This window comes from Pistacia vera, unplaced genomic scaffold (genome assembly GCF_008641045.1).
Source record: "Pistacia vera cultivar Batoury unplaced genomic scaffold, PisVer_v2 Contig660, whole genome shotgun sequence".
NCBI classification, from domain to species: domain Eukaryota; kingdom Viridiplantae; phylum Streptophyta; class Magnoliopsida; order Sapindales; family Anacardiaceae; genus Pistacia; species Pistacia vera.
In genome coordinates this window covers 1,375,402-1,447,490 of record NW_022196513.1, presented here as the reverse complement: position 1 = coordinate 1,447,490, position 72,089 = coordinate 1,375,402, and the positions used below count along the sequence as shown (strand labels likewise).

General features: G+C 31.3%; 1 protein-coding gene and 2 long non-coding RNA genes across 4 annotated transcripts; 1 reads left to right on the top strand and 2 right to left on the bottom strand.

Annotated features, from left to right (window-relative positions):
• Positions 1–19,399: 19,399 nt before the first annotated feature.
• Positions 19,400–26,769, bottom strand: LOC116112349 (pumilio homolog 5-like). The gene is given in 8 exon segments (XM_031398495.1): positions 19,400–20,670; positions 22,321–22,431; positions 22,561–22,773; positions 23,510–23,616; positions 23,619–23,668; positions 23,770–25,186; positions 26,312–26,452; positions 26,636–26,769. Coding segments are annotated over 6 exon segments (1,638 nt in total). The 5' UTR covers positions 24,729–25,186; positions 26,312–26,452; positions 26,636–26,769; the 3' UTR covers positions 19,400–20,472.
• A 23,487-nt stretch (positions 26,770–50,256) lies between these two features.
• Positions 50,257–52,664, top strand: LOC116112362. Its single transcript, XR_004125227.1, has 4 exons — positions 50,257–50,291; positions 51,840–51,914; positions 52,137–52,211; positions 52,501–52,664. It is a non-coding gene; the product is annotated as an uncharacterized LOC116112362 (long non-coding RNA).
• LOC116112361 lies at positions 50,392–63,579 on the bottom strand. 2 transcript variants are annotated; one of them, XR_004125226.1, is made up of 5 exons: positions 63,337–63,579; positions 62,584–62,739; positions 58,987–59,199; positions 58,778–58,888; positions 50,392–50,722 (listed from the first exon to the last, which is right to left on the bottom strand). It is a non-coding gene; the product is annotated as an uncharacterized LOC116112361 (long non-coding RNA). The 2 variants fall into 2 exon arrangements; XR_004125225.1 differs by lacking the exon at positions 50,392–50,722 and having other exon boundaries at positions 58,324–58,888.
• Between the last annotated feature and the right edge of the window lie 8,510 nt (positions 63,580–72,089).

Here is a 72,089-nt window from a genome sequence, read left to right as displayed (position 1 = left end):
TTCTGATTAATTTGTTTGTCTGTGTGTTTTTGTTTTACAACTTTTTTGTTATGAGTTTTTGGTAGACATTCATGGCGCCATCTCCCCTATTAATCCTCAGATACTCAAATGGAGAGAATATATGTGACAGTTAGGGCAAAGCCACTATCTATTGAGGACACAAAGACAAGTCCATAAAGAATCTCTTGAAATTCCATTTTTATTCCTAACAATCCCTCAAAGTTTGAATTCAGTACTTCAAACGTTCTTATATTTGTGGATTAAAATTTTTTTTGTTTCTAGTATGTTTTTCTATATTATTTTTTTTTCTACTTCGGTTTCATAAACCGGATTTTTGGCTAAGATTGTAAAATGTTAGATGTTTATCAAGCTCGTACCAAAGATATTATGGCTACCACAGTTCATGGCTTCAATGGTACACTTCACTTAAGTTGTTTATTTATTTACTTGATAGGTTTATCTAGTTAAACTTGTGTTTTCCACTTTGATGTTTGGAAATATATGAATTAAAGGTAAAAAGAAATTTTAAATTTCTGTACTCTATGAAACAACTTAAGACTAGCCTTGATGCCCTTACAACATTTTACTGTGACAAAGCCTTATACAACTTTAACAAAGTCAAATTCCACCTCCATAGTTGGTGTCAAGTAACGTAAGGGTTAAAGGCTTGACCATTTTTGTAAAGGATTTGGACCCAAATCTTGACAATTTTGAATTAAGGCTTTAATAGTCCTTTACTGTTAAAAAAAAATATTAAAAATTTAAGGCTAGTTTGGTTACTTGTTGCTAAATTACTTATTGAATAACTGCCGTAAAATCAAATCCAGAAATAGAGGTTAGTTTTTCAAGATCCAAGTAGGTGTCTGTAGTTGTTTTCTAAAGAAAGATTATTTATGAACAAAAATAGTGAAAATGCACCTCATACTAGCACCTTTTTTTTTTTTTTTTTTGTTATCTCCCAAACATGTCACTTACTATTTCATAAGTATCTTTTAATTTGCTTTTGATTGTCAAAAGGGTACATCATAAATATTTCGTGCATACATTGTGTCAATCTTGTGTATGTTAAATACCAAAAATAAATACCATATTTCATTATTCGACACATCTAGGCGGGAAAACAAACAACCTGAGCCCCCAAAACTAGAATACATCCTCCAAATTTCATTTTTAGAAATTCCTTCTTCATCAACGAAGCTTTTGAGGTACGTGCCTTGTTGTTTTAACCTCCATTTTTGATTAATTTGTTTGTCTACATGCTTTTGTGTTTAGCACTTATTGTTATGAGTTTTTGGCAAACATTCATGGTGCCATCTCTCCTATTAATCCTCAAATACTCAAATGGAGAGAATATATGTGACAGTTAGGGCAAGGCCACTATCTATTGAGGACGTAAAGACAAGTCCACAGAGAATCTCTGGAAATTCCATTTTATTCCTAACAATCCCTCAAAGTTTGAATGTGGTACTTCGAACATTGTTATATCTGTGGATTAAAAATTTTACTTTTCTACTATGACTTTCTATATTTATTTTTGTTTCTACTTCGGTTTCACAGACCCGATTTTTGGATAAGAATGTAAAACGTTAGATGTTTATCAAGCTCGTACCAAAGATATTATGGCTGCCATAGTTCATGGCTTTAATGGTACACTTCACTTAAGTTGTTTATTTATTTACTTGATAAGTTTATCTAGTTAAACTTGTGTTTTTCCACCCCGATGTTTGGAAATATATGAATTAGAGGTGAAAAGAAATTTTAAATTTCTCTGCTCCATAAAACAACATAAGACTAGCCTTGATACCATTACAAGATTTTACCATGACAAAGCCCTATACAACTTTAACAAAGCCACATTCCACCTCCATTGTTGGTGTGAAGTAATGTAAGAGTTTAAGGCTTGACCATTTTTGTAAAGGATTTGGACCCAAATCTTGACAATTTTGAATTAAGGTTTTAATAGTCCATTACTGTTAAAAAAAAAAAAAAAAAAGTATTAAACATTTAAGGCTAGTTTGGTTACTTGTTGCTAAATTACTTTTTGAATAACTGTTGTAAAATCAAATCCATAAATAAAAGTCAATTTTTCAATTTTTAAAGAAAGATTATTTATGAACAAAAACAATGAAAATGCACCTCATACTAGCACATTTTTGTTATCTCCCAAACACGTCACATACTGTTTCATAAGTATGTTTTAATTTACTTTTGATTGTCAAAAGGGTACATCGTACATATTTCATGTATACATTATGTTAATATTGTGCATGCTAAATACGAAAAATAAATACAATATTTCGTGATTCGGCACATCTAGGTGAGAAAACAAAAAAACCTGAGCCCCTAAAACCAGAATACATCCTCCAAATTTCATTTTTAGAAATTCCTTCATTGCCAACGAAGCTTTTGAGGTATGTGCCTTGTCGTTTTAACCTCCATTTTTGATTAATTTGTTTGTCTGTGTGTTTTTGTGTTTATAACTTATTGTTATGAGTTTTTGGCAAATATTCATGGTGCCATCTCCCCCATTAATCCTCAGATACTCAAATGGAGAGAATATATGTGACGATTAGGGCAAGGCCACTATCTACTGAGGACAAAAAGACATTTCCATAGAGAATCTCTAGAAATTCCATTTTTATTCCTAACAATCCCTCAAAGTTTGAATTCGGTACTTCAAACATTCTTATATCTGTGGATTAAAAATTTTACTTTTTCTACTATGTTTTTTCTATATTTATTTTTGTTTCTACTTCGGTTTCATAGACCGGATTTTCGGATAAGATTGTAAAACTTTAGACGTTTATCAGGCTCATACCAAAGATATTGTGGTTGCCGCAGTTCATGGCTTCAATGGTACCTCGACTAAGTTGTTTATTTATTTACTTGACAGGTTTATCTAGTTAAACTTGTGTTTTTTCCACTTTGATGTTTGGAAATATATGAATTAGAGGTAAAAAGAAATTTTAAATTTCTCTGCTCTACAAAACAACTTAAGACTAGCCTTGATACCCTTACAAGATTTTACCGTGACAAAGGCCTATACAACTTTAACAAAGCCACATTCCACCTCCATTGTTGGTGTCAAGTACCATAAGGGTTTATGACTTAGCCATTTTTGTAAAGGATTTGGACCCAAATCTTGACAATTTTGAATTAAGTTTTTAATAATCCTTTACTGTTAAGGAAAAAAAAGCATTAAAAATTTAAGGCTAGTTTGGTTACTTGTTACTAAATTACTTTTGAATAACTGTTGTAAAATCAAATCCAGAAATAGAGGTCAGTTTTTCAAGATCCAATGAGGTGTCTGTAGTTGTTTCTTGAAGAAAGATTATTTATAAGCAGAAACAGGAAAATGCACCTCATACTAGCTTTTGACAATCAAAAAGTTAAATTAAAAAACACACTTATGAAACAGTATATAGACATGTTTGGGAGATAAAAAAAAAAAAAATTGTGTTGTGCCATTGTGTTAATATGTGTATGCTAATACGAAAAATAAATACAATATTTCATGATTCAACACATCTAGGTGGGAAAATAAAAAAACCTGAACCCCTAAAACCAGAATACATCCTCCAAATTTCATTTTCAGAAATTCCCTTTCATCAACGAAATTTTTGAGGTACGTGCCTTGTCGTTTTAACATCTATTTATGATTTATTTGTTTGTCTGTGTGTTTTTGTTTTTAGAACTTATTGTTATGAGTTTTGGTAGACATTCATGGCGCCATCTCCCCTAATAATCCTCAGCTACTCAAATGGAGAGAAATATGTAACAGTTGGGGCAAGGCCACTATCTATGAGGACGTAAAGACAAGTCCACAGAGAATCTCTGGAAATTCCATTTATTTCCTAACAATCCCTCAAAGTTTGAATGTGGTACTTCGAACATTCTTATATCTGTGGATTAAAAATTTTTTTTTCTACTATGATTTTCTTATATTTATTTTTGTTCAACTTCAGTTTTATAGACCAGATTTTTGGATAAGATTGTAAAACTTTAGATGTTTATCAAGCTCATACCAAGATATTGGGTTGCCGCAGTTCATGGCTTCAATGGTACCTCAATAAGTTGTTTATTATTTACTTGATAGGTTATCAGTTAAACTTGTTTTTTTCCACTTTGATGTTTGGAAATATATGAATTAGAGATAAAAGAAATTTAAATTCCTCTTCTACAAAACAACTTAAGACTAGCCTTGATACCCTTACAGAAGTTACCGTGACAAAGCCCTATACAACTTAACAAGCCACATTCCACCTCCATTGTTGGTGTGAAGTAATGAAGGGTTTAAGGCTTGACCATTTTTGTAAAGGATTTGGACCCAAATCTTGACAATTTTGATTAAGGTTTAATAGTCCTTTACTGTTAAAAAAAAAAAAAAAAAAGTATTAAAATTTAAGGCTAGTTTGGTTACTTGTTGCTAAATTACTTTTTGAATAACTGTTGTAAAATCAAATCCATAAATAAAGGTCAATTTTTCAATTTTTAAAGAAAGATTATTTACGAACAAAAACAGTGAAAATGCACCTCATACTAGCACATTTTTATTATCTCCCAAACATCTCACATACTGTTCATAAGTATGTTTTAATTTACTTTTGATTGTCAAAAGGGTACATCGTACATATTTTCGATACATTATGTTAATATTGTGCTAAATCAAAAAATAAATACAATATTTCATGATTCGGCACATCAGGCGAGAAAACAAAAAACCTGAGCCCTAAAACCAGAATACATCCTCCAATTTCATTTTTAGAAATTCCTTCATTGTCAACGAAGCTTTTTAGGTAGTGCCTTGTCGTTTCAACCTCCATTTTTGATTGATTTGTTGTCTTGGTGTTTTTGTTTTAGAACTTACTGTTATGAGTTTTTGGCAAATATTCATGGCGCCATCTCCCATTAATACTCAGATACTAAATGGAGGAATATATGTGACGATTAGGGCAAGGCCACTACTGAGGACAAAAAGCTGTCCATAGAGAATCCTCTAAAATTCCATTTTATTCCTAACAATCCCTCAAAGTTTGAATTCGGTACTTCAAACATCTTATATCTGTGGATTAAAATTTTACTTTTTACTATGTTTTTTCTATATTTAATTTTGTTTCTACTTCAGTTTCATAGACCGGATTTTCGAAAGATTGTAAAACTTTGATGTTGTTCAAGCTCATACCAAAGATATGTGGTTGCCGTAGTCATGGCTTCAATGGTAACTCGATTAAGTTGTTTATTTATTTACTTGATAGGTTTATCTAGTTAAACTTGTGTTTTTTCCACTTTGATTTTTGGAAATATATGAATTGAGGTAAAAGAAATTTAAATTTCTCTGCTCTACAAAACAACATAAGACTAGCCTTGATACCTTACAAGATTTTACCGTGGCAAAGCCCTATACAACTTTACACAAGCCACATTCCACCTCCATTGTTGTGTGTCAAGTAACGTAAGGGTTTACGACTTACCGTTTGTAAAGGATTTGGACCCAATCTTGACAATTTTGAATTAAGGTTTTAATAATCTTTACTGTTAAAGAAAAAAAAGCATTAAAAATTTAAGGCTAGTTTGATATATTGTTACTAATTACTTTTGATAACTGTTGTAAAATCAAATCCAGAAATAGAGGACAATTTTTCAAGATCCAAGAGGTGTCGTAGTGTTGTTTCTTGAAGAAAGATTATTTATAAGCAGAAACAGAGAAATGCACCTCATGCTAGCTTTGACAATCAAAAGTAAATTAAAACACACTTATGAAACAGTATGTGCATGTTTGGGAGATAAAAAAGAAAATTGTTTGTGCATACATGTGGTTAATTGTGCATGCTAAATACGAAAAATAAATACAATATTTCATGATTCAACAATCTAGGTGGGAAAACAAAAAAACCTAAACCCCTAAAACCAGAATACACCTCCAAATTTATTTTTAGAAATTCCCTTATCATCAACGAAATTTTGAGGTACGTGCCTTGTCGTTTAACATCTATTTCTGATTAATTTGTTTGTCTGGTGTTTTGTGTTGTAGAACTATTGTTATGAGTTTTTGGTAGACATTCTTGGCTATCTCCCTAATAATCCTCAGCTACTCAAATGGAGAGAATATATGTGACATAGGGCAAGGCCACTATCTATGAGGACGTAAAGACAAGTCCACAGGAATCTCGGAAATTCCATTTTATTCTACAATCCCTCAAAGTTTGAGTGTGGTACTTCGAACATTCTTATATCTGTGGTTAATTAAAATTTTACTTTCTACTATGATTTTCTATATTTATTTTTGTTTCAACTTCAGTTTATAGACGGATTTTTGGATAGTTGTAAAACTTTAGATGTTTATCAAGTTCGTACCAAAGATATTGTGGTTGCCGTAGTTCATGGCTTCAATGGTACCTCAATTAAGTTGTTTATTTATTTACTTGATAGGTTATCTAGTTAAATTGTTTTTTCCACTTGATGTTTGGAAATAATGAATTAGAGGTAAAAAGAAATTTAAATTCCTCTTCTCTCAAAACAACTTAAGACTAGCCTTGATACCCTTAACGATTTTACTGTGACAAAGCCTATACAACTTTAGCAAAGCCACATTCCACCTCATTGTTGGTGTGAAGTAATGTAAGGGTTAAGGTTGACCATTTGTAAAGGATTTGGACCCAAACTTGACAATTTTGAATTAAGGTTTTAATAGTCCTTTACTGGTAAAAAAAAAAAAAAAAAAGATATTAAAAATTTAAGGTAGTTTGGTTACTTGTTGCTAAATTACTTTTTGAATAACTGTTGAAAATCAAATCCATAAATAAAGGTCAATTTTTCAATTTTTAAAGAAAGATTATTTATGAACAAAAACAGTGAAAATGACTCCATACTAGCACATTTTTGTTATCTCCCAAACACATTACATACTGTTTAATAGTGTTTTAATTTACTTTTGATTGTCAAAAGGGTACATCATACATATTTCATGTATACATTATGTTAATATTGTGCATGCTAAATACAAAAAATAAATACAATATTTCGTGATTCGGCACATCTAGGAGAAAACAAAAAACCTGAGCCCCTAAACCAGAATACATCTCCAAATTTCATTTTTAGAAATTCCTATTGTCAACGAAGCTTTTGAGGCACGTGCCTTGTCGTTTTAACCTCCATTTTTGATTAATTTTTTGTCTGTGTGTTTTTGTGTTTAGAACTTACTGTTATGATGTGTTTTTGGCAAATTTTATGGCGCCATCTCCCCATAACTCAGATACTCAAATGGAGAGAATATATGTGACGATTAGGGCAAGGCCACTATCTTCTGAGGACACAAAGACATGTTCATAGAGAATCTCAGAAATTCCATTTGATTCCTAAAATCCTTCAAAGTTTGAATTCGGTACTTCAAACATTCTTATATTGTGGATTAAAAATTTATTTTTTCTACTATGTTTTTTCTATATTTATTTTTGTTTTCTACTTCGTTTTCATGGACGGATTTTTGGATAAGATGTAAAACTTTAGGTGTTTATCAAGCTCGTACCAAAGATATTGTGGTTGCCACAGTTCATGGCTTCAATGTACCTTGATTAAGTTGTTATATTTACTTGATAGGTTTATCTAGTTAAACTTGTGTTTTTTCCACTTTGATGTTTGGAAATATATGAATTAGAGGTAACAAGAAATTTTAAATTTCCGCTCTACAAAACAACGTGCGACTAGCCTTGATACCCTTACATATTTTACCGTGACAAAGGCCATACAACTTTAACAAAGCCACATTCCACCTCCATTGTGGTGTCAAGTAACGTAAGGGTTTATTGGCTTGACCATTTTTGTAAAGGATTTGGACCCAAATCTTGACAATTTTGAATTAAGGTTTAATAATCCTGTTAAGAAAAAAAAAAGCATAAAAATTTAAGGCTAGTTTGGTTACTGTTACTAAATTACTTTGAATAACTATTGTAAAATCAAATCCAGAAATAGAGGTAAGTTTTTCAAGATCCAATGGGTGTTTGTAGTTGTTCTTGAAGAAAGATTTATATAGCAGAAAAGGAAAATGCACTCATACTAGCACAATTTTTTGTTATCTCCCAAACATGACACATTGTTTCGTAAGGTTTTTAATTTACTTTGATTGTCAAAAGGGTATATCGTAAATTTTGTGCATACATTGTGTTAAATTGTGATGCTAAATACGAAAAATAAATACAATTTCATGATTAACACATCTAGTGGGAAAACAAAAAAACCTGAACCCCTAAACCCTAAACCCTAAAACCATAACATCCTCCAAATTTCATTTTTAGAATTCCCTTATCATCAACAAAATTTTCGAGGTACGTGCTTGTCGTTTTAACCTCCATTTCTGATTAATTTGTTTGTCTGTGTGTTTGTGTGTTTGAACTTATTGTTATGAGTTTTTGGTAGGCATATGGCTCCATCTCCCATATTAATCTCAGAACTCAAATGGAGAGATATATGTAACAGTAGGGCAAAGCACTATCTATTGAGGACAAAGACAAGTCCTAAAGAATCTCTCAAATTCCATTTTATTCCTAACATCCCTCAAAGTTTGAATTCAGTACTTCAAACGTTTTATATTTGTGGATTAAAAATTTTTCTTTTTCTATTAGTTTTTCTATATTATTTTTGTTTTATTCGGTTATAAACCGGATTTTTGGCTAAGATGGTAAATGTTAGATGTTTATCAAGCTCGTACCAAAGATATTAGGCTGCCACAGGTCATGGCTTCAATAATACACTTCACTTAAGTGTTTATTTATTTACTTGATAGGTTTATCTAGTAAACTTGTTTTTTCCACTTGATGTTTGGAAATATATGAATTAAAGGTAAAAAGAAATTTTAAATCTCTCTACTCTATGAAACAACTTAAGACAGCCTTGTGCCTTACAACATTTTACCATGACAAAGCCTATACAACTTAACAAAGCCACATTCCATCTATTGTTGGTGTGAAGTAAGTAAGGGTTTAGGCTTGACCATTTTTGTAAAGGATTTGGACCCAAATCTTGACAATTTTGAAAAGGTTTTAATAGTCCTTCATTGTTTTAAAAAAAAAAAAAAAGCATTAAAAATTTAAGGCATAAAGGTTTTAATAGTCCTTTACTGTCAAAGAATCTTTTAGAAGGTACTATTCCTATTCACTAAACAATCTCAAAAGCCTTTCAATGCTAGGCGTCTCTGAAAATAGGTTCTCTATAGCAAGTGACTTTAAACTTTCATCGGTGAGGTATCTTTACATGAAAAGAATGCTCTAAGTGGATCAATTCCAAATTATTGATCAAAGCTCTAAATTGATTACACTTAATTTGAGAGAGAACAATTTGTGGAAATATTGCTCAAAAGCTCTAAATTGATTACACTTAATTTGAGAGAGAACAATTTTTCTGGAAATATTGATCCGCGTTCGTTTAATCATCGTTCAGCTCTTCATTTTATTCTTGTGTCAAGCAATCACCTCAAGGCCATATTCCTTACCAATTGTGTCGACTAAGAAACCTGGGTTCTTAGATCTTTCACATAATAGACTCAATGGATTAATACCTTCATGCTTTACTAATTGACACTTTGAGAATGGTAGGAGAGATGATTGTGAAGATTTCATTGTTAGGTATGTTATGCAACGGAAACATAAACTCTAACGCTAGCTATTGAATATAATAATAACAAGTAGTAAAGCATAAATAAATAGCCAAATTTAAATGCAAAAATAAGATACTGGAAATTTAGGGTGGAGCACGGGTAGCGGGTAGAAACGGAACCGGGGGTAAGAACCGGAACCGGAACTGGAACCTACCCAGAACCTGCACTATGCGGGTAGGTTCCGGTTCCAATTTTGGAACCGCTACTGTGCGGTTCCGGTTCCGGTTCTTGCATGTGGAGGAACCAGAACCGGACCGGAACCTGTAAAAGGGTACCCTGTTTGGAACCTGTAGGGGGTACCCGGTTTGGACACTATTTTGGAACCTGTAAGGGTACCCGGTTTGGAACCTATTTTGGAACCTGTTTGGAACCTGTTTTGGAACCTGTTTTTGGAACATGTTTAGAACCTATTTTGGAACCTGTACTATAATGAAATATTTGTGAAATGTAAATAATGGGGAGTTTCTATTATTTTACATATAAAAAAATTTAAATAGAAAAAGTTAAAATTTTAGAATAACCTAATTAAATAAATATACGAATACAATTTACTTATTACATATAAATTACACCATATTAAAAGCTTTAATATATTATAATATATTAATATTAAAGTTTTGATCAATTAAGTGAATATTAGAATTATGATCTAATTAAAAGTGTTTTCTTTTTAATGTTATTAAAAGAATTATTTTTGAATAGATCTAATTAAAAGTGTTTTACTTTTTAATGTTATTAAAGAATTATTTTTGAATAAATAGTTATTTGATTGAGTAATATATAGTTATTTACTTCAATTATCAAGTTCTAAGTAATCTATATAAAATTGTAATTAATTAATATATAGATAAATTGATAAACATTAATAAATTTAATTACTAGTTAAATATCATACTTAATCAATATAACTTAATATAGTTAAATGATTACTTAATTAATTTATTTATTTAAACATTACTTAATGATTTATAGTATAATAATTATAGCATTACATTAATTGATTACTACTTAATTAATTGACTTATAAGTTATAACATAATTAAATAGTTAATTAATTGACTTATAATAGAAATTTAATTATTATAGCATTACGTTATAGATTATAGTATAATTACTTAATCAATTATAACATTTTATTATAAACATTAGTACAAACTTAATTAAATGATTAAAATTTAATTAATTATAATATATATTAAAAATTTATAGTATGATTACTAATAGTATTCACTATAACATTACATTAGTATAATTATATAATAATTATAACATTACATAATTAAATAATTACTTAATTGACTATGTCATTATATTATAAATATTAGTAATTAATAATTACTACATAAAACATATAAAAGAGCATAATACTTAATAATGTAAATTAATATTAATAATTATAACATTACCTTATAAACATTCTTATAAACATTAATAAGCATTATATTATAGTTAAATATTACTCAATTAAATTATAATATTATTATATTCTTATATTTATGATCACTTATTAATTATAGCATTACAAGTTAAATGATTACATAATTACATAATTAGTTATGAATTTTTAACATTACATTATAAACATTAGTAATTAAAATACTATATTATTACATTACTTAATAAACGATTAAAAATTTAATTAATTATAACATTACCTTATATATTTATATATGATTACTTAATCAATTATAACTTCATTATAACAAGTATATTAATCAATGATTTGAAATTTAATTATTAATATAATAAATATAGATTTTAGTTGATTACTTAATTCATTTAACATTACATTACACTTTATAGTATGATCATATATTAATATAAAATTACATAATTAAATGATTACTTATTGATTATGAGTTATGATATGTTTTAAACTTGTAATTACTAATTACTACATAACAATAGCACAATACTTAATTAAATGATAGAAATTTAATTAATTATAACATTACCTTATAAACATTTCATTATAAACATTAATTAACAATTACATTATAGTAAAAATACTCAAATAAAAATAATATTATATATTACATAATATTATGATCACTTACTTAATTATAGCATTACATAGTTAAATGATTTCATAATTACATAATTATTATATATTATAACATTACATATAAACATTAGTAATTTACTAATTTACTATATTATTACATTACTAATAAACGATTAAAAATTAATTAATTATAACATTACCTTACATATTTATAATATGATTACTAATCAATTATAACATTCTATTTAAACATTAGTATATTAACAAATGATTTGAAATTTAATTAATTATAATATTAAATTATAGATTTATAGTATGATTATAATTCATATAACATTACATATATATATAGTATGATCATATAATAATATAACATTACATAATTAAATGATTACTTAATGATTATGAGTTATAGTTAAATAATTACTCAAAAAATTATAATATTATTATATTACATTATATGATAATCACTTACTTAATTTAGCATTATATAGTTATGATCCATAATTACTCAATTAGTTTGAATTTATAACATTACACTATAAACATTAGTAATTTACTATACTATTACATTACTTAATAAACGATTAAAATTAATTAATTATACAATACTTATAATTTATAATATGATACTTAATCATTATAGCATTCCATTATAAACATTAGTATATTAATTAAATGATTTGAAATTTAATATAATTTAAAATTAAATTATAGATTTATAGTATGATTACTTAATTCATTATACATTACATTATACTATTATAGTATGATCATATAATTAATATAACATCTATAATAATGATTACTAATTGATTATGACATATATTTATAAACATTAGCAATTTACTAATTTACACAATACTTAATCAAATTATTATAATTTTATTAATTATAACATTATATTATAAATTTATGGTATGATTATTTAATTAATTATAACATTCTATATAAACAAATTACAATACTAATTAAATGATTAACAATTTAATTAATTATAATATTACATTAAATTAAAGTATATTACTTAATTAATTACAACATTACAATTTACATTGTAGTATGATCACTTAATTAATTATATACAATTTACATTGTAGTATGATCACTTATTTAATTATAACATTAGTAGTTTTTAATATTAAATTTACTAAATATATTTGGTATATTATAAATACCCAATTGACCAATTATAACAATTAAATTAATAAATAATAAAATATAATAATTTATTTTATGTGAATTGTGATGAATAATTGTTTGTGTTTTGGTTTTGATTGACAAATTTTATATGAATTGTGATGAATTGATGAATTCAAGTGTTGCTTAGAGATTACAGGTATGAGTTGCATTGGACCAAATGAATGAATAATGAAAATTTTTTAGGGGTGTATTTGTAAATTGTGAAGGTGTTTTTGTTATTTTTTAAACTAATAGGGGGGGAGTTGATTTTTACAGGGTACCCTGGAAAGGAACCGGAACCTGCATTTTAGGTTCCAGTTCTTGAATTGAAGAACCTGCACTGTGCGGTTCCGATTCCGGTTCCTTTTTTTGGGAACCTGTACTGTGCGGTTCCAGTTCCGGTTCCCCCGAAAATGCAGGGTACCCGGACACGCTCACCCTTACTAGGAATTAACGAGGTTCGGTATTGAAACCTACGTCCTCGGGCGCTTCAAAGAAAAAATCCACTATCTCCAAACATTACAAACTTTTGGGAATACAACAAATACCCAAAACAAAGGGAGATACACAAAAACTTACAAACTAAAGGGTCCTTAAAGAAAGAACCCTAAACAAAAGAAGTATAATGGAATTACAACTTGGATGCCTAATAACAATGATATGGGTCCTTATATATAGGCCCCAAAAGTTTCCCACTTTTCAATCCTAACTAACGTGGGACAAACAACCTTTTCTTGGCCTATTACATATAAGTCCCTAAACCTTTCTCCATTATCATTTCTACCCCATGTGATTTTGCTAAAAGCCATTTTTCAAAAATCTCACCTTAGCGAATTAGCAAACCTTCAAAGTTTGTATTCTTCTGTCAAATTTTGCAACACCTCCAAATGTGCCAAAAAGCACAATCAAGCTCGCAGGATGTGATCAAGTTCAAACAGTGATTTAACTTCATTATGTCACTACTTTTGTAAGACATCTGCAGGATTCTCAGCAGTCCCAATCTTCTTCATAGATTTTTTCCTTCAGAAATAATTTTCCGCACAAAGTGGTAACGAACATCTATATGCTTGGTGCGAAAGTGGAATACTGGATTCTTTGCTAAGTGAATAGCACTTTGACTGCAGAATAGATAGTGATCTTCTTCTGAGTAATTTTCAATTCATCCAATAGCCCTTGTAACCAAATAGCTCCTTCACACCTCTGTAACTGCCATGTATTCTGCCTCTGTAGCAGACAAAGCAACTGTAGACTGCAAAGAAGATTTCCAACTTACTGGAGCTCTAGCAAGAGTAAATACATATCTAGGAGTTGACGAGTTTGTCCAAATATCAGCATAATCAGAATAACATAGCCAACAACAAATTGACTAAGATTTTCATCCCGCTCAAAAACCAAACCAAGTTTACATACCTATAATATACCGTAAAATCCACTTCACAGCGCCAATGTCCTCACCGGATCATGCATTACCTGCTCACAATTCTAACTACATGTGAAATGTGGCGGCTAGTACACACCATTGAATACATCAAGCACCAATGCATTTGAATACGGAACTTGACATATACTCTCGTTCTTCATGCGTATTGGAGATAATGACGCACTAAGCTTTATATGAGGAGGAGTGGAGTACTTACAGGTTTGTACTTTTAGTTATGCCAAAACGTTTAAAACCTTCTTTAGATACTGCTTTGGGTCAAACAACAAACTTGCCATTTCCTCTATCTCTAATTATCTCCCATACCGAGAATCTTCTTGGCTTCCCCTAAATCCTTCATCTCAAATTCTTGATTAGTTGAGCCTTCAACTTCTCAATTTCTTCTACATTCTTTGAAGCAATCAAATATCATCAACATATAAGAGTTGATAAATGAGAGTATCACCTTGTAGCCTTTGAAAATACACACAGTTGTCAAATTTGCTTCTTGTGTACTCCTGACCCATAATACCTATCAAATCGCTTGTACCACTGCCTCGGAGATTGTTTCAAACCATAAAGCGATCTTTTCAGTTTACAAAAACCAATCTTCCTTCCAATACTCCTAAATCCTTCTGGCTGAGCATATAGATTTCCTCTTCCAAATCACCGTGTAGAGAAACGCGGTTTTCACATCAAGTTGAACAAGTTAAGATATCATCTGAGCAACCAGGCCAACAAAATTTAATGGAGAATGCTTTACAACTGGAGAAAATACCTCATTGAAATCTATTCCTTCCTCGAGCGTAGCCTTTCGCCACCAACTTGCCTTGTATCGAATGTCTTTCAAATTCGGAAACCTTCTTTCTTTGTATACCCATTTGCATCCAATTGCCTTCTTATTCTTTGATAATTGAACAACCCCCAAATTTCATTCTATGGAGAGACTGCATCTCTTCTTTCATGACTTTCCTCCACTTACCATTTTCGGAACTGCTAGCTACTTCATTATAAGTGGAAGGAACTCACCATCTTCAATTGGGAGTGCATGGGCACCGATCAGCAAAACGAGCAGGCTTGCGAATTTCTCGTCTTGGCCTATTAACAGCAATGGACTTGTTGAGGTTCTTGGGAGAATTCTTCTTCATCTCCAATGAACTCCTCTATCATAGGAGTCTCATTTCCAGCTGGGTTAACTGATGTTGTTTCAAACTCCACCTGTGCTGAGTATGCTCCACCTGTTGCGGAGTACTGAAACCTTCATCTGGTTCCTGTTTCTTTTCTAACATAGAAGACTCATCAAATGTCACATCCCTACTAAACAGTATTTTTCTTAACTTGGACACCAAAGACGGTATCCTTTCACACCTGAGGTAATCCCCATAAATACGCTTTCTTTGCTCTAGGATCTAACTTAGACTCTTTCACATGATAATAAGCAGTGGAACCAAAAACTGTAAAGAGTCATATCAGAAACAGGTTTTCCAGACCATAACTCGATCGGCGTTTGCCTTCAATTGCAGTTGATGGGAGACGATTAATGAGATGACATGCATATATAATTGCCTCGCCAAAACTCTTTGCCCAACCCAGAATTGGACAACATACATCGAACTTTCTCCAGTATAGTTCGATTCATGCGTTCTGCCACCCCATTCTGCTGTGGTGTATTTCTACTGTAAAGTGATGGACTATCCTTCATCTTGGCAAACTTTCAAAAATGATTACTACGATACTCCCCCACATTTCTGTACGTAGCTGCTTGATCTTCTGCCAGTCTGAGTCTCCATCATCTTTTTCCATTTAAGGAAAACACACGTACGTTATACTTTAGTTTTTATCACATACACCCAAACTCTTTGGAAAAATCATCTAAAAAGTGACAAAATAGTGCATACCTCCCAAGATGTTGTTTTGGTAGGTCCCACACATCAGAATGAACATAATCTAAAATACTCTTAGTATTATGAAGCGGTGCCGAATTTCACTTTGTCGTTTTCCCAGAACACAATGCTCACAAAAATCCAGCTTATAGGTCTTTGCACCTTTCAATAAGCCTTGATTTACCAAACTAAGTAAGGCTTTTTCCACTGCATGCCCCAAACGCATATGTCATAGCTTGAGCATTTCTGAATCTTGCATCCTTCTGTACGACTGCAGCTGGTTTCAATAACGTTACACCATTAGTAATACAAGTTGTTTCTCCTCGTGCCTTTCATTACCACAAGAGCGCCTGAAGAAAATTTTAGAATTCCATCTCGCATATTCACTGTGAAGCCTTTAGATTCCAAGGCTCCCAAAGAGATGAGATTCTTTTTCAACTTCGGTACATACCGAAAATCTGTAGAGTTCTAGTTGAGCCATCATGATTCTAACGAATTGAACATCCCGTTGTTTTACAAGCATCATCCTGCCCATATAAACAACTCCACATCAAGTTCTTCAAAATTAAAGACCACTCCTTGTGGGGGCACATATGATAGGTACACCTGAATTCATAATCACTCATGTTCCAGAGGTGGATGGTAGGCTAACTAGACAGAAATCTGACTCCTCTTCACGCTCAACACACGTATGCATCAGAAGCGCTTTGCCCTCTTTCTTTTGCAACTTCGGACAAGTTTCTTCCATTCCCTTTCTCACGACAAAAGGCACATGATCCTATTGAGTTTTCCCTTTGAACGAGATCTCCTCTCTCTCCTCTTATGACTATCTTTTGACTCCGCCCTCTTACTACAAGAGCTTCTGCTGACTCATCTCTATCTCCTTCTGATCTTTCTTCGAATTTATGATTGGATAGAGCAGAACAAACTTCTTCAAAGGACAATTTTTCTTTCCCATGAAGAAGTGTAATACTAAGATAGTCCAACTCATCTGGAAGAGATCCAATTAACAACATAGCCTTATGCTCATCTTTGAAAGTTTCATCCAAATTTAACAAATCAGCAATTAATTGTTAATGTTCAATATGGCTAATGATATTCGTACCTGGTCTCAACTGAAGACGAAACAATCTTTTCACACAATAGAGTCGATTCTCATTACTTCTCTTCATGTATTTGTTTTCCAGCGCCTTCCATAAATTATTAGCAGAAGTCTCTTTCATGAATGGATATTTTTGCTTACAAAGACATGAGCGAATCATCCCACACGCTTTTACATTCAACCTCACCAGTCTTCTCATAGATATCTTTGGTTTTCCTCCTCCCGACGATATCTAGATCCTGCTGAACAAGTTCCATTAACTCAATCTGCACAAGCCAAAATTATTTTGGTCATCAAAATTTTAACATCAATTTTGCATTTGAAACGTTATCATCTTTACTGGTGCGGATGGTGGTGCCACGGACGGTGATGCCTCGGACGATGAATCCTCAGACAAAGATGCCATTTATTTACTCAATTAGCTTGGTAAACAAAGTTCCCAATAACCAAGCTCCACAAAAATATTATATCAATAGTAACCAACAAATCAACAATAGCCCTAGGTAGTAGTAAGTGCTGAAATGATTAAATACGCACCAGGGAAATTCCCAGGAAACAATGGAGGGGTCACAAATGGGCCCACTTAAAATCCAGTCTCCTTAGACTTTTATCGTCTTTTTGACAGAATTTTCCTAGACATGCAATAAACCATACAAATAGCTATCACTGTCCTAAACCTAGGCTCTGATACCAATTGTTATGCAACGGAAACATAAACTCAACACTAGCTATTGAATATAATAATAACAAGTAGTAAGCATAATAAATAGCCAAAATTTAAATGCAAAAAAAAGAATACCAGGAATTAACGAGGTTCGGTATTGAAACCTACGGTCCCCGAGCGCTTGCAAAAGAAAAAAAACTCCACTATCTCCAAAACATTACAAACTTTTGGGCAATACAACAAATACCCAAAACAAAGGGGAGATACAACAAAACTTACAAACTAAAGGGTCCTTAAAGAAAGAAACCTAAACAAAAGAAGTATAATGAAATTACAACTTGGGATGCCTAATAACAATGATATGGGTCCTTATATATAGGCCCCAAAAGTTTCCCACTTTTCAATCCTAATCAATGTGGGACAAACAACCTTTTCTTGGCCTATTACATATAAGTCCCTAAACCTTTCGCCATTATCATTTCTATCCCATGTGATTTTGCTAAAAGCCATTTTTCAACAAGGTATCTTTTGGATGTTGCTAGTTATGCACTAGGTGCTCTAGGCGCTTACAACTATGATTCATCCATTTCATCTACTACGGACCATGTAGTTGAAGGATTTAGTGAATCATTATATCAAAAAGTAATCTTTGAAGTAGAATTTACGATGAAAAAGAGATTTGAGTCTTACAAGGGTTATACTCTTGGAGAGGTTGCTAGATTTGATTTGTCACACAATGAATTAACCGGTGAAATCCCATCAAAAATTGGAGACCTCCAAGGAATTTTTGCATTGAATTTGTCTTACAGTTTGTTATCAGGACCTACTCCAAAGAGCTTTTCTAATCTGAAAGAGATAGAGAGCCTAGACCTTTCCCACAATAATTTAAGTGGCCAAATTCCTCCACAATTAACTCAATTAAATTATTTTGAGGTCTCCAATGTAGCACACAACAACTTATCTGGATCCATTCCTAATCAATCTCAGTTTGGGAGTTTTAATGAAGGTAATCCTTATCTTTGTGGTCAATTAATTAAAAAAAATTGCACTAATGCGCCAATACCACCACCTCTGGCATCCATTGAAGAAGAAGATGATAATGATCTGCTATTGAATTTTTTAAGTATGTTTAGCATTGATTTTGATATAAGTCATACTAAATTAGATAACATTGTAAATTTTTAGATTTATTTTGATGGAAGCAATTATTTTTATATCTTTAATTTAGTTTGCACACTTTGAGTCCAGAAGGGAATTCTGAGAATTTTAATTAATTGCATTTATGACCGAGCTTAAGTTTATATGTCCAAGGTCTATGTGCTTTGTTTACACATTTCAAGGGTATTTTTTTTTTCTACTTTAGAAACTTTAGTAAATATTTTTGCTATTAATATTATAAATGCTCGAATTTTAAGTAAATTGGTATGTGAGTATGTGACACTCTAAGAAAGCCCCTCTCTTCAAATATGAAAATAGAAAAAGTTAACTCCGAGCAATCACCATTAATTACTTCTATACACAGTTTGAACATACATATTATATCTATTACATATATTTACTAATTAGCTTTATCAAACTGGCAAGTATTAGAATCAGATACACAGTTTGAACATACATATTATATATATTACATATATTCCAAGCAATTAACTGGGATTTACCACCAAATCTTCCAGAATTTCCAATGAAAGTGCAACCCAAAAGAAACATTATCTTAAAGGATAAATTGCATTCAACTTGAAGCTTGGCTAATTATGGCGTCCAACTTAAATACACACCTCTCTTACAAGGAGGTTTCTGATAAAAATTATAAGCTTCAAGGAAAGTCTTCTCGTGATTTCAAGAATACCTATGATGATCTTGGTATTGCTAAGGGGTTTTTGATGAATTTTGTAACTTGGATGGTCAGCAGTGTGACCAAATGTCTGAGTGAGGTTCAATCATAATTTATCACATAAATTCAGGAATGGACAAAATACTCTAATTGAAGAATCATTAACATGCAACAGAGGATAAAAGATGAATTAATAAAATTGTATACACAAATCCATGCGGGTAGGCATGGACATTCTGTAAATGTCCACAAATGTAGACACAAGCGTGCAGTCTCTACATTTGATGTTATATATATATAATGATATCAAATGCATGTAACCCTGGTGATATCATAGAAACAGCAACGTGTCCATGACTGTCAACAACAGTATCCATTAACAGCTGTAGTGAATTTTAGATTGAAATCTTGATAACAGAATGTATGATAGAAGTGTGTTGATTATCAAAGTTGAAAAGAAAAGAAAAGAAAAAAGTTGATGAATTGACAAAGACTAAGGCCATTGCTCAGAAAAACCACAGCGTTCCTCCAAAATGATTTATCTAAATGCCAATACTTTGTCCCATCTAGAGATTTTTGCTTCTTTCAGTTAGCCATGCATAGTGTGCTTACATGAGCAAACAAACATTCCCAAGCATATAAACATGAAAAATAACATAACAGAAGATTGTAAATACGCGCATGCACCAATAGGAGATTTATTTACCTTCACCAATATAAACATGAAAAATTTGTCTCACCAATAAATTGTCATTTCTTCAGATTGCCCAATTATCGCCTCAATCAAGAGCTCCCACTCAGCAGCATCACCATACTCCAAACACTTCTCAACAACATTTAATGCATATTTATGCTGACTCAACTGTACAATTTTTCCAGCCACCTTGCTGATAATTTGGCTTCTTTCATTGGATTTTCCCCTCTCCAGAACATGCTACGAGCAGTATAGCCAATTCATATTAAAGTTGATGAAACCATCAGAGAGATCAGAACTATCTTACAAACAGAAAAGGTGGGTAATTTTAGGCAGTAAAAAACTCAGACAAACAATGACTTCAACCCACTAAAAAACAGAAACCTCATAAAGCACTAAAGACGGAAGAATAATATTGCAAACACACACCTAATTCACAAAGCAAGCTAATAATGTAACATCAGAATTCATACTACTCATAGGTCAAGGACTACATATACTAAAGTAAAAGGGGGATGACCACAGGCAGACTTTCTAGAGGGTGTTTTAGCCTTAGTTCACAAGAAGATAAATCCTTTTCTTCATCTTTGTCACTAGGAAACAAAATAATACCAGAGATGGGAGTAGGAATAAAAGCCATGGAAAACTCCTCTCGCAAGGGCATGAAATTCTCAATCCAACATTAGAGAACCAAAAAAAAAAAGAAAAAAAAAAAAAAAAAAAAAAAAAAAAAGCAGCACAAACCAAAACGCAAAAATCCAAGAATCCATAATTCAAAAAAAGAAATTGGGATAAATATACATCATGGTGAGTAGAAAAGTCCAAAAATTTCTCGATTCTAGAGCAAATTTGGCACCATATGTTTGCTCCACCAAACATTGTCTGAAAAAGACACTCCATATGCAAGTCCTTATATGGGCATACGTCTAATACCAGTTAAGGGGGCTTGAACTTCCCTAAAATCAAAATTCACTTTATGCAATGGATTAGCAAAGTCAATGCATATAAATGGAGCAAATTACATTCACGGTGTGAAGAACAATGTTAGATATTTTTTACCATCAGTTTGACCGAGCCTTAGGCATACTTAAGTGAATCTAAAGCAACATTTAAGGCTATATTGTGGAGATTGCAGTAATCTAAGGTACTCCTTCAAGTAGGCATTGATCTACACTTTGTCCACTGATTTTCTAAATTCCACTGTTTAAACCTTAGGGGAAAAAAGGAACAAGTCAATTATATTACTCTTTTTTTTATACTCAATATTTGCAATATTCGTGTCTTGATTAGGAACACAACCATGAATTTTAAAGCAAGCTAAAAACTTAGGTTCCACACCATAGCATTATAAGCTGAACATTAATACAATTTAAATTTTCTTCATATGAGGCAGCAAAAGAGCAATAAATAACTTCTCACTGAAATGCATACTTGTGCAGGAAACAAAGTCAGTACTAAAATTAGATTTGTATGATGCTGTTAGCCCATCAATCAATTTGTCAGGTACAAATTAGATATGCAAACCATCTTGACAGATAAGTGCCAAACAAATAATGAAGAATCATCTATATCACGAACTGGTGAGATCATAAGACCATGGGTGCATAAAGGCCAACAATGCCTAAATTATTTAACAAAGTATATGAACTCGGTGGTAAAAGCTAAAGACAACTATAAGTCCAATCAAGGCAAATAAGCTTGGTAATCAACTAGTTCAAAGAAGTCAGTTTGAGGCATATACAACAATAAACTATTTGTGGTTGGAATAAAGAAGCAAAAACACACCATTTTATAAAAAATTGACTTGTATCTAAGCACTTAATAGATTGTTGATGCTATCCAACAACAATTAAAGAATTAAGTAAACAGCACAAAGCACACAATACCTACCTGGGTAATGTAGTTCCCATACTGGTCCTGAGCAAGAACATAAGCAGATTCCAAAGTTTCATCCACTATACATTGACCTTGTTGTTCATTTGAACAATGCTCCAAAACTCTCTATTGAAAAGAAAAATAAATAAATAAATAAAAAGATAAATAAATAATAGTTTCAACAAACAAAATGGGATCTCAAATAAATAAATAAATAAAAGAAGTCTGAACAGCCAAGTGATTGAGTTCTATTACCTGAAAAACACGACAACCATATGGATGCGTAGAAAGCATGGCAACTTGACCTTGAAAAGCAGATATAATAAATCCAATTTTTTCTGTAGGTACACTTTCGGTACACTTCTGTATCACATGATTCCCATTCTGATCACGCACACATCTCATGACATGCCCATCAAGCTCAAGGACTGATTGTGTTTTCTGATCAAGCTCAATGACTTCAGGGGCCTAGATTAAAAAAAAAAAAAAAAAATTCGAGATTCAAAGAAAATGATATTAAAATTTCAAACTGAAGATCGAATATATGGCTATACTTGGAACTCATTCAAGGAAAAATTGATGCATTGTTTTGAGAAAAATAAATTCACACGCCCTTAGAATTCAAAAGACCCCCACCCACCCACACACATATAAGCACCAAGAAAAGGAAAAGGTCATAAGAAAATATGTAATATAAAAGGAATAACAAGATTAACTAAAAGCAAGAATATACATACAAAGCTATGATGAAAACTCAGATATCTTTCTTAAATCTAACACACAAAATTCTAGACAAGTTGCCCACCCTACAAAATCTATAATGCAACAACCTATCGCTACAAAAACATCTTTCAATAGTTTCAGAAATTTGGACAAATTTTGAGGCTATTATGAGTAATGTGAAAAAACCATTTGCATATAACATCCGAATGGTTCAATTGTTCCTCGGCTTATTGAAAAATCAAAAGTCAATTTAAACACGTGGGATGAATTAAAGATTTGATCAAAATCAAAGGACCAAGTATAGCATTGTGAGGGAAAGAAAGACTCGAGCAATTCAGGGAAAGGGAAAAAAGCAAGCTTCACTGTCTCACAAAATCAGGTGTGGTGATAAATAGTTTTCACTTTGGGCATAACCATCTTTAGTAGAAAAAATCAGATAAATAAATTATAATGAATCCACAATGAGGAGTATAGCCCTCACTATGCCGTCACTACCTTGAGGATTCCTCTTCTTTATATACAAGACATCAGTCATTAATTTTGAGGCATGTGGAAAAACTTCTTTGAAAACAGACACCTTGTCTTCACACTGCTGTGCTCCAGCTTCTGCTGAATAAATCGACTCCCATGTTGATCCACATTGAAGTGAGATATGCATGCAAATTAATTTTCATATAGGAAATAGTACAACAATCCCATGATGTAAGGCTTTAGGAAAACAAACTCAGTAAAGAACACAGCCTGAATTCTACTATATGCCCCACTATGTCCGAGAGCTCAAACTTTTGCGCATTGCTGGATTTCAGTTCTTCAAGAAATGAATGCCTCTTGGGGTCATCAAAGATGTTTACTCCTCTCTGCCCTTGCCATCCAGGATAGATACCTGTATTTCTATGTGAACCCTGAGGATAACTTAGATCATTTCGCAGACCTGGATGACTTGTTCCACCAACTGGTAGTGATGCCAACACTGGACTAGAAATAGGCGATATTGGAAATTGCGCTATGACACCCATGCCTGGAGGACCCCCATAATAACCACCAACACTGATTCCCAGTTTTCTAGGATTTGGAATACCTAGACTCCCATTTGGTGGAGACAGAAGTTTCTGATCACCCAAATAAGCAGCAGAAGGTGGCTCTTTCTGTATAGACGAATCAACCTGAGCCCCAGCACCATTACTTGATGGCAACCTACCATACTGAACTGAAGCACTGTATGCATTCCCAAAAGGGTGTTGAAAGTATTGCATTTGAAGAGGATTCACAAAAGAAGGTTGCAGCATCATTACACGGTGTCCATAGAACTTCTGATGTTGCAAATTACCCATATGTGGTATGCTTTCTGCTGTTGAGACGCCAGTAATTTGAATATTAAAGCTTAGACCTGATGTAGCATCAAATGGCATAGGAACAGGACCATGGGGAGGGTATCCAGCAACAAATGGGGGAAGAAATGCAGAATTCAGAGCATATCCACCCACATTGTAGTGCGGAGCATACACACCAGATGGCTGAAAATTTGGGTAAAATGGATTACCTGATGGCATATAGGCTCCCGTTGTCACATACAAGGGAATAGTTAGACCAGGGGAATGCATTGATGGTTGTACCGCGATGGAAAAGAACTTAGCATGACCATGAGAGTGTTTCTTCCTAAATTCTCTCTGAATGAGGGCCAACAATAACTGACACATCATCCTCCAATCGGCAGTTTTAGTGTTTGGACAATTTGGATTCAAGTTCACGTTAGAGCAATAATACGCAAAAAGGCTGGATCAGAATGCAGGTGCCCCTCAGATTCGAAATGTCCAAGATCGTCGCTTAAACTTTCCAACCTAAATTCAGACCAGAGTTTTGTTTAGCTAAAAGGTTTCCAATAGCTGCAAATTACCCTTCCGAACTTGGTGGTGCACTACCGCTTCGATTCGGAATCATGTGTGCTTGGTCTCCATGAAATCTGTGCCCCTTCAAAAGCAATCCCAATTCCTCTGTTACCATATTCTTCAATTGGGAACCACACATTGCACAATCTTAGGAAGCAGGCCAGTTTCTAGCTCCATCGCTTCCCACAATCCTATAGGGCTCCCCATTGCCATCTGATTTAGGGGATAATTATCCATTTTTTTCTCTGAAACAAGGACATTCAAATTATTGCCTGCAGTGATACAATGTCAAGTTCATCAATTAAAAATCATAATATTTCCTGAACATCATAACGAGAATGCAAAAAATGCCTGCACACATCCAGCATCTCATGGTTAGATATGAGGTGAAGCAAATTTATCCTTAAATATAACCTGGTTAATTAGGCTAATTATCATCTCAAAAATAGTTGGTTTAATTCCCATCACAATATAGTATATCACTATATTCATCACTCTTAAGGGGTCCCATTGTTGGGTAACATGAGGCAGGATACAACAAATATTCATTTTTGTCAACATGTAGCCATGTCAAAAACCATGTAACTACCGACAAAGGTACAGGTGTTCATGTACTTTGTCACCTAAGATATAAAAAGTATTTTTTATATACTATTCTGAAATTTTTTTGACAGGTCTACCTATTTATTTGATTTAAATAGACATGTACACGAGATGCTTACATGATAGGCACGCATAAATCAAATTATAAATATAAGAATTCAATTCTTTTTTCAAAACTTACATAATCAATTGAGCACAAGGAAACCAATCTTTCTATCAGATTTGGTTTGTTAACATTAAATTTTTGAAAACTGATTTAATTAGGACCACTTTATAAATGCCTTAACCCAACCCGAGTTGACCTTGGCAAGAATAAGGAACTAGTTTGTCTTCAAGTTTGGCACTAGTAAGGCAAAATGCAAAACATATCAGTCAGTCATAAAGGCAATCTGCCTAAGAAAGAGAATGGAGGCATAGCCATAAATATGTCTTTCGAAGTTAAGTGCTTCCAAAGCCTCCAGGTAAAATTACATTTTATTCATGACAATGGGATACAAGACGATAAATACTCCATGAGGGTTGCTATTAGTACAGCCCAAATGATTGCATTATGCCAAAAAATATTTCTCCATTCCCATTATACAAGTAAAAATCTATTAACTGTAACTGAAAATTATGGGTCCAAAGGACAGCCCCTTCATGTTACAGCCAAAGAAGTATTGTCCAAGACAATGCCATTCTATTTCTTTTATCTTCTTCCTTTCATTGAATGCGCCAAAGGGCCAAACTTTACTCACTTTGCTGAACTTTATATTACAGCATAAAATTGAGCCAAAAAGCTATAGCTATCATACCAACTGCATAATGTTTTCATGCCTATTCAAAAGGAAACCCTTCCTTAACGATTCCTCTTCTCCTTTCCTTATCCTGCTCCAACTATTAAAGGTCTTACCTTTGCTAATCACTCTCCTTCTACACTGTCACAGGTGGTAAGCCTGTAAAGACCAATAATAACAGAAATATATGCGCTGAGGTGGCAAAAAATTAACCCAATCATCAAGTACAAATAAAGGGAATCTAATGTGTGAAAATTACAACTTGTTTCATACAAATTTTAGACATATTTGCAAGGACAATTTCTTGGACGATCTAGCCAGGACCCAAAACTAGAAGCTTACCTTTAACCGCAAAACCTTGGTGCCCATCAAAAAATGCCAACCGACAGTGATGGCATGGTTGCTTTGAAGATCCCAGCTGGGACGCAGCCGAGTACAACATTTGTAATGGCAAGGAAACGGGCTGGCATATTACCCTAGATTTTGTGGATATTCATTATAAAAGAATACTAAAATTGAATTTAAATTAATATTTATTATCTAATTAATTATTAATTATTAGCTTTATTACTTATACAATCAGTGTTCTGCTCTACGTAATCTCTTATCGATTAATATTTTGGTATTATTTAATCTTTTTATTTCATTACATAAGTTTCCATCATTATTCACCTAGATATATTCTTTATTTAAATTAAAATTAAAAAAAAAAAATTCATGTTCATAACTTCATATTATATAAAATGAGATAGCATTAATTAAAAATTCATGTTCAACACTGTAAAATCTGAAGCTGTTCCATCAACAGACACAACTAACCTTTATGTGTCAATCTATATCCAATGAATACACACTTATTAAGTGTGATAAGCAAAATTAAGCTTTTGATAACAGGGTCATAGCTTCAGCCAAATACTCCCAGCATTTTATAATCTGCTGTGTATTTTTTTAATTTCTCCTCTTTGTGTGTATTTTTTTAATTCATTTTATATAAACTACAACACATTGTTTCTGAAGAAGAAAAGCTACAGTAACTAACCAAATCAGCATTTTCGTTAATCTGACTTCTTAATTGACTGAACTAACTTCTTAAAAACAAAAACTTAGTTTTCTTAAATATTGGAATTTTAATATTTAAGAAAAAGTTTATATGAAAAAGTTTGAGTAGATAATTTAGTAGTATGTTATTACTCTTAAATATTGGCATTTTAATATTTGCATGATTAGTTGGTTAAACTACGAAGTAATTCACTCAAGTAAATATCATTGGTTCACTTCTTTAATCCAAAAGAATAAGAGAGGAGCATGATATGTTGTTAGAGCTTTAGCTTTCTTTTGGGATAATGGAATCTCTATTTTTTATTAGTTAGTTTATACTTTTTGTGGGTCTTTAGATGTATGTTTGATATACTTTGTAATGCAATTGATATGCTGATTAACTGTTCCATTACATAGCTAATGACTAATAGTGTCTCACATGCAGGATTATTGTTCTGTCTTAAGGGTGCAAAAAATGCCAGTAAATCTGAAATAAAAAGTGGTATGTAGATTTTCATTTTCTTTTCCTTTCTATTTTGTCTGAATTGTTCTATTACACATTTTCTCTATGTTTGTTTTTTTGTTTTAACTGTGTATGTGATAGACTTTTATTTTACATTATCCTTATGCTCTTTCAAGTCCATGGGAATAGAGAATTTGTTTTGTGTTTGTGGCAGAATTAACATGAATTTGTTTTCCTTTCATTGTTGCTTTTAAAAGGAAGCAGTTTCATAACATGATGTTGAGTACAGTGTGGGAGAGCTATATGAGGTTCTTTGTCTTGATAAACATTGTATGTATACAGAAAGTCAATATCAAGCTCAGTAAATATCATAACTTGAAAAAAAATGAGCATTTGGTTATTGTGCTAGAATATGACTTTTCTTTTCTGGTTTGGCAGTGCCAAAATGGTCGGGTTGATGGCTGATAAGTGATTCTCAGCATTGCCTTTAATCTGAGAATTATGATGTAAAATTAAGTTGAATTGAAGATTAAAAAACTGGTCTGAAACAGAGTACTGAAACCTGTTCTAATAGTTTGTGGATATGATACTTGTTCTACTTTTTACATTTAATTTCCTGAAGTTCTGATTAAGGAACAACCAAAAGTAGTAGAGGTGCTTATTGGAAAAAAACATTGCCTTGTATGCTGTGGGACATGTCCGAACTTTTTTCTGTTGGATGATTGGAGGAAATAGTATGGTGGCATTTGCTTCACTCCCGTCCTTAAGTACTTGATCTATGTAAAGTAACAGATCTATTTGCTTCTGGGTACAGTGGCCTATGATGACATATCCAGCTTGGTGGAAAATTGAATAATCCAAAATTAATGAAGAAGAAACATTTGTTTCTTTATTCACAGGCCGTACCCCCCTCTATCCTTGCATAAATACCAGTTAAACTTGTGGGTTAGTGTGAGAATTGTAAAAGATCTAAATCAGCTAGGCTATTGATAAAGAAGAGAGTTGGTGATAGAGAACCAGAAAAAAGAAATAGAAGAGATAGAGAGAATAAGAAGGATAGCTTATGGATAACAGCTTGAAAGAGGAGAAATCCAGAAGAACGATCTATATGAAGAAACTAATAATCGTATTCATTCATCAACCATGCATGTCAACGTTAGACGCCTTTATTCATAGGCTTAAGAAACCAAATCCTACTCACAACATTATGTAATAATTCTAATCCTAACAAAACATGGAAATAAAAGTTGAATTTATCTAAGACAACACAATTCTAAAATACTGAGAAACACGGACTAAATAGCATTTTGATCCTTCCCATATGTCCTATTTTACTTTATAAGATGATTGTGCTGCCTTGTTGGAGAAATCCTCTCATTAAAGTTTGGAAAAGATGCTCTGTTGAATTATATTCATACTGGGTTGATTAAGTGGTAATCTTATTCAAATTAGACGCATTTATCATTTCTACAGGTTTATTCCTGTACTTTAATCATCTGTTGAATTATATTCATACTAGGTTGATTAAGTGGTAATCTTATTCAAATTAGACGCATTTATCATTTCTACAGGTTTATTCCTGTACTTTAATCAACAGCTTTGGCATGGCCTCTTATTTTTCTTCAATTAATAGTTACTTGCTCTTATGTACTTGAAATCTCTATTGACTTATATTTGCACTAAATCATTGCTTTAACATAGAAAACTGTTAATGTCAATGTATTGTATCAGTTCTACAGTCTATATTATGTCATTTTACCTCTTTGTAAATTTAAGTCTAATTTATGTCAATATAGTATAATGTGTTACGTGCATTACAATTCACATAAAATTTTTCAATCAAAACCAAAACACAAACAATTAATTAAATTAATTAAACAATCATACTATAAACCTATAATTTAATATTATAATTAATTAAATTTCTAATCATTTAATTAAGTATTGTACTAATGTTTATAATAGAATATTATAATTAATTAAGTAATTATACTATAAATCTATAATGTAATATTATAATTAATTAAATTTTTAATCATTCAATTAAGTAATGTACAAATGTAGTAAATTACTAATGTTTATAATATAATGTTAAAAATTTATAATTAATTAAGTAATCAATTAACTATGTAATGTTATAATTAATTAAGTGATTATAATATAATGTAATGTTATTATTAATTAAGTAATTATTTAATTATAATGTAATGTTTTAATTAATTAAACTTCTAATCATTTAATTAATGTTGTCCACTTCCTCGTAACAAAAAAAATTAGTAACAAACCAAAACTAAGAAAATAGAACCGTAGAAACTCAAACAAATAATCAATCAAGAAGAAATCAGCAAACAAAGCTGAATCTTTATCAAAATGTCTTACTCTTCTTATCTATTTATATATCCTTTGCCGTCAATCCCACGAGACTCACTAAAACTACTAATTTGAGCTTTACTTTCTCACTCACAAAATATTAATTGATCTTGCAAGCTGAAAAAATCAGCCAACAAATTTAGGGCCTGTTTGTTACAATATTTTGAATCAATGTTATATATTATATTTGGATTAAAAAGTAAAGTGTTTTTGTTTTGATTATTGTTGAATTGAAAAATTGGAGTCTTTCATGCAGAATTTATTTAATAGTCGCATAAGTGTAACGTGAATGAGTTAAAATCAATTAGGGCTTCCTGGAGTTGAGATAAAGTTTGTAAATTACAGTTTTCTCATTTAAGTTTGTTTAATTACGAGTGATTTATTATAACTTAGAAGAGAAAAGGAGTAGTGATTAATTTTTATGCAAGGATTTGGTCATTATCTTTTGGCTTAAGTTTTTGAATGTGATCCAGGAAAAAAAACCAAAAAATTAGTGACACTTAGAAGTGAAATGATGTTTAAAAATATGCCTAATTTGATTATGAAGTTTTCTTTTGAAAGGGAGTCTTCCCTTTCAATTTTGGTTGTTTCTGTGCTTTATGCAAGTTTTGGTGTTGTTAAGCTTTATCGTTTTTGTTCACAGGAGAATATATTTGAATGGCAATTCGCCATCAGGGGTCCGTGTGATACTAAATCTGAAGGTGGAATCTATCATGGACGGATTCAGTTGCCTGCTGAATATCCATTTAAGCCCCCATCATTTATGCACGATTATTGCCCTCTTAAAAAGCATTGCTTCTCATCTCCTGGTTATTATATGCTGATTGGCTTTTATATGCTTTTTGGTTTTCAGCCTAATGGGCGCTTTGAAACTCAGACTAAGATATGCTTTAGCCTTTCAAATCATCGTGAAGTGGTAAATTTTATTCTTCTTGGCTTTTTGTGGATGTGATATTGAGTGGTCTTCTTCAAGATCCATTTTGTGTACAATATCATGAAGTTGGAGTTGGGTCTATTGTCTAAGTTTTATATTGCTTCAAAAGCAATCAATATAAACAATTGAAAGCAGTTCAAGCAATAGTGTTTCCTTTTGCAACTATTTTGAGTCAAGATATATCTGTGCTTCTTGTATCTTACACAGCCTACATTTAAAGTAGCTTAGCAAATACCACTTCCTCTAAAGGCTTGTGAAGTTATGTAGCATTCATTTAGTTAGTGGTGCTCATTTTCATGCAGTCAATCATTTAGCTTGATATATTAGGACCGTAGACCATTGCTAGCCTCGATAGAATTTTGTTTAGAAAACAATTGAATATTGCTGTTACTTCAGAAACAATTCTTAGTTCTGGCAATGCTTGGCAGATTGGTTAGATATTTGCCTCAGATTGGTTAAAGTCTATTTTCCGAAATGCTGAATGATTTTTCAACTTGGCATATGCACAAACATCTGTTTATTGCTAATTTTTGCTCTGGGCTAAAGAAATTGGCTTTTTGCAGTGCGTACTGCCCTTGTGGCGCTAATTAATTTTTGGATGACAGATTCATGAATATATGTTAAGCAAGACACCCCCTGTTCCTCAATTCAGCCCTTTAGAGTGCTCTGAAGATCACTCCGGCAAAAGGGAGGGTGAGGCCCAAGAAAGTTCCCAAGATGCTGGGGGTTAGCCCTCCCAGGAAGGGCTTCCAAATCCTGCTGTGGGTGAAAGGATTACTGAAGAAATTCAGGAGGTTCCTGTCAATGCTAATCCCGGCCCGATAGTAGCTAGAGCATCACAAGAGGCTCCTGCCAAAGCTAATCCCAGCCCTTTCGGGAGACTCTGATGTAATTTTCAGATATTTTATCAAACATATTTACGTACTCAAATCCAATTTATTTTGATTTAACAGAACTCAACTTAAAACACATTTTCAGAATAACATTTTTCAAAAAGTATAACAAACAAGTCTTAGTATTTGTTCACTGAATCATTGCTTTCACATTAGAAACATTGGCAATACTAGAGAGTTGTGTAGTATTCAATGAATTTAGGCATGCCTTTCGAGAGAATGATAGAATTATTCCAGTTGGCGGCCAAATCTCTTGTTTGTGAATGGTTGCCTTTAAATTGAATGTCCCCACTTATTTTTCTTAGTTAACTTTGTGAAGACAATCTTTCATAAAATTACAAAGAAAAAGAAAAAACTAAATTATTTCAAGGAAAGAAAAAAAATGTTATCTTTCATTAAGAAAAAAAATGGCTAACCACCAAAGTGTGGAACATGTCCTGCCTATATTAATATTTATAGTCGTGTTTTATTCAATTATATATAATTTCTGTTTTGTTTAATTGTAATTACAAAATTGAAAATTCAAACTTCATTATTTTATTTAGTCTTGAAATCTTAATGAGTTTTCAATTAATAGCAAGAATCACATTTGATCTTTCTTTGTTTAATTTGTCAATATATATTTACATTAATCAACATTTAGAAACCTTTCAATTACCTAGGGTTGAAAACAAATTCCTTCTTTTAATTCATATAAGATATATATTATTTAGATATGAATTGATATATGGTTCCCTTTTTTCTTTGTCTTTTAATAAAAGACGTGACTATTAACATTTTCATAATTTAAACGACAAATTTGCAACATATGTCTTCTTTTTTTCTTTTTTTCTTTTTAATGAAAGACTTGACAACTAAACTTATCGTAAATTAAAGGATGGAAAGTTGTTGGCCATTCAATTTATTCCATTATTTGATCGAGATTTTTGAGACAAAAAAAAAAAAAAAAAGGAAATTGGCAAGTAATCCATGAGGAATCCATCACCTCTAAGTTTGTGATATGTCTTTATTGAGTTTGTCGAGATATATGCTAAAAACATTTAAAAGCCCTTCAAATATGTAGGTTAAGAAGTGATTTATTTTTCTGTCTATATATATATAGACATATCTTTCTCTCATTTGTCTTCAAATAAAAGACATGAAAACTAACATTTTCACAAATTAAACAACAAAGATTCAGTGGTTGTCAAATTTCATTATTTACTTGAATTTAACAATGCAATCAATTTATATATATTAAGAATATATATGATTTCTATTTCTATTTAATCATAACTACAAAATTGAAATCTCAAATCTAACTTTTTATTTAGTCTTGAAATCTCAAACCTAATTTTTTATTTAGTCTTGAAATCTTAATAAGCTTTCAATTAATAGCGTGAATTAAACGACATTTGATCTTTCTATATTTAATTTGTTAATATATATTCGCATTTCAACATTTAAAAACCCTTCAATAACATAGGGTTGAAAACAAATTCCTTCTTTTGTCTATTCAAGGTATATATTTTTATGATATATATTGACATATGGTTCTTTTTTTTCTCTGTTTTTTAATAAAAGACTTGATAGTTAGACTTGACCACTATCATTTTTGTAATTTAAACAACAAATTTGCAAGACATGTCTTTTATATATATATATGAAAGACTTGACAACTAATCTTATCACAAATTAAAGGATGAAAAGACTTTGGCCATTCAATTTGTTCCATTATTTGATTTAGATTTTTGTGACCAAAAGAAGGAAATTTACAAGTGACCCATAAGGAATCCATCACCTCGAGGTTTATGTTAGTTTGTCGAGATATATGTTGACATTTCAACATTTAGAAGCCCTATATATATATATATATATAAAAAGATATGAAAACTAACATTCTCACAAATTAAACAACAAAGATTCAGTGGTTGTCAAATTCTATTATTTACTTGAATTTGATGATGCAACCAGTTTATATATATTAAGGTTATATATAATTTCTATTTTTGTTTAATCGTAACTACAAAATTAAAATCGCAAACCTAATTTTTTATTTAGTCTTGAAATCTTAATGAGCTTTTAACTAATAGCGTGAATTGAATGACATTTTATTTTTCTTTGTTTAATTTGTCAATATATATTCACATTTCAACATTTAGAAACCCTTCAATTACGTAGGGTTGAAAACAGATTTCTTTTTTTTTTGTCCATTCAAGGTATATATTGTTAAGATATGTATTGACATATATATGATTCCTTTTTTCTTTGTCTTTTAGTAAAAGACTTGACCATTATCATTTTCGCAATTCAAACAACAAATTTGTAATATATGTAATCTCTATTTTTTTTCATTTAATAAAAGACTTGACAACTAATCTTATCACAAATTAAAGGATGAAAAGATTTTGGCCATTCAATTTGTTCCATTATTTGATTTAGATTTTTGTGACCAAAAGAAGGAAATTTGCAAGTGACCCATAAGGAATCCATCACCTCGAGGTTTATGATATTTCTTTATCTAGTTTGTCGAGATATATGTTGACGTTTCAACATTTAGAAGCCCTTCAAATACATACATTAAGAAAAGATTTATTTTTTTGTCAATATATATATATTATTTTTTTTTTCTCCTCCTTTGTCTTCAAATAAAATATATGAAAACTAACATTTTCACAAATTAAACAACAAAGATTCAGTGGTTGTCAAATTCCATTAGTTACTTGAATTTGATGATACAACCAATTTATATACATATTGAGGTTATATATGATTTCTATATTTGTTTAATCATAACTACAAAATTGAAATCTCAAACCTAATTTTTTATTTAGTCTTGAAATCTTAATGAGCTTTCAATTAATAGCATGAATTGAACGACCTTTGATCTTTCTTTGTTTAATTTGTCATTATATATTCACATTTCAACATCTAGAAACCCTCCAATTACGTAGGGTTGAAAATATATTTCTTCCTTTGTCCATTCAAGATATATATTGACATATGGTTCTCTTTTTTCTCTGTCTTTTTATAAAAGGCTTGATTATTTACATTTTCATAATTTAAATGATCAATTTATATGATATGATATTTTTTTGTTTAATTTGTCAAGATATATTTTCCTCTAGTTAGACTCCTGTTAATATCTGAAGCGCAAAGCCTCCGTTTTTTTTCAGTTTTTGCAGAATTCACTTATCAAAACACTGCCGTTTCACTACAAATGGGAAAAAGATCTCAGCTGCTGAAATAAAGAAGATCCAACGGCCAGGATTAGCTCTTGAAGTCAAACTATATAAAGGTAGAGTCTTGTGCGCAAAAACCATTTTCTGCTCCTCTTTGTGTTCACGACAGATCAGTTTTTGCTCTCAGCTTTGTTAGTTTGTTGTCAATCTTTTGGGTTGAGAATCTGTATAATCTTAGGGTGAAGATAGTGTGTTTCTTTAGGTTTAGAGAATCTGGATCAGGTATTCTCTATAGATTTCAGATTTGAGTGAGTGGGTTAAAGATTGATAGTTGGGTGAATCTTGGAGAGTGTTTTGTAATCTGTAATAACAGTTGATTCCTAGTGCAGTGAGCCTCCAAAAATTTTTGGAGCTCAACGTGGATGTAATCTTTCCATTGTGAAAGGTGAACCATGGTAAATTTGATGTTCTTGTGATTGGTTTGATCTTGTTTCTTTTGTATGTGTTATTTGTGAGTTTGTGCGTGTGATTAGCAGTAAATTGGTTGAGAATTTACATAACAACTCCAATAACATATATATATATATTTTTAAAGACTTGACTACTAGTGTTATCACAAATTGAAGGATAAAAAGTTGTTGACCATTCAATTTATTTCATTGTTTGATTGAGATTCCATTCAATTTAAATCAGAAATAATAATTCCTAGTGAGACAACCAGCACTGGCCTAGGGTGGGCTAGTACCCCCCCAGAAATTTTCAAAAACATCTACAAGGTTTTTTAAATTTGCAATTACATCTTAATTAATTTATATAATTTCTAAATTACTAAATCAATCATCAAACTCAAAAACAAGATAAATGCAATACATAGATTACAAATAAATAAGGTCCATGTTATACAAATTTAATTGAATTCGTTATATGTAAAAATATTATAGAGTTTATATTTTTCCCTAAACTTGATTATTATGTTTTTAATGTAGGAAAAATATCTTATTACCATAGAAATTCTCTTCTAATTGATTTGTTCAATTTAGATTACTTTTAGAAAATTAGTATTTTATATGGGTTTCATTATGTTAGTTTGATTTTTTTTACTTAATGTGATTAACAATACTGAAATAATCACTTTTAAAAAATCAAATTTCGCTGAGGATAATTTTTTTTTTTTTTTTTTTTTTGTATTGAATAAATTTATTAAAATTTCAATATTTATAATTATGTTTAAAAATTTATTTAAATTTTAATGATTTTTAAACTCCAATATTTAGTTAACTAAGATTGACATGACCAAAAATATGAAAGTTGTTGACAAACTTTGTAAATTTTAGGTAAACTAAATAAACACAAATAGTTGGCATTTGAATTGACTCCATCAATTGATTAAGAACATGAGCCTTATTAAAATTTCAATATTTATTACTATGTTTAAAAATTTATTTAAATTTCAATGATTGTTAAATTCCAATATTTAGTTAACTAAGATTGACATGACCAAAAATATGAAAGTTGTTGACAAACTTTGTAAATTTTAGGTAAACTAAATAAACACAAATAGTTGGCACTTGAATTGACTCCATCAATTGATTAAGAACATGAGCCTTATTAAAATTTCAATATTTATTATTATGTTTAAAAATTTATTTAAATTTCAATGATTGTTAAATTCCAATATTTAATTAGCTAAGATTGACATGACCAAAAATATAAAAGTTGTTGACTGGCTTTGCAAATTTTAGGTAAACTAAATAAACGCAATATTTAATTCTATTGATTAAGAATATGAGCCTAATAATTTACCTTTACAGAGACCTTTATAGTCAAGTGGAAACTATCTTCAAAACAACATGAAGCTGGACCATTTATTCACCTTTAAATTTTGCTTGTGATCTTATATAATACAAGACAACAATTTGTATGAGTGATAAATGGATCACTTAAAGTAATCTCCTTTTATCATACTCATGAAGTGATTTGAACGACCAATGATTTTTCTCTGTTTAATTTGCCAAAATATATTTTCCTTTGAATAGATTCCAATGATATATTCTTTCTCTTTTTCTTCTTATGCAAGACTTGACTATTAACATTTTTTTTTCTGGTGTGTTTAAAGTATTAAGCAAGCGCCCACTAGTTTTGAAAATAGGACCCTAGCTCTCATTTCGTTAAAGGGTAAATGATAGGGTCCTATTTTCAAAACTAGGATTGAGACATGTAAAATTGATATATCTCTTTGTAAAAAAAGGTAAATTTGACCTTTCAGCTTCTAAAAAGAACCATAATTTTTTTTTTTAAATCTTTCGCCCTTCATTTTTATACATGTGACCGCATTGGCGGCCAAATTTTACCGCTCTGGTGAGGGCCATGACTACCACGACAACTTCCGTTCTTTTCTTTTTTTAATTTTTTTTGTTCTATCTTTAAATTGTTAAACCGTAGTTGTCTTGTTAAAGTAGCTTCCATTTATGAGTGAAAATATTACATGAAATTGTTTTGGTGAAGATAAATGGTGATGATGATATATGGTGGTTTTGCACACGGCTTTTTTAATAGTATGTGGTGGATTTTGTGGTGGGTTTGGATGGAAGGAGAATGGGAGATGTTGAATTTAATAATTTTAATTGGATTTTAAGATTATTGGGTAAAAATGAATACTTTTAAAGTTTTTTTAGGTAAAAATAAAATTTGTTAAATTTTGTGAAAATATGATGACATTTAAAAGATTTGGGATAATATTTAGATTCTTAGTTTTAGTTTAAAGGGTAAAAATGTCTTTTAATAGTTGAACAAAAATTTATTTCAAAAACCAATGGGTGCTTAGATAATTATATGAAACACATGGGGGTTAAGGAAAGTTTTCCCTTTTTATTGAAAATTAGAGGAAGAAAAATTGTTGGCCTTTCAATTTATTCCATTATTTGATTGAAATTGCCATGACATGTTTCCAATTCTTAAAAGGTTGGTTGACTGAGTTTTAGAAGCTCATATGGAATGCATGTTTCCTGTTAGATGAATAATTTCATGATACTTGAATCTTGAGTTTACACTATTTTTTCTTTTACTAATTTTTGGCTATCATAATTTGATATTCATACTAGTAATTGATTGACTTCATCTTCAACCATTTTAACAGACTTATATTTGCACTAAATAATTGCTTTAACATTGGAAACTGTTGATGTTAATGTATTGTATCAGTTCTATAGTCGGTATTATGTCATGTTACCCACTTTGTAAACTTGAGTCAAATTTAAGTCAATATAGTAGAATGTGTCACTATGCCAACTGTCAGTGTCTTATTGGTCTTGTATCTTAGTATAAAAACATTTTTTTTAACCGCAAAAAAAAAAAAAAAAGGTGATGAACCAAAACTTAAAAAATAGAAGAACCCTAGAAACTCGAACAAATAATCAATCAAGAAGAAATCAGCAGATAAAGTTGAATTTTTATCAAAATGTCTTATCCTTTGCACTCAGTCCCCCAAGACCCACTAAATTACTAATATGAGCTTTACTTTCTCGCTCACAAAATATTAATTGATCTTGGGAGCTGAAAAAATCAGCCAACAAATTTATTATTTGTTCACCAAATCATTAGTTTCACATTGGAAACATTGGCGTGATTATTTCAGTACACAACTTGCTTGTGAATGTCATAATTATTTCCGTTCGGGGCCAAAGCTCTTGCTAGTGAATGGTTGCCTCTAAATTGAACGTCCCCACTTATTTTTCTTAGTTTACTTTGTGAAGACAATCTTTCATAAAATGACAAAGAAAACAAAGAAAAACTAAACTTTTTTAAAGGAAAGAAAAAATGTTATCTCTCATTCAGAAAAAAGTGGCCAACCACCAAGTGTGGAACATGTTCTGCCTACATTAATGTTTATTGTTGTCTAGAATAATCACTTTTAAAATTTCATTGACCATAATTCTTATTGCATTGAATAAAGTTATTAAAATTTCAATATTTATTATTATGTTAAAAATTTTATTTAAATTTAATGAGTGTTAAATTCCAATATTTAATTAACTAAGATTGTCATGAACAAAAATATGAAAGTCATTGATTGACTTTGTAAATTTTAGGTAAACTAAATAAACACAAATAGTTGGCACTTGAATTTACTCCATCAATTGATTAAGATCATCAAAACTAAAAACATTAAATTTATTTCAATGAGCCTAATAATTTATTTTTACATAGATCTTCACAGTTAAGTGGAAACTATCTTCAAAACAATATAGAATTAAACTATTGGTTCAACGTTAAATTATGCTTGTGATCTTAAATTATACAAAACAATCGTTTGCATGAGTGATAAGAGATCACTTAAAGTCATTTCCTTTTATCATACTCAGAGAGTGATTTGAATGATCTATAATTTTTTGTTGTTTAATTTGCCAAAAAGCAGTTCCCTCTAAATAGATTCCAATTATATATTCTTCTTATTTTCTTCCTATGCAAGACTTGACTATTAACATATTTTCCTATGTGTTTCAACTATTATCCTATTAAAATAGAACCCTAGCTCTCATTCCGTTAAAATTTGCTGTCACAGTTAATTGTGAGACAAGTATAATTAAAATTTCTTTTTGAAAAAGGGTAAATTTGGCACTTCATTTTCTTAAAAAAAACCCTAAATTTATTTTTGACTTGTGATTTTAAATATAAATATAATGGATTAAAAGATTATCAAAATTCTCTTATGATATATAAATTGAAAGTTTTAATGTCAAGTAATTAATTGATGCCCTCCATGTATGTGAGTGAGTGCATATGTATTTGCAACAAATTTATTTAAATCAATAGTTACTGCCATATCATCATCAGTGATCCTTTTTATATAAAATTTTCAAAAGCCTAATAATTTCTATCGATATTTTGGCAAATAAGTTAAGAAAAAATAACATTCAATTCAATTCATTATTTGATTGAGATTTTTATGACCAAAAAAAGGAAATTGGTGAGTGACCCATAAGGTATCCACTAGCTCTAGGTTTATGATCTTTCTTTATCTAGTTTGTCAATATATATATTGACATTTCAATATTTAGAAGCCCTTCAAAACGTGTAGATTAAGAAGATATTTATTTTTCAGTCAACAGGATATATATATTAAAAAATTCTTCTTTTCTGTCTTTAAATAAAACACACATAAACTAACATTTTTACTAATTAAACAACAAAGATTTAGGGGTTGTCAAATTCCATTATTTACTTGAATTTAACGACGCCACCAGTTTATATATATTAAGCTTATTTACGATTTCTATTTTTGTTTAATCACAGCTATAAAATTGAAATATCAAATCTAATTATTTTATTTAGTCTTGATAACTTAATAAATTTATTCAATTGATAGTGCAAGTTGAACAAATTTTGACATTTCTTTGTAACATTTATCAAGATATTGATAGTTCAATATTTAGAAACCCTTCAATTACGAAGGTTAAAAAGAGATTCTTTCTTTAATTTGTCCATGTAAGATATATATTGTCAAGATATGTATTGAAATGTCACTCTCCTTCTCTGTCTTTTAATAAAAAACTTGACTATTAATATTTTGCGTAATTTAAACGACAAATTTGCAAGATATGATATTTCTTTGTTTAATTTGTCAAGATATATTTTCCTCTAATCAAACTCTAATAATATATATATATATATATATTTTGTTATGAACGACTTGACTACTAACGTCATCACAAATTAAAGGATAAAAAGTTGTCGACCACTCAATTTATTCCATTGTTTGATTGAGAATCCATTCAATTTAAATCAGAAATAATAATTCTTAGTGGTGGAGCCAACACTGGCCTATGGTGGGCCGTATGAAGTTATATAATTCAAATATAATATATAATAAAAGATAGTAGATTTAGATTTAATGAGATTTAAAATGACATTTTTATAATTTTAAAAATTTTAAATATTGTATTTAACCAAGAGGACTATTGAGATAGAAAGTAAAGGAACGAATAAAATTCTCACTCATTATTTTAGGCTTTGCATTTTCACTCATGCAACCAAAGAAAATCCATGTGACCAATATGTCTAAATCTTATAATCTACATATCCTCAGTTTGGGACAGGTAATTATAATTAGACTCATTAATTTTTTAAACATACTTTTTAAAAGTTTTAAAATTATTTTATTTTTCTAATTCTTAGGTATCATTTAATTTCAAAATTACCATTATTCTTTTTTTTTTTCCCCAAACATTTACCTTATGAAGTCAATTCTTATGTTTGTGGCTATAATATTGGAGGTGTTATAAAATAGAAACAAAGAAGATGAAACATAGACCCAATAAATATAAGAAATTAATCTTCTTCAACAATAAACACAACTCATGTTTTAATTATGTAGAAGTTCTCTCTCACATATGTGTATTCTTCTTTTCATATGTCTATACAATAGGTGGAGCCAGAAATTTTTTATGCGGGGCAAAATGTAATATTCAATGAGTTGTAGGGCCAAAAAAAGTTACATTTACTAGGGCTAAAGGGTTATATTAAAAAACTGAGAGGGTCCAGAAGGTAAACTAAATATATGAGAGTAAATTGATGTGTTCCTTATAAATTTTAAAATTTTTGTGGGGCTCCATTAAATTGACGAACATAAGCAAACTTTCTAAATTAGCTCCTAGTATCTTACCTAGTTTTTGGCCTCAAATATTAGGAACACTATTGTTAATTTTATATAAGAATTTAAATTGAATTAGTTAATATTCTTTTTATGATTTTGACCGTAAGTTAAACTCGTCAAACTAAATCCACGAAGCTCAACTGTCTAATACCATGAAGGTTCATTTCTTTTACTTAAATGTGACAATGCAACCAATTTACATAGAATAAGCTTATGGTTTCATTTTGGTTTAATCATAACTACAAAATTGAAATCTCAAACCTCATTACCTTATTTAGTCTTGATATCTTAAAAAATGTACTCAATTGATAGCGCAAGTTGAACAACATTTTATCTTTCTTTATCACGTTTGTCAAGAGTTTGACAATTCAATATTTAGAAACCCTTCAATAACGAAGGTTTAAAGGAGATTTTTTCTTTTGCCCATATAAGATACATACTGTCAAGATATGTAGTGACATATCTTTCTCCTTTTCTGTCTTTTAATAAAAGACTCGAGTCAAGTCACTTGACTATTAACACTTGCACAATTTAAACGAAAAATTTCCAAGATTTGATATTTCTTTTTTTAATTTGTCAAGATATTTTTTCATCTAATCAAACATCAATTATATTCTCTCTCTTTTTTTCTTTTTCTTCTTTAATGAAAAACTTGACAACTAATCTTATCACAATCAAACGACAAAGAGTTGTTGGATATTCAATTCATTCCATTATTTGATTGAGATTTTTGTGACTAAAAGAAGGAAATTGGCAAGTGACCGCTAAGGTATCCATCACCTCTAGATTTATGATCTTTCTTTATCTAGTTTGTCTGAGATATATGTTGACATTTCAATATTTAGATGCCCTTCAAAACGTATAGGTTAAGAAGAGATTTAATATTAAAAAATTTCTTCTTTTCTGTCTTAAATAAAAGACACGAAAACTAAAATGTTTGCTAATTAAACAACAAAGATTTAGGGGTTGTCAAATTTCATTATTTACTTGAATTTATGCCACTAGTTTATATGTATTGAGCTTATTTACGATTTCTATTTTTGTTTAATCTCACAACTATAAAACTGAAATCTCAAACCTAATTATTTTATTTAGTCTTGATATATATCTTAATAAATTTATTCAATTGATAGTGAAGTTGAACAATGTTTGATCTTTCTTTGTAATGTTTGTCAAGATTTTGATAATTCAATATTTAGAAACCCTTCAATTGCGAAGGTTAAAAAGAGATTCTTTCTTTAATTTGCCCATATAAGATACATATTGTTAAGATATGTACTGACATGTCGCTCTCCTTTTCTGTCTTTTAATAAAAGACTTGACTATTAATATTTTACGTAATTTAGACGACAAATTTGCAAGACCTACTATTTCTTTGTTTAATTTGTCAAGATATATTTTCCTCTAATCAGACTCCAATAATATTTTCTTTTTTGTTATGAAAGACTTGACTATTAAGGTCATCCCAAATTAAAGGAAAAAAGTTGTCAGCCACTCAATTTATTCCATTGTTTGATTAAGATTCCATTCAATTTAAATCAGACATAATAATTCTTAGTAGTGGAGCCAGCACTAGCCTAGGGTGGGCCATATAAAATTATATAATTCAAATACTATATATAATAAAAGAGGGTAGATTTAGACATAATGAGATTTAAAATGATATTTTTATAATTTTAAAAATTTTAAACATTGTATTTAACAAAGAGAATTATTGAGATAGAAAGTAAAGGACTGAATAAAATTCCCACTCTTTTTTTTTTGTGCTTTGCATTTTCACTCATGCAACCAAAGAAAATCCATGTGACCAATATGTCTTAATCTCATGACCTACATATCTTAAGTTAGGGATAGGTAATTATAATTAGACTCATTAATTTTTTAAACATATTTATAAAAGTTCTAAAATTATTTTATTTTTCTAACTCTCAGGTATCATTTAATTTCAAAATTACCATTATTCTTTTTTTTTTTTTTCCTAGACATTTACCTTGTGAAGTCAATTCTTATGTTTGTGGCTATAATACTGGAGGGGTTATAAAATAGAAACAAAGAAGATGAAACATAGACCCAATAAATATAAGAAATTAATCTTCTTTAATGATAAACACAACTTATGTTTTAATCAAGTTGTTGTAATCCTATTTTATTCATGTAGCAGTTCTATCTCATATATGTGTATTCTTCTTTTCATATGTGTATACAATGGGTGGACCCAAAAATTATTATGGGGCCCAAATGTAATATTCAATGAGTTGTAGGGCCAGAAAAAGTGACATTTACTTGGGCTAAAGGGTTATATTTAAAAATTGAGGGTGTCTAGAAGGTAAACTAAATATATGAGAGTAAAATTGATATGTTCCTTATAAATTTTAAAATTTTTGTGGGGCTCCATTAAATTCACGAGCATAAGCAAACTTTCTAAATTAGCTCCTAGTATCTTACCTAGTTTCTAGCCTCAAATATTTGGAACACTATTGTTAATTTTATATAAGAATTTAAATTGAATTAGTTAATATTATGTTTATGATTTTGATCGTAAGTTAAACTCGTCAAACTAAATCCCCGAAGCTCAATTGTTTAATAACATGAAGGTTCATTTCTTTCACTTAAATTTGACAATGCAACCATTTTACATAGAATAAGCTTATGATTTCATTTTAGTTTAATCATAACTAGAAAATTGTAATCTCAAACCTCATTACTTTATTTAGGCTAGATATCTTAAAAAATGTACTCAATCAAACAACATTTTATCTTTCTTTTTCATGTTTATCAAGATTTTGACAATTAAATATTTATAAACCCTTCAATTCATTCCATACAAGATACATATTGTCAAGATGTGTGTTGAGATATCATTCTCCTTCTCTGTCTTTAGTCACTTGTCTATTTACACTTATGTAATTTAAAAGAAAAATTTCCAAGATTTTATATTTCTTTTTATAATTTGTCAAGATATTTTTTCATCTAATCAAACTTCAATTATATTTTATCTCTACTTTTTTTTTTTTAATGAAAAACTTGACAACTAATCTTATCAGAACTAAAAGATAAAAAGTTTTTGGACATTCAATTCATTCCATTATTTGATTAAGATTTTTGTGACCAAAAGAAGGAAATTGGTGAGTGACCCATAAGGTATCCATCACCTCTAGGTTTATGATCCTTTTTTATCTAGTTTATCGAGATATATGTTGACATTTCAATATTTAGAAGCCCTTCAAATACGTATAAGTTAAGAAGAGATTTATTTTTCAGTCAACAGGATATATATTAAAAAATTTCTTCTTTTCTAGCTTTAAATAAAAGACACAAAAACTAACATTTTTACTAATTAAACAACAAAGATTTAGGGGTTGTCAAATTCCATTATTTACTTGAATTTAACGATGCCACCAGTTTATATATATTAAGCTTATTTATGATTTCTATTTTTGTTTAATCACAACTATAAAATTGAAATCTCAAATCTAATTATTTTATTTAGTCTTGGTATCTTAATAAATTTATTCAATTGATAGTGCAAGTTGAACAATGTTTGATCTTTCTTTGTAATGTTTATCAAGATACTGATAGCTCAATATTTAGAAACCCTTCAATTACGAAGGTTAAAAAGAGATTCTTTCTTTAATTTGCCCATATAAGATACATATTGTTAAGATATCTATTGACATATCGTTCTCTTTCTCTATCTTCTAATAAAAGACTTGACTATTAATATTTTGCGTAATTTAAATGACAAATTTGCAAGATCTGATATTTTTTTGTTTAATTTGTCAAGATAAATTTTCCTTTAATCAAACTCCAACAATATATATATATATATACACGCTTGCATGAAGTGGTCGGGCCGGTATCAGAGTCAGGGTATGGTCCATTACATAAAAAGATGCCTTTTTATGTAACAGATAGCCTGGTGGGCCCAGCTTACTATCAGCCACTTCACGCCCAACAATATATATATATGAAGTGGTCGGGCCGGTATCAGAGTCAGGGTACGGTCCATTACATAAAAAGATGCCTTTTTATGTAACGGATAGCCTGGCGGGCCCAGCTTACTATCCAACCACCTCACCCCCCCCCCCCCCCCCCCTCCCCCTAATATATATATGCTTGCATGAAGTGGTCAGGCCGGTATCAAAGTCAGGGTACGGTCTATTACATAAAAAGATGCCTTTTTATGTAACGGATAGCCTGGCGGGCCCAACTTACTATCTGGCCACTTCACGCCACGCATCCTTCATGGCAAGTATTCCTTTGAAATTTTCAAAAGAATCTACAAGGTTTTTTAAATTTGTAATTACACCCTAATCAATTTATATAATTTCTAAATTACTAATCCAATCATCAAACTCAAAAACAAGATAACTGCAATATTTAGATTATAAATAAATAAGGTCAATGTTATACGAATTTAATTGAATTCGCTATATGTAAAAAATTATAAAGTTTATATTTTTCCCTAAACTTGATGATTTTGTTTTCAATGTAGGAAAAATATCTATTCTAATTGATTTGTTTAATTTAGATTACTTTTAGAAAGTTAGTATATTATTTGGGTTTCGTTATGTAGTTTGATTTCTTTTATTTAATGTGTTTAATAATACTGACAATAATCACTTTTAAAACATCAAATTTCATCGATGTTATCGTTTTTGTATTGAATAAAGTTATTAAAATTTCAATATTTATTATTATGTTAAAAAGTTTATTAAAAAGTTGTTTTTCTCTGATCTATCATGGCATCCATGCTCGTGTGAGGCCATAAAGACGGCCAGATCTGGTCGGTCATTTGGGCCCTGTCGACTGCCAGATCTGGATGGCCATATGGGCCATGCCGATAGCCAAATCCTACTACTCTAGTGATGGCCATGGCCCACTGCGAGTCCACAACAACTTCCATTTTTTCTTTTTTTTTAGTTTTTTGTTCTATTTTTAAATTATTAAACCTTAGTTGTCTTGTCAAAGCATCTTCCATTTACGAGTGAAAATATTACATGATATCGGTTCTTAAAAAAAAAATTGTTTGTTGAAGATCCATGGTGATGTTGATATACAGTGGGTTTGCATGTGGCTTTCTCAATGGTATATGGTGGATTTTGTGGGGTGAAAGAAGTTTGTTTAATTGTAAATTCTACGGTGGATGATGAAAGAATATGTGTTGAGTTTACTGATTTATATGGTGGGTTTAGATGGAGGAAGAATGTGAGACTTTGAACTTAATAATTTTAATTAGATTTTAAGATTATTGGGAAAAAGGGAATATTGTTAAAGTTTTTTAGGTAAAAATAAAATTTAATAAATTTTGTGAAACTTTGATAACATTTAAAAGGTTTGGGATAATAGTTAGATTCTTAGTTTTAGTTTAAAGTGTAAAAATGTCTTTCATAGTTGAACAAACTTTTATTGGTATAAAATTTTGGACGGAATGGGGTTTAGGGTCCTATTTCCAAAATTAATGGGTGCTTAGTAATTATATGAAATGCATGGGGGTTAAAAAAATCTTCCCTTTTTATTGAAAATTAGAGGAAGAAAAATTGTTGGACAATCAATTTATTCCATTATTTGATTGAAATTGTTATGACAAAAATTATAAAAGTTGATGTGTGAATAATGTGAAAGTCTTTAGCTGAGCTTTCAAATCTAGCCATCAATTGATTGAGTTTGTTAAGACCAAAATAGTAATTGACTTGTGAGTTTAAATATCAATTGATATATAAATAAATATAATGGATTAAAAGATTAAGAAAAAAAACTGATTTAAATCAATAATTACTGCCATATCATCATCGCTGATCCTTCTTTATATAAATTTTTTAAAAGCCTAATAATTTCTATTAATATTTTGGCAAATCAATTAAGAAAAAAATAAACTAAAATTATTAGTCATCCCATTTATTCCATTGCTTGATTGAGGTTGTCAACTTGTCTTGACTAAAAAAAGAAAAGTTGACCCCTTAATAAAAAAAAAAAAAACTAAAACTTTGTTCTTTTATATAATTTGATTAAAAATAAAAATAATTAATATTTTTGTTTAATATTGCTTAATAAATCATTGATTTAACCTTCCAAGTTTGAGATAAACTAAACAAACAAAAACTATTGGCCCATTAATTGATTAAGATTATTATGACTATATTAAATAGTATCATTGGCCGTCTAATTTACTCCATTAGTTGATTGAGATTGTCATGACTAAAAACATAAAAGTTGATAGAGATTTCAAATTTAGTTCTATATAAATTAACACAAAAAGAGGAATAAAGAAAAACTTAAAGCAGAGTGAACAAGCAAATTGATAGGTGTTGAGAGAGAGAATTCTCATAATGGAAAGGTTGCTAATTAAGTTGTCATTTTGGGTTGCATTAGTTTCGGTTCAAACATCTGGATTCAACAGTTGTTTTGAGAATGAGAGGATTGGTCTGTTAGATGTGAAGTCCTTCATAAAAGCAGTAAGTGATTTTCAAACGGAAAAAGTTCTTGTTTCGTGGGTTGATGATAAAATGTCTAATTGTTGTGATTGGGAGCTAGTTCAATGCAACACCACTACAGGACGTGTCATCAAACTTTCCCTTGATCATACAAGGCAATCATATAACTTTCCTGATAGACTTTCAACTCTAAATTTATCCCTGTTAACCTTTTGAAGAGTTGAAAAGTCTTAATTTAGCTGGGAATTACTTTGAAGGTTGGCATGAGAATAAAGGTATGAATATTATTTGAGTAGTTAGTTTAAAATATATACTCCAATTAAATTACTTCTGCAATAGTATGACAATATATATTTATTTAGTTTTTAAACTTTTTTCATAATTAACATTCATGTTGATGCATTAATAGATCATACAAAAAATTAAATTAAAAAGCATGCTTATTGATTTGTTAATTAATTGTAAAAGTACTATTTTGATTTGTTAAACAATTTCTATTTTGTCGTCTATTAATAGATCAATAATTTTACATTAAAAAAAAAATTGTGTAAAAATAGATTATATAGGCTATATATGTATGTTGATGCATTAATTGTTTTTCTTTGGATAATATATAAATATATTGAGTCAATAATGTATTGACATTTCTTTTCCAGCATATGATGGCTTCAAGTGTTTGAAACAACTCAACATCTTGGACCTTAGTAACAATTAATTCAATGCCACCTTTTTGTCATACTTGAATAATCTAACTTCACTTACCACTTTGAGTCTTGGAGAGAATAATATGGGAGAAGGTCTGAAATCTGCCAAACAGGGTATATAATTTTAAGTATTATTCTTTAATTTCTTATTAATTAATCTTAATCTTTTTATTTCTTATTCAAAAAAAAAAAAAAATAAATAAATAAATAACTTTTTGTACTAGTGCAGGTATAGAACATATAGTTAATTTTGCTCTTTCAATTGTTAATTCCTATATATGACTTTTTAACCTTTTTTTTTATTTTTTTTTATTTTTGCGGGTTTAGCAAATTTGAAAAACTTGAAAGTATTGGATTTAAGTTTTAATCATATAAATGGATCTCTATCAAGTCTAGGTACCTCCCATGAAGCAATTTTTATTTTTATTTTAATTATTCAAATTTAAAAATTCAATTTAAATTGCTATATAGAAACTTCACCTTGATATTAAAGGATTTTTCTCGTAGATATTATTAATCATTTTCTTGAGATATATTTTTTAAATAGTTTAATGAATTTATAATATCTAAATTGGGTTGGTTTCTCTTCCAAGTAATTAAAATTTCAAGTTGATGATATATAATAATTTACAATTTTTATTTGTAATGACATGATTGATATATATAGTGACAAATTGAAAGAAAATTTATACTCATATTATAGATAAAATTCTAACTGTTCATGTTGGAGTACCCAAATATTTTGATTTTACATTAATGTTTTGTATATAAATATAATATTTTCTTAAAATTAGTTCATTTTCCCAAAATTTTCCATCAATCTTGCTTTTAATTAACTCTAAATCTCTTTTATTATTTGGTACAGGTTTAGCAAATTTGACAAACCTAAAAGTATTAAATCTCGGTGGGAATCAAATCAACAACTGTCTATCAAGCCTAGGTATGCAATATCTATTGAATTTTTGAAGCACTCTTTGCAATATGATAACGTATGAATAAAAATTAATTTTTAAATTTAAAATTTGATTGTTTCTCTTGGCACAGGATTAAAAATGTTGAGAAACTTGGAAGAGTTGGATTTGAGTGAGACTGGAATGAGCGGCGCTCTAACATTGCTAGGTTACAATAACTACAACCATCAAAATATTAAGTTACAATCATCTTCTCAAATTGCTTCAATTTCATATTTAGATATTAACTTAATTATTTAATTTTTTTTCTTCTGTATTTCTACTTTTCTATTTCTTCTCTCGTTTTTTGTTTTGTTTTTATTTGTATAGCAAATTTGACCAACTTGAAAAGCTTGGATCTAAGTGCTAATCAAATCAACACTTCTCTAGCAAGTTTAGGTATGCTATAAATATGACACTTGAAAAAAGTATAATTACAAGTACTCTTGCATGAAATTAAAATTTAAATAGATGACATAACAATCACATATCAATTAATTTATTTAAAAGATTTTATATAACTAAATGATTTATCTAAATGCCAATACTTTGTCCCATCTAGAGATTTTATAATAAAAGAGAGTAGGATATATTACCAATTAAAGAGATCTGTCGCCTCCACCATACCTTCTAACAACGCTGCTGCCTCCCGGGTGACAATCCCTAGCCACTTGACTACTCTGTTCACAGTTGTAACAAGCCCCTCCACCGTCGCCCCTTCCTCTTCAGCCTCCATACTCATCGTCGCCGCCATAGCCTCCACCACCGTCCAGTTCACACCAGCCCTGGAATAACACCAAGCTAGGTGCGATTCCGGCAACCAATGCACCCTTAAACCATTACCACGACAAACAAAAATGCCCAAATTAAACATTATATTAACCCAACACAAGCAACCAGTGCACCCCAAACAACCATCAAATTCACCTTGAAAACGAATAAATCCATGAAAACATTAAACAAATAGCAAGAGAGGGAAAACAAGAATGAAGAGAAAGAAGAAAATAAATTAGAGAAGGTGGTCCTGGTAGAGATCGTAGTGGTTTCAAAAGAAGATGAAGGTGGGGCACTTGGGTTTTTGGAGGTTGTTAGATTTTGGGGATGAGGGAAGGTGAACAGCAGGTATGAAAGAAAATTGGGGCTGGAGGATTTTGGGGCAGTGAGGTGTGGGAGAGAGATAAAAGGGGCTCGACAGTTTTTTTTTCCCCCCTCTTAAATTATTAAAAACTAGTTATTTATTAATTTATACATTTTTCATTTGTTCGAAAAACTTAATTTTCTCTTTTATTTAATAAACTGATTTTTAATAAATAAAATTATAATTGTTGTTTAAGGGTAGCAGATTTTTAATAGAAATTGAAAATAGAAGTTTTAAGTCACTAATTTCCAAGTTGATGAATGTAATAACCATCTATTTCTATTTTAGGTGTGTAAGTAATATTACCCTTTAATAAAATTTGTGCCGAATTTTATTTTATTTTATTTTATTTTTTAAAGATCATGGGTTGGAAAATGTACATTGGCCTTTGGGTTGAGAAAATGTCATTCAGCCTTTTAAAATATTTGAAATCTTAGAGAAGTTAGAAGTTAAATTAATGCATACAAAGGAAAATTAAAAATGAATGAGTTATCAATTGTGCAAATAAAAATTAAAATAGATGATATTACAATCACATAACAAACATGTCAATAGATAGTTTAGTATTTGGCCTAAGGCCCATGAAATAAGTAGTAAAAGTTATATTTTACTTTCACTCTTCTTCATGCAGGTTTAAAATATTTGAAAAACTTGGAAAAGTTGAATATTGCAGAAAATGGAATGAGTGGTTCTCTTAATTCGCTAGGTAACATTAATGACAACCAATAGTTACAATCATCCGATATTTTTTACCTGCTTTTTAAATTCAGTTTCTTCTCTCATTTTTGGTTTTGCTTTTGTTTGTGCAGGTTTAGCAAATTTGACAAACTTGAAAAGCTTGGATCTAAGTGATAATCAAATCAACACTTCTCTAGCAAGTTTAGGTATGCTATAAATATAACACTTGAAGAAAAGCATAATTACAAGTACTCTTGCATAAAATTAAAAATTAAATAGATGGCATTACAAACATATCAATTAATTTATTTAAAAGATCTTCTTTAAGTAGTTTAGTAGTATGGTACTACTATACAAAGATTGAAATATTATCATTTGTATGATTACTTCACTATTCTACTTTCTCATCCAACTCTCTCTTGATGCAGGTTTACAAAATCTAAAAAATTTGGAAGAGTTGGATATGACATTGAATCGAATGAGCGGTTCTCTTACTTCGCTAGGTAACATTAATGACAACCGATATTTGTCGAAGTTTTAGATCAAAATATTTTAATAATCTTGTCCACTGTCATAATACTTTGAAGCCTTTAATTTAAATATGTTAATGTTGAAAATTTTAATAATAACTTGACCTTTTAAGTCTCAAGTAGTTTTCTGAAAAATTAAATCAAATTACTTTTAGTTTTAGCTATTGGACTCAATTAATCTTTGAGAATACATAATTATCTAATTTTTTCTATAATTTCCTATTTGATTTTTAAGTTCTATTTCTCTTTTTCATTGGTGCAGGTTTAGTAAATTTGACCAATTTGAAAAGATTGGATTTAAGTTATAATCAAATCGCAAATGCTAGAGGTATGAAAAATCAAAAAATTGCAAAATTTTCTTTTAATGTTAAAATGAATAATAGCACCTTTATAATTGAAACTTTATTCCAAGTACTGCTTGCATGATATGTGGATAAACAATAATAAAAAAAATGAATTAACTAAACGAACTTATAAAATATATAAAGTGACAATTACTTAACATGTGTATCAAATTAATATACGCTGAAAAGTTCGTATAGACCAATAGTATAGTATTACTCATTAAACTATGTTTCATTGTATTTGCTAGTTGACTCAAATAAATTAATTGAATCATATCAGCCCTATGAATCCGAAATGTTATCGGAGAGTATTTTTGCATTTTAATATCTAATTCTTTCTATTGGGATAAGATTACTAGATAATAATAATTTATATAGATATTAGACAAGGTATGAATAATTGTCTTGTGTACATGCTCTATTAAATAAACATATCAATTTATGTAGAAGAATTTATATACATGGTTTAATAGTATGGCACTACTCTACAAATTAAGATTGGAATATTATTATTTGCATGATTAATTGGTCGAATCACTTCATTGTATATGAGTAGTTGGCTCAAGGCCCCTAACACAAAAACAGTGGGAATGTAATGTATAGTTTGATCTTTCTTTTATCATCCAGTTATCTCTTGATGCACGTTTAAAAAATTTGGAAAACTTGGAAGAGTTATATATGGGATGTAACGTAATGGGTGGTGACTCTCTTACTTTAGGTAAAATATTCGTTGTTTTAGTTGTTGGCCTCAATTAATTTTTTAGAATAATTCTATAATTTCCTATGTGATTTTCAAATTATATTTCTTCTTGTCATTGGTTCAGGTTCAACAAATTTGACAAATTTGAAAATATTGGATCTACAAAGTAATCAGATAAACAACTCTTTGGGAAACCTAGGAATGCAAAATCTAAAATTTTACAAAAAATTTCTTTAATTTTATGTTAAAATAAATAATGGCACCCTTATAATTCAACTTTCATTCCAAATACTCATTGCATAATACGTGGATAAATGACAATAAAACAATCAATTAGGAAGACAATGTAAAATAATAGCATGACAATTACTTAACTACAACTAGTTGGCTCAAGTAAACTAATTGAACCTTCATCTGAAAGAGTAATAGGAGAGTGACCTTTGATTTTGTTTGGTAATTAATTATGATTTTAATAATTTTAAAAAATGTAACAAGCAAATATTACTATTTTTGGTGGTTGTAATGAATTGAAAGAATGCAAAGAAAATATAAAGTAGAAAGGTTATACTAGATTTGAGATTAAATAGATTTAATTAGAGTAATATTGAGAAATTAATTAATTAAAGAGTGGAACTGCATGAAGAAATTAATTATATAAATAAAAATTTGTTTATATATTGATGTGGTACAACTCTTTTGTTGCCACATCACAATATAAAATTAAACTGAAAGAAACTTTCCACACCCTTTACAATTGGTGTACGAAAATTAAAATATTTATAATATTAAAGTAGAAGAAAGCAATCTATAAATTTTGATTATTATAACCTTTTACAAATATTTCATACTTGTTTCAAATTTGTTTGATTATTTATTTTCAGTTTTTATCTCTTTTAATCTCAATTGACAATTGCGAAGATGTTGATCTTACTTTTTCTATAATTTCCAACTATCTTATTTTCAAATTCTTTTTATCTCTTCATTGGTTTAGGTTTAGCGAGTTTGAAATATTTGAAAGCATTGGATCTTAGTTATAATGAAATGAATGGCTCTCTATCAAGTTCGGGTACGTAAAACTTACATATTGTTTTCTAATTAATATAGTATTAATATAAAACTACAACATGATGCATATAAAACTGTTAGACACATTTCACAAATTGTAACGGTGGGCTGATTTCTTCAACTTTTTCATCAGGAATATGTGAGTTAATGGATCTTGTTGAACTAGATCTTATGCACAATAATTTTGGTGGTCAAGTCCCTCAATGTCTCACCAACTTCACCTACCTCAAGGTTCTTGTTCTTTCATCAAATCAATTAAGTGGAACTTTGCCATCTGCTTTTACTCACATGAAATCTCTTGAATATTTGAATGTCCAAGAAAATAACTTTGAAGGAAAATATTCACTAAGTTCATGGGCTAACCATTCAAAGCTTCAGGCATTTGTACTCTCATCAAGAAACAACACGTTTCAAGTGGAAAATGAAAAATGGTTCCCTGCATTTCAATTGAAGGCTCTCAAGTTAACTCATTGCAACTTACATGCCATCCCTAGTTTTCTTCTATACCAATATGACTTATTATCCCTTGATCTCTCTCATAATAAGTTGGTTGGTACATTTCCATCTTGGTTGTTAGTAAATAACACAAACTTGAGAGGAATGTATTTGGGGAACAACACGTTCTCAGGAACTCTTAAGCTGTCCAACACCAAACACAATTCCATTGAAGCTTTGGACGTTTCTCATAACAATTTCAGTGGTCAACTCCCTAAGAATATTAGTAAGATCCTTTCGAATTCCTTATGGCTTCTGTTCATGTCCAGTAATAGTTTTGAAGGCAATCTTCCTTTATCAATGGGTGAAATGAAAGCACTTGAAAGGATGGATTTGTCCAACAACCATTTTTCAGGAGAGTTACCAAGTGATTTTCTCATCGGTTGCTTCTCATTGGGATTTTTGAACTTGTCAAACAACAATTTTCATGGGCAAATATTTCCTCAATATATGAACTTGCCTCAATTGGAGTTCATATATTTGAACAATTAACAACTTTAGTGGAAAAATCGAAAAAGGATTACTAAATTCTATGTCTTTAGAAGCCTTAGATATCTCCAACAACAAGGTATCAGGTCAAGTTCCTAATTGGATCGATAACTTTTCAAACCTCGAGTTTCTTCTAATGTCAAAAAATCTTTTAGAAGGAAATATTCCTGTTCAATTAAGCAAGTTGTCATCCCTTACCATTTTGGATGTCTCTGAAAATAGGTTGACTGGACCCATTACATCTTTTAATTTTTCAATTATCTAAGAGTTGTTCATGCAGAAGAATGCTTTCACAGGGCCAATTCCGAAGTCATTGTTTAGAAGCTCTGAATTATTGATGCTCAATTTGAGGGACAACCAATTTTCAGGAAGTATTCCTAATATGATCAATAAGCATTCAAGTTTACGTGTTCTTCTTTTGGGAGGCAATCACCTGGAAGGTCCTATACCTAATCAGCTATGTCAATTAAGAAACCTAAGCATCTTAGATCTTTCACATAATAGACTTAATGAAACAATACCTCCATGTTTTATTAGGATGATATTTTGGATAGGACAAAGTGATATTCAAAATGAGTATAGGTCCACAAATGATTTGGCACTTGAACAAGCATTCAGGTCTTATTTTTCAAATTACTACCATTCCACTTTATCATTGAGGTCGTTTGAAGATGATTTTCCATATTTATATCATCGCTTTGAAGTGAATTTTTTGACAAAGAATAGGTACGATTCTTACAAGGGTGACATTCTTAACTTTATGACTGGAATGTATTTGTCAAACAATGACTTGATTGGAAATATCCCGTTAGAAATTGGAGACCTTCAAGGAATCAAAGCATTGAATTTTTCCAATAATTTCTTGTCAAAATCTATACCAAAGAGTTTTTCCAATCTAAAAAGTATAGAAAGCTTAGATCTTTCCCATAATAAATTAAGTGGCCAAATTCCTCAACAATTGACTGAGTTAAACTATTTAAAAGTCTTCAATGTATCATACAACAACTTGTCTGGTCAACTCCTAATGAAGGCCAATTCGCTACCTTTGGTGAAAGTAGTTATATAGGTAATTCTGGTCTTTGCATTACACTAGTTAATAAGAGCTACACCAGTGCGCCAACTCCACCTTTGTTACCATCCAATGGAGAAGAAGGAAAAGAATCTGCAATTGATATGGTGGCATTTTATTTGAGTTTTTTTGGATCATATGTCACTATCATATTGGGGTTGTTGGTGATTCTTTGGACCAACTCACGTTGGCATATGCTGTGGTTTTATTACATTGGTGAATGCATTGATTTGTGTTTTTATTGGCTGTCAAAGTATGTATCATGCTAGGTCACAATAGAGCAACTTGAATAATGTTTTTACCTTCGGCGATTGTGACATTTTGTTCTGTTGTATTTGGTTTTCCCTTACTGGAGTTTCATGTTTCCATATGTTGTGTTCAATTTCCATAATTTCTTCAGTTCAAGTTGTTTCCTTGAATTTGGTTTATATATATTGTTTTCTCATAAATAAGGAGCATATACATGCTAATTTAGCTTGTTGCTTTCTATTAAACAATAATGTTTTTCGTTTTTTTTTTTTTTTTCCCACTTATTGCTATGAAGATTTTGCAACGATTTAGAGGATCCATGTTATAGTTCAATGCATTGAAGGATGCCTGATTTAACAATAAAGAAGGACCAATTAGTTCTATTAATATTCAAATAAAAAGATAGCTTGTAAGTTATTATTATTATAATTACCTGTTTAATCTTGGTGAAAATTTGTTATTATAACTGTCATCCGATAGATTAATCTAACATTTCTAAAGGTGATTAAGCCATCAACAATAGGGATGTATACGAGCCAAGCCGAACCGAGCCAAGTATCTCGATACTCGAACTCGGCTCGTGATGAACAGTAGCGAGCTCGAGCTCAAGCCGAGCTTAGTCGAGCTTCAATATTCGTGTTCGAGCTCGAGCTCGCGAGTATAAAGTTGCACTCGAGCTCGAGCTCGCTCAAACGAGCTCGAGCCTAATCACCTGTCACCTCATTTTCTCTTTCTTCTTTTCACCTATCACTTTTTTTTTTTTTTCTCTTTCTCCCCTCATTTTCTCTTTCTTCTTCTCCCTTGTCACCTCATCATTTTTTTTTTCCCTCTTTCTCCCCATCCTCTTCTCTTTCTGCCTTATTCTCTTCTCTTTTCTTACTTCTTCAGATCTTCTCCTTCGTCCTTTTTTTTTCTCTTTCTCCCCATCCTCTTCTCTTTCTTCTTTACTTCTTCCATATTATCTCCCCTATTCCCACCGCCTCTTCTCTTTCTTCTTCTGCTTCTTTAAATTTTCTCCTTCATTATTTTTCTTTCACATTTTAAGCTCGAATGGAACCAAAGATGAATGAAGGTGAAAAAGAAGATGAATGAAGTTGGATTTTTGAAGCGAAAGAAAAAAAAAGAAACATATTAGTTTGACTAGTTTTATGTCCAGTCCGGTTTGACCGTTGATCTGCTACTGTTTAAGTGGAGAGTTAGGACTTAGGACTTAGGGTTGAATGAAAAAATCCCAAATGGGTTTTGAGTTTTTGTCTATGAATGGGTCATGGGTGTTGTTTGTAATTTTGACAACTTAAAAATAAAACAACTTTTGAAATCTTGCAAATTGGCCCCCGAAGCTCGTTTAAGCTCGCGAGCTCGCTTAGCCGAGCTCAGCTCGGATTGAACTCGGCTCGCTACTGTTCACGAGCTGCTCGAGCTCGACTCGACTCGACTCGACTGGTTTCGAGTCAAACTCGAGCTTACAACGAGCCGAGCTCGAGTAGCTCACGAGCTACTCAGCTCATGTCTCATCCCTAATCAGCAGAGATACAAGCTAAAGAAAGGATTGTAAGAGATGTTTGGCAAGTAAGAAAATAAAAAGGAAAGTTGAGAGAAAATGGGTCTACTTATGTTATTAGTAAAAATATGCCTTTACGTTTGAGGATATGTCCCTTTATGTAGGTGAATTTGGGCACGAAAAATAGCATATTATACAATAACATTATAAGCTGAACATTAATACAATTTTGTTTTTCTTCATATGCGGCAGTAGAAGAGTAATAAATTACTTCTCACTGAAATACATACTTGTTCAGGAAACTATATCACGAACCGGTGAGATCATAAGACCATTGGTGAATGAAGGCCAACAATGACTAAACTATTTAACAAAGTATATGAACTCGGTGCTAAAAGCTAAAGAGAACTACAAGTCTAATCAGGACTAGTAAGCTTGGTAATCAACTAGTTCAAAGAAGTCAATTTGAGGCATATACAATAATAAGCTATTTGTCGTTGGAATATAGAAGCAAAAATACAACATTTTATGAGAAATTGACTTGTTTCTAAGCACTTAATAGACAGTTGATTCTACCCAACAACAATTAAAGAATTAAGTAAACGGCACAAAGCACACAATACATACCTGGGTAACATAGCTCCCATACTAGCCCTGAGCAAGAACATAAGCAGATTCCAAAATTTCATCCACTATACATTGACCTTGTTGTTCATCTGAACAATGCTCCAAAACTCTCTATTGAAAAGAAAAATAAATAAATAAAAAGATTAATAGATATTAGTTTCAACAAACAAAATGGGATCTCAAATGAACAAGAAATTGAGTTCTATTACCTGAATAATACGACAACCATATGGGTGTGTCGAGAGCATGGCAACTTGTCCTCGAAAAGCAAAAATAATAAATCCAATTTTTTCCATAGGTACACATTTTATACACTTTTGTACCACATGATTCCCATTCTGGTCATGGACACATCTCATGACATGCCATCAAGCTCAAGGACTAATTCTGCTTTCTGATCAAGCTCAATGACTTTCAAGGCCCTAGATAAAAATAAATAAATAAATTAAATAATTCAAGATTCAAGAAAATGATATTAAAATTTCAAATTGAAGAATATATGGTTATAATTGGAACTCATTCAAGCAAAAATTGATGCATTCTTTATGAGAAAAATAAATTTGCAAGATTAAGAAGATTAACTACGAGCAAGAACATACATACAAAGCTATGATGAAAACTCAGATAGCTTTATTACATCTAACACAAAATTCTGGACAAATTGCCTACCCAACAAAATCTATAATGCAACAACCTATTGCTACAAAGCAACTTTCAAGAATTTCAAAATTTGTCCAAATTTTGAGGCTATTATAAAATAGTTATGCATAGGTAGGACCAGCAGATGTATTGTTATTAGTGGGAAATTCAGACTGAACATATCCTGTGAAATTTGTTGAGGTTGTTGATTGTGGAGTAGAACCAGTAAAACCAGTACCAGGTCTAGGAACAAAGCCAGTAGTTACAGAAGAGACAGTAACTTCGTTTAAAAGAAGAGGACCTTGAAAATTAATATTGAATCTGTGATAACAATGCAAGGCAGAATGCCCAGCTTTGTTACATAGCTGACAAATTGGTTTGCCTTGGCCGTTAGACCTTCCTCTACCTCTTACTCTATTTCCAGGAATAAAACCTCCTCTAGCATTAGATGAATTATGTACAGTAGAAGCTTCACCATAAGAGGTTACTTGGGTTTAAAGAGGTATGTAATTAGATAGTGAACCAGTAGCTATATTAGTAACAACCTAACAGGTATGTTTCCTGCATGGAGATCAACAACTCTAATAGTTTGAGCTTTTTCTATCTTAACCTCATAACTTTCCAGAACAAGTTCTGTTTCTTGAAGAGAGACTAAAACAATCCTTGATTGCAAGTTCACAATAGCTGGATCGAATTCAGACCCCAGTCTTTCCAAGATATACAAAATTAGCTCTTCTATGGTAACAATATGTCCTGATGCTGCTAAGAAACCAACCACTTCTTTCATTTTACGAATATAATCACCAACCCTAAGTGTTCCCTTTTTAGTACTATGTAGCATATTCCTCAGATGTAAAATTCGAGATATTGATTTAGTGAAAATGCTATTTTCTAGAGTTAAGCAAATTTCAGCAACACTAATGAATCTAACAACATAACCAAACATAACTTCCGTAATTGAAGAAAGAAGCCAATCGATAAGAATTTGGTCTATTTTCTACCAAATCACAAACTTAGGGTTTTCTTTAAGTGTTACCTCATTCAAGTTTTCAGATTTTACCTCAACAAACAGTGCAGGACAAGCTTTAACTCCAGTAAGATAGGGTTCCAAACCATGAGTTCTAGATCCAGATAACACCAGTGATTTCTAGAAATTGTAATTTGATTTCTGAAGCTGGACAACATTTGGTTGAGAGTGATCTGAGCTGGAGTCGAGAATTGTAGAACAAAATCCTTGTAATCAAGAGATTTTTTAGAGGAAGGTTGATTTACTTTTGCTAAAGAACTCATCAGATTTGAGTTCTTTGCATTTATTTAAATTTCATTAGTGTTTGGTGAAGAGGAAAATGAAGGAAAGTTTTCCATTTTTGATGACACATGTCAAGTTGAGAGAAATTTTAAAACTGAATTTCTCTGATTTTCTATTATTGAGAAGATATGTTTGTTACAGAGTAGTGTCCTTTATATATACAACTATTAGCAAAATTATGCTTTTGATAAGGTCTTATAAAAGGGTAATAGCTGCAGCCAAATACTCTCAATCAAGTTGTAAGACCTGTAACTAATTAGTAACTAACTAACTAAACACAGGTTAATTATGAGCTGACTTGACAACATATGATTTGACTGACACCTTAGTCAAGGATTTTTTTCTCTAGAGCTCAGCACTTAAAATCTGAAGCTGCTCTATCAACAGACACAAATAACCTTTATGTGTCAATCTATATCCAAATTCCAATGAATACACACTTATTAAGTGTGATAAGCAAAATTATGCTTTTGATATGGTCTTATAAAAGGGTGATAGCTGCAGCCAAATACTCACAGCATTGTATAATCTGGTTCTAACTAAAACAAAACTTGGAAAGGAGAAGTAAATATAATAAAGCTGATGGCAATTGATTAAGCCAAGTAAACATCAGCACTTAAAAGCATTCCACCAAAAAGATAATAGCTTAGAGAGTTTTGGGAATTTTCCAGAGTCTAATTTTTTATTTTCTTTTCCTTTTTTGGAATCTTGTTAATTCATTTTATTAAGGCAGATTATTAACCCTCCTTCTGCATCAAAGTTTATTAGACTTGGTAAGAACTAAGAAGCATACTCTTTGAGGTCTACACAAACAACAACGTACCACGTCATAGAGGAGTGATTTCAAAACATTATTGTACTAATTAAAATACCGAATGTGGTAATTTAACAAATAGAAAAAAGTTTAGGAGCCAAACTGTAGGAAAAGTTGGTTCACTGATTTTACCCCAAACAAGTATGACTAACCATATCATTGTTTTCCAAGCACAACAGTTACCCTTATGAGGCAAAATCTATCAATAAAAGTTGAAGAGGGAAAACAAGTATGACCTCCTCTGCCATTAATGCCCCAATCTTGACTACGGTCCCTGAATCATTTGGGAATTTTCCAGAGTCTAATTTTTTATTTTCTTTCCCTTTTTTGAAATCTCGTTAATTCATTTTATTAAGGCAGATTATAAATCCTCCTTCTGCATCAAAGTTTATTAGACTTGGTAAGAAATAAGAAGCAAATTCTTTGAGGTCTACACAAAGAACAACATACCAAGTCATAGCGGAGTGACTTCAAAACATTATTGTACTAATTAAAATACCGAATGTGTTAATTTAACAAATTGGAAAAAGGAAAAGTTGGTTCACTGAAGTTACCCCAAACCAGTATGACTAACCATATCATTGTTTTCCGATCATAACAGTTACCTTACGAGGCAAAATCTATCAATAGAAGTTGACGAGGGAAAACATGAACATTTTGCTTATAAATGGAAAGTAGAGACACATAGAAATTTAGGTGTAAAAAATTCTATTGAATTACAACAAAGTAAAGTTATATATGCTCATGAGTAAAGCATTCAGAGAACAAGTTTCTGCAGAATTAAAGTTGTCAGGAAAAAAAAAGCGCATATATATAAACATCAAGGCAGGGTTTTAGAATGAGGACAATTCTGAACTAAATTTTCAAAAACTGAACTCTTATGTACATATAACTAAGCATGTCATTAAGAAATAAAGCAGTCCATTTTCAAACAGGCTTGCATATACCAATTAAGAAATAAAGCAGTCCATACAGGCTTGCACATATAGCTAAGTACCCCACGTCAATGTACCAATTAAAAATAAATCAGCAGTCAGACTTTACCGCAAAGTCATTCACACTCCGCAATTTAGCAGCTAACTCCTTCAAATCTTTAACTTCTTCCACAGGCCTGAATGGTGCTTCCTCAAGTGATGTGGGTTTTACAGGTTCAACATCCCCTATATTTTTATCCAGAAAATCCAAAACAAAGAGACTCTCCTAAACACATAAAGGAACAAAAGTAAGCAAAAGTATTGTACATATATTCTGGCAAGGATACATATACAGATAAAGTGAGAAATTTTTTAAGCTTTATGATACTCGAATGAGAATGAGAACAAATATGGCATACCATGAAAATCCAAATAAGTAAAGAAAAGCATCAATATCTAACCATCCTTCCACCAAATAGAAAATAGGAGAAAATTTTAAAACTAGTAATCACATAATGGTAGCATTTAAGGAGTGACTTATAGACATGAACCAGTATGGCAAAGAGAATTCGACATAGACATATCAAGTCATCTTTAAAAGATCTAGGCTGTATCCAAGAAACGTCATCATACGACTACAAATGATTCTCAGAGTGCATGAAGCTAGTCGGTATTAGAGTGATTCTGAGAGTGAATAAAGCTAATCGGTATTAGTCTTCAATGACTGAAAAGAACATGTTTTGCCTAATCTCAAATTCTCAATTCCCAAACCTAATAAGATCTTCAAAAAAAAAAAAAAAAAAAAAAAAAAGAGGTTCCTTTTTGGCAACAGAGAAAATGCAAGAAATCTGAAGTGAAAGGACTTTGCTTGAAGCTTACTTACACGAATTCCTCGATGGGTTTTGCTCACACTTCAATACCCAAGTTTTAGATTCAATCATCTTTCGAAACCAAATCACGAAACTGGTCTCGATCTCCTCGACGTGGTGGCGAGAGAGAAGAAGAAGAGGAGGGTCGGATAAGAAGAAGAAGAGAGAGAAATAGACGAACAAGAAGAAGTTCTGGAGTGGAGCCGAGGGGGAGCAACGGGAGAAATGTTTTTTAACTTTGAATAGGATAATCAGAAAACAAGTCCAGGTTCTTTTTCAAATTTAGGCGTAAAAAGTTATTCTTTAAGATTGGGTTCTCCCTAGAGATGGCAATGGGCCCGACATTTTCGGGTACCCGGTCCGGTCCGGCCCGAAAGGGGTGGGCTTTACCCGAGGTTGGCGGGCTTGGGCTTGGACCTGAGCTTGATTTTAAGGCCCGACCTCGGGTACGGGCCGGGCATGGGTACATCTTTAGGCCCGGCTCGGCCCGGCCCGTCCCGAAAATTTTAGTATTAATTTTACTAATTTACCCTTATACTATATATTTAATTACAATATTATCCTATATATATATCTATTTTTCCCAAACCCTAACCTCAATTTTTATCTCATATTGAAGGTTTAACATGTTAAAATTGCCTTTAAATGAGTTAGATGGGTTTGGTTCAACTTATAAAAGTGGATTTCACCATAACATATTATGCACAGCTGAAAAGTTAGTATAATCAAATATTATGGAGTTTTAATTGCTCAATTATTTGCGGAAATAGCTTCAATTAATATTTAAAAACTATTTCTAAAATTAAAAATAAAAAAAATTGAAATTTATTAACATTTAAAAATAAACATTATTAAAAAAGGTGGGCTTGGGCCGGGCCTATGGTTATAAAAAATCCGTCGGACCGGGCTTGGGCTTTGCCTATCATACCCGTAGCGGGCTCGGGCTGGGCTTGGGCCTGTGTCATGAGGTCGGGCTTGGGCCTGGGCCAAGGGGTACCCGGTCCCGGCGCGGCCCATTGCCATCACTAGTTCCCTCGAATATTTAGTGTGACAAACAGGTACATAGTTAATCTTACTTTTTCTAAATTTTCTATTTGGCTTTCAAATTAATTTTCTTCTTTTTTCTTGTTGATTTGACAAACTTGAAAAGATTTGATATAAGTTTTAATCGAATCAATAGTCTGATTTTAAAATTTGCAAAATGTGGTGTTTTATGTTAAAAGGACTTACACAAAACTTAACAATCAAGTGTAGATAGAGTACTGTAGTTTAAAAAACAAATTGAAACTTTCGAAAGAGTTGAAACTAAAAGGTAATCGAAAGAGCAGACTCTTTCACATTCCTAAGTAACAATAATGACAACCAATATGTAAAAGTCTTGTAGGAATTATTTGTAAAATAATGAAAATAACAATAACGTAATACCAACTCAAGTTAACACATTGAAGACTTATTATTTATTCTCTCAAGTAAAAACTCCTTTACAAAGGTATCAAACCCTAATTCTTGTTAAACTAGCGAGAAGTCCTAAATACTAAACTTATCACAAACTATGACAAGTCCTACTTTAACAAGACTGACAAAATTAGACTCTTAATAAAACTAAATAAGCAGTTTAATCTCTAACAAATCTTAACCTATTATCATTAATTATATATTTCATCAAGAAAACTCTATTTCTCATCTTCCTTCAAGCCGGTAATCTCCCACACTATTTTTAACTATCAATTCGTTGATTGCGAAGCTTAGAGTGAACAAATATGTGGTATGGTTTAAACTTTGAGTGAAGATGGATACAAAAGAGTGTTGTTATATAGTAGGGATAGTAGCGTAATAAATTATATATGGCGGTTATTTTGGTTTACATATTTCATTAATGGTTCCCTGTCAAATTACTTATAGTTTTAGCTATTGCTATTGATAAAAAATAGTACGTACACTAGTTCGCATCAATTGTGTCACATCCTTAATCCGAAAGAGTTATTGGATGGTGGTCTTCCTATGGGTTTTTTTTTTTTTTTTTTTTTTTGAAAACCTGCCAACCCAGCAGGTTGGCTGTTGGTAACCAGATGGGTTGCCTGTTTAACCCTAGGGTTAGCCATTTTTTTTTTTTTTACAAAAATAAATTTCTTATTTATCCTTCAAATATGGCTATTTTAAAACCGTTTGAGGGGTCTTTTTAGTAATTTTCTTATCCCATTTTTCTATAAATAAGGCCTAAACTTCTCATAATTCCTCACATCCAATTTTCTCTTAATTCTCTCATCTTTTATTCTTCTTCAATTGCTATTTGCCTTTGTTCTAAAATTCTCTCAATTGTCAATTTACTTTCATTTTAATTTTTATTACTTTTTGTAGTTTTCAATTCCTATTTTCGAATTCCAATTCTCCTTCTTTAATTCTTTTATATCCAATTTTTTTTTTTTAATATCTAGAATGGATAAATATTACCAACCCACCATCAATTTTGATGATGAAGAAAATTATCCTACTCCTAGCCCCCCTGAATTCACAAACATAGTAGATTCAAGCAGTCCCCTTTCCCACTATCAGAATCTGATTCACCCATTCCTAATCCTCCCTATGCTGCTAGAGCTCCCACTCCCAATGATTCTAGAGGAGGTTATTGTAACACCCCACTTGAGGTACGTAGTTACTAATTACTGTATTACTTAAATGTTCATTGATTTAGCTTCAATTGAGTTTGTATGTTGTCATGGTTGGTTGGTTATCCTTTAATTGAAATGGTATGTTGAGTTGGTTGAGTGTTTTCCTTGAGATTGGTTGAGATTTGAGGAAGTTTGGAATTTCAGTCTTCGCCGGGGAGAAGAATAGTCTTCGCCGCGGTGACGTTGGCTTTGTAATTGCGGTGTCAGCCCTGTAAGTTTTCGCCGAGGCGAAAGAAATTGCTTGTCGCGGCGATGGGATGACATAAAAGTTTCTTAAGGTTTCTAGAGAATTCTCCATAGGGGTAAAATGACTATTCTACCCCTAATTAGCAGGAAAAGTGGGGAGTAAAATGTAAGGAAATTTAGTAGAGAATGTGTTGGAGATGAGGGTGCATTTGCAAAGAATTAAAGGACAAAGATGGAATTTTTAAGGAAGAGCAAGGGCAAAATGGGAAAGTTTGAATGCAAATTGAGCTAAGAAGGGATTAAGTGTAGTAAAACCTTCATTTCACCCATTTCCACCACCATTCTCATTCTCTATTTTCTTCCCATCCTTCATTCAATCTTCCAAGATTTCTAAGGAATTTTAGGGAGCTTTTGGGCAGTTTTTAGTAGAGAGTTCATCTAAAGCATCCTAAGGTAAGGATTCTTGCTTTAGATAAGAATTTGCTTATGATTTATTGAAGTCTTATATTGTTATTGTTGTTGTTTTAAGTTGTAGAGAGAAACTAGGCTACAAAAGGGAAGGAGAAGTGTTAGAGAAGCCACTTATTCACAAGGTAAGTAAATCCAATCCAAGTTGAGATTTAAGAACTCCTTTGAGTAGAGATTTATGTATGAATATGTATGGATCATGTTTGTTGAGATGAGATGAGATGAGATTATAGTTATTGATGAGTATTGAATAGATTGGAATATGAGAAGTGTTGAGATTTTATGATGTTGATTTGAGTTTTGATTGAAGTTGAAGGAAGTTTTGAGCAAACCCTATAGGAGTGTTTTCTTTGATAGGAGTTTAGAGTGTATGAGGGAGTTTTTCTCCCATTTTTGGATGATTAAAGAGAAGAGAAAAGTTATTGTTAAAATAGAGTTTTGTATGCACATGAGTTGTTTGATGAAATGATAAAGAGAAGCATGAGTAAGAGTAGAAAGCCTTAATTTGTGCTACATGGCATAATTGCATTTCATGAGTGCATTAATGAGCATGAGTCATTGATGCGTGTTTCCTACAACATGCAAATGTAGCAAGTATACTAATCACACAAGTAATATAATGATGAGTGAGTATCGTTCCCACGAGGATTGTTAGCTAAGCACTAAGTTTTCTACCGTTTTCAAGTTGGAGCAACCGAAATCTTTTGGATAATTGGGAGAAATTTAACCTATCACTAAAACACAATTACTAAACTGCAAATTAACTAAGAATGCGAGATGTAGAACACGGATAAAAATCAATTCAATTAAAACGGGTAGGGTTTTGACTTCATTCGGATTTTATGGGTTGAACCTAAAATTTTACTAAATTCATATTCATATGCAATGGTTGTAAATCGAACTCACTAAGGTGTTAAACATACCCTCTTGGGCTATGTTTTCCTATTCTTCCTTATTAACCTTCCGCACCCAACAAATTGAAAGTTAACAATTCCAAACTCGTTAAGCATAAGAATCCTACTGATTTCATTAATTCTTGAATCTATCTCTAGCATCCAATACTATGATGGTGATTACCCAAGACGCCTAACATGATTCATTTCTCAATCTCATCATGTTCATCACAAAAAGCATTAAAACTCAGAGCAAACACACAATCAAAGCATAATCATATGAACATAACATGATCAATAATTTAACCCATTAGAAATCCGAATTACAATCAAAATCCTAACCCAAAACGGGTTAGTTCATGGCTAAATTAACACTACAATTAATAAAAACGAAAATAATCAAATTCAACATAATGCAAAGTAAGAAAGGGAACAAGAAATCTCCCCAAATGATGAATCCCTTGGTTCAAAATCCAATCTTCACCCTTCCAATTGATCAATCTCTCCAAGCTAACTCAAAAGCAAAGCAAAAGTTTCTAACCCTAATTCCTGGACGACCCCTGGCAAAAAGGTTAAGTGTCCCTTTTATACCTCGCCCTAAATTTCTCATAAAAACCTGCACAAAGTAAAACTGTGTGTTTTACAAAACTGAACATTACAATTGTCGCCACGGCGAAGAAGAAATCTCGCCGCGGCGAAGAAAGAATCAGACTTTTTCGTTTCTACCGTACTTCACCGTGGCGAAGGACAAATCTTCGCCGCAGCGAAGCTTCTTAAAGAGTTCTGAAATTACAGAACTGCCACTTTGCTTGAAATCTTCGCTTGATTCTTCGATTCTCGGTGCTTTCTCCTTGGAACAAGCCTCATCGTGCTTTATCCTGCTTCAAAACTCTCCTAATTTCTGAGGTCCACTAAAATCTGAGTAAAAAATGTCCAATTTTGTCTTTATTTGCTCAAAATGTCCATTTTAACCTGAAACACAAAATATAAAGAATTAAGCAACAATTTAGGTCAAAATGCACCAGAAAGTACCTGAAATCTGAACAAAAAGTCTAATAAAAACTGTATAATCCAAGATTATCAAATAATCCCAAACTAAAGATATGCTCGTCCCCGAGCATACGGTACAAAACCAACAGAAACAAAACATCAAACAATGAACAAAAACACAAAACACACACAATAAAACTAGAAAGTGAACAAAATCAACAAAACTCAACTCTAGAAATGAATTGCCTAGAAATTGCACAAATCTCAAAAGTTGTTGAAAAATTATTACAAGGAAATGTTCAACACTCCAAGAAGTTATAAGCATTATCGACTGTCTTCCTCAATCGGTCCACCAAGTAGGTGATCCCCACTTCAATCCACATCCCAACTTCCCAGATTATTTTATGCAAAAATGCAAAGTTTATCAAATGGTGGCAGACTCCATAAGCCTAAATATCGAACTACTCTCCACTAATGAGGACTAAACAAAGATGAGAATCAAAAGGTCTTTAAAAGTTTGTAACGTTAGGCTCAGGTAGTGGGTTCCAAGAAAAGGATAGGAAAAACAAAGTAAGAGAACTCGGTTTTCCTCATGCAAACACTCAAGTCAAATCGAACTCCACTTCTTTTCAACCAACATTAACGTGGCCACTTATTACCACCCTCAAACTCGTATCCTTCTTATTTTTGAAGCCACAAATACGTGGGTTTAAGGTGTACGTGACGTTGTTAAACCTAAGGTTGCTAAGTACTGCTAGGCAGTTTTTAAGGTGGTTATTGGTTTCTAGCTGGTATACCCTTAAACCCTGTAACGGAATCATAGTTTTTTTTTTTTTTTTTTTTTTCGAACATAACATGTTAATTGAATTGAGGTGAACTACCTCTTTTATTATTAATTTTTTTTTCCTGACCTTCTCACAACCCCCAAACTATTCATTTGGCTTACTCGTACACTCTTTTTCCGTTCTTTGTGTTTGCACTAAGGCTGAATTCTCCTAAGGGTACGACAAAGTGTTTAGGGTAACAGGATCGGCCAATTTTTTGGTTTGCCAAGAAGAATAAAACAATACTGATACATACGGCTCAAACGGGTGACTAGGGACAATTTCATTCCTAGGTCGGCTAGAAAGGCTCAAACGTTCCAACAAGAATGCCTAAATCATCTCCTCAACCATGTCTAATCCTAAAATTTCGCCTCAAGCAATTCTTTACTAGGTTCTAGAGTCCACCAACATTATCAAACTTCACCTAATCACATAAAATGAATCTAAGCATGCCGAAATAAATGAACATTGTGGCTGAACCACTCAACAAACCTCAATAAAAATCCAGTCAATACACAAAAACGTAAAGCAATGCTTAACATTTCTCAATAATAAGATTTCAACAACCCAATTCTCATCATTGATTTGTACAATTCATCATCAGCAAAAACAAACAACTAAAGAAAAACTAATTTTTTTTTTCTCAGTTTAAGGTGTACGTGGCATTGTTAAACCTGAGGTCGCCAAGTACTGCTAGGTAGTTTTTAAGGCAGTTACTGGTTTCCAGCCAATATACCCTTAAACTAGGTTTTAATTCAAATTTTTTTTTTTTTTCAGTTTAAGGTGTACATGGCGTTTTAAACCTTAGGTCGCCAAGTACTGCTAGGCAGTTTTTAAAGCGGTTACTGGTTTCCAGCAAATATACCCTTAAACTAGGTTTTAATTCTATTTCCTACCCCCAAACTAAACATGACATTGTCCCCAATGTTCCATTATGCATAAATCAGGAATAGAGAAAAATAAAAACAACAAAGGTACGAGAATGCTCCTTGGTTAATCCATGAATTGTCGCTCCACAATGAACACCCGGTCTCCGACTTTTCATCACCCATAATCTGTCAAAACAATTGAAACTGTGGTGTCCTTTATGTTAGCACAAATTCACAATTAACTTGAAAATATTACAACCTACTTTCATCCTTTCAACAACTACAACTAAACAACTAAACACAATCCAAAACGAAAAAATAAAAATAAAACTGAGTTTAACGTTTAGGATGAACAACAAAAGCAAATAAAAACAAATAAACATAAAAATAAACAAAAACAGGTGCTTCGGCTCATTCTTCTTCTTCCTCTTCTTCCTCATCTTCCTCATCTTCCTCGTCTTCCTCAGAGTCCATCCACTCATCTGAGTTCCAGTCGGCCCATTGGTATGCTGAAGTGTCAACGTTGAGCTCCTTAAAGCTATTCCTCAGCAGCTCATGCATCATCTGAGTCTGCTCCACCACCCAATCCTAACGTCTTTTCATATATTTCATCATATCCATCATCTACTGCATCATCTCTTTCTATGTACCTGTGGAGCTGGATGATGTGGCAAGGCTTGTTCTCTGCCTTTTTGCCCCTGCTCTTGGTTGCGCAACTTCCAGACAGTCAAGATGCTTCTTGTAATACTCTGAATCTAGGACTAGGGCAGCATGAATACAGTGCTCGTCATCCTGAACCCTGACTCCAGTTTTAAGGCATAAGGCTGTGATGAGATGTGGGAACCCGTAACTTGTTCTCCCTGGTTTGGATGCTAGCTTGATGCTATTCAAAATCATGTCTCCCACATCAATACTCTTCCCTGTGGCAATAGAGTAAAGCAATACCGCCTTCTCGTGAGTCACTGTGCTGTAGTGCGATTCCGACATTAATTTTGCACAAACAAAATATTGCCACAGCCGAGCCATCGGTGTCAACTGCGTTCCCTTGAGCGTCTTCTTCTGTTTCTTTGACACTTCCCACTCTGCACCCGATTTTGCAATGACCGGAAGGATTACACTGTCCTCAAATTGTGATCTCTTAAACTGCACATACTCATCCGTGAGAATTTCAGGCAGGTGATCGAAATCATTGATCTTCTTTCCCGTAAATGGCACGTCCTCCCCTCTTACAAAAACAGTATCTTCCTTACACTCCAGGAGATTGGCATAGAACTCCCTTACTAGCGGCTCAACAGCCAACTGCTCAGGAGCCCGCAAAAACATGTCCCAATGTCTCCCTCTACTCCAGTCCAAGGCCTAACTCGTGGTCAATCCGCGCTCAGGGATAATACCCTTATCCTTTCTTTGGATTGTCACCTCATACCTTTTACGGGCTTCATCATTGACAAAACGATTGTCAACATTCTTTCCTTTACTCTTACTCTTGCCCTTGTATGGTTGCTTAATTTTGAGAGCCATTGTTCACAATAAAATTTTTATCCAAACTTATTCCCTAACAATTCAGACCTAGTTGTTCTACACAGCCAATTCAATCCTACAAAAACAACCAACACTTCCAAATATTTGTGCTTTACCCCTAAACTACAAATTTCCAATTTCACACAAACACTTCAATATTTCAAAACCCATACTCCTCACAATCACCCAATGCACATACTACTCTTCCTCTAACAACATCAATGCTTAAAATCACCCAAAATTCTCAACTCAATCGAAATAAAAATTTTCAGATCTACAATTAGAAACTTGAAATTTTTCAATAAAAAGCTTTGGGTACTCGAGTTCTTACCAATATGAAGGAGTATTCA